The sequence below is a fragment of the Chenopodium quinoa genome, unplaced genomic scaffold, assembly GCF_001683475.1.
Source record: "Chenopodium quinoa cultivar QQ74 unplaced genomic scaffold, ASM168347v1, whole genome shotgun sequence".
NCBI classification, from domain to species: Eukaryota; Viridiplantae; Streptophyta; class Magnoliopsida; order Caryophyllales; family Amaranthaceae; genus Chenopodium; species Chenopodium quinoa.
The window spans coordinates 2493485-2565573 of NW_018743894.1; the positions used below are offsets into that span (position 1 = coordinate 2493485).

The 72089-nt window shown below is 38.0% G+C and overlaps 1 protein-coding gene across 6 annotated transcripts; it reads right to left on the bottom strand.

Annotated features, from left to right (window-relative positions):
* Positions 1-3922: 3922 nt before the first annotated feature.
* On the bottom strand, positions 3923-40630 carry LOC110686836. 6 transcript variants are annotated; one of them, XM_021863430.1, is made up of 28 exons: positions 40473-40630; positions 40126-40214; positions 36725-36848; positions 32621-33280; positions 31866-32234; positions 31693-31797; positions 22541-22723; positions 20267-20408; positions 20011-20186; positions 19788-19873; positions 19185-19233; positions 18105-18171; positions 17531-18009; positions 17056-17155; positions 16229-16362; positions 14668-14735; positions 14362-14578; positions 13898-14113; positions 13579-13734; positions 13445-13498; positions 13161-13291; positions 10579-10642; positions 8704-9026; positions 7361-7544; positions 5921-7276; positions 5008-5733; positions 4849-4920; positions 3923-4189 (listed from the first exon to the last, which is right to left on the bottom strand). In XM_021863430.1, exons 1-28 carry the CDS (start codon positions 40566-40568, stop codon positions 4169-4171), a joined length of 6447 nt encoding a protein of 2148 aa, XP_021719122.1. In that variant the 5' UTR covers positions 40569-40630; the 3' UTR covers positions 3923-4168. The 6 variants fall into 6 exon arrangements, with proteins under 6 accessions (XP_021719122.1, XP_021719120.1, XP_021719123.1 ...); XM_021863428.1 differs by having other exon boundaries at positions 13161-13333; XM_021863431.1 differs by having other exon boundaries at positions 6176-7276; positions 13161-13363.
* Positions 40631-72089: the final 31459 nt, after the last annotated feature.

Below are 72089 nucleotides of genomic sequence, written 5' to 3' on the forward strand. Positions count from 1 at the left end.
ATAAAGGAATAAAACAACATCCTGTCGCCATCGACATAGCTCGTCGTTAGGCGACGAACCTGTCATCAGGCGATGCAGTAATTTTCAACACGTTTTCAACGCGGAATCCACTTCTCGATAAAATTGAGTCGTAAAATCCATGCTAGGGGTAAAATAGTATTTTCACATAAAACACATATTTTATTCCAAATAAAACTCATATACATAATTATCGATCCTAATCCTACTAGGATAAAAAAGACTCTTCTAGACAATTCTAGAAGACTATAATCAATCTTAATAGCTTTAGGAATAATAATTAATAATAGGCCATCTTGTAGATCATTGGGCCACATATAAGAACCAAACTGGGCCCAGTTTAGTATTTTGGCCATAACTTCCTCACTATACATTGGAATTGGGCTTATAATATATCATTGGAAAGCTCTTTTCGAGCCCCATCCAACTACACCATTATTGGACCCTTGTCATGGACAAAACTGAACTTGACAGGCTATTTTCATAAAATAGAGCAGATTTTCGAAAACAGAAAGAAATATTTTTTTTATAAAAACTAACCGCAACATTAGACTTTTCCACACTTTCACTTCATTCGATTATGATTCGACGCGAAAGGTATTCATCACCGGGTTTGGTTTTGGGGAGACATAAATGGGTTGTCTACACACCCCAATAGTAAACGACATCTTATTTAAGAGTAGTTACTTTCCGGGGATGCCTTTGGGAATAGGAATGAAGAAATCTCTTTTACTTCCTATCCCAAAGAAAAGCTTCACTTTTGGATTGCGATATAAACCAACCGAAGAAGAACTAGAATCTCATGAAGCGAAAATCAAAGCACGTAGAAACAACAAAAGAAAGGGATAATCACTTTACTTCCATCTTAAAATCAAACCCTTAATGGACAATTCATTAGGGAGGGAGAAGATTACCCATTCTATGACTTTCCAAAAACACTAGTTCTAGAAGATATATATCAAGAAGCCTAGATTCAAATATTCCACTATTGCTACTTCTTGAATGAAGATTTCGAAATCGTTCAATCAAAACACCTAACTCCAGGGTGCTATGATAGGCAAGCATTCAACTAGGTATTTGGACTACAGCAAAACCATGTTGCTATAATGACTAATCAGAACGTCATCCAAGATGAAGCCTTTGACCTAACCTCGTTGATCACCCCTTCTAATGAAACCTTCGAGCATGGATGGAGGAAGTCTTTCAAATGGACTAACCACAAAGGGGATAAACTAGAGATCATCACTAGCAAAGGAAAGATTTTTGAAGTATCCGGCGATGAGTCCATTTTAGATTTTAGGAAGCTGAAAGTTTAGGCCTTGTGGCCATTATTAAGTCTTTATTTTCTAGTTCTAAGGACGAAGATCCCAAAAAGGATTCTTCTCTTGATGTACTTTCTTTTGATTTCAATAATATGAGCTCTATTTTCGAGTACATGCCTTCTCTTGAATCTTTTGAATGCTTTAATAATCAATCTAATGAAGATGAAAATATTAATAAATTTGTTGAATTGATGAATGAGCAAGAACAAAAGAATCTTATAATTGAAGAAACTGAAACAATCAATATAGGAACTAATGAAAACAAAAAGGAAGTCAAAATTGGCTTAACTTTAAATCCGGAAGAGCGATCGATACTTATATCGATGCTCACAGAATTTGAAGACGTGTTCGCTTGGTCATACGAGGACATGCTTGGGATAGATAGGGAAATTGCGGAACATACCATTCCCTTGAACCCTACTTCTAAACCAGTGAAACAAAAGCTTCGACGAATGAAATCTGACGTCGCTTTGAAAATAAAAGAAGTACAAAAGAAACTAGATGCTGGTTTCATTCGCGTATGTTATTACCCAGAATGGGTAGCAAACATCGTCCCAGTCCCTAAAAAGGATGGACGAGTTCGCATGTGTGCGACTTTAGGGACCTCACCAATGCTAGCCCTAGAGACGATTTTCCTCTACCTCATATCGACATATTGGTAGATAACACGGCTGAACATGTGATGTTATCCTTTATGGATGGATATGCAGGTTACAACCAAATATTAATGGCAAAAGAAGATGAAGAAAAGACATGCTTTATCACCCCTTGGGGTACATATTGCTATATAGTCATGCCATTTGGTCTAAAAAATGCAGGAGCTATGTACGAACGAACGACTACAATTCTCTTGCATGATATGATGCATAAACAAATAGAAGTGTATGTTGATGATATGATTGTGAAGTCCAAAGATAGAATAGGACACATAGAAGCTTTACGCAAATTCTTCACTCGCAAACTCTTCATTTTGTCTTTTTGAGCAACTTTTGGAAGGGATTGTTTTCTCTATATGGGACATATTTTTCAATGTCTTCTGCTTATCACCCTCAAACTGATGGGCAGACAGAGGTAGTAAACAGATTCTTAGAGACTTATTTGAGGTGTATGTGCGGTGAAAATCCAAAGGAGTCTATGGTTACCTTTAGATGAGTGGTGGTACAACACCCACTTTCACACTTCAACTCAACTGATACCTTATGAAGTTGTGTATAATTAGCTACCATCCTTGCATCTACCATACTTGGCTGGTGAATCAGTCAATGAAGTAGTGGACAAAAGTTTGTTGAAAAGAGAAGCTATGAACAACACCCTTAAGTTTCATCTACAAAGAGCTTAATCTAGGATGAAATCTCAATCTAATAAGCATAGGTCAGAGAGAGAATTTAAGGTTGGTGAGTGGGTTTGGCTGAAATTGTAAGACTATAGACAGCAGACTGTAGTCAAAAGAAGTTATCAGAAATTGGCAGACAAGTACTTTGGCCCTTTTTAAGTGGTTGTAAAGGTTAGGAAAGTTACATACAAACTGAGTTTGCCAGATGATGCTAGGTTCATGATGTTTTCCATGTCTCTCAATTGAAGAAATTTCATGGAACATTGCCTATTGCTGCCCATATTCCACCATGGTTTCAAGGACAGCAAGAATCAGTGCTTTCTAAACCAGTTGCTATTTTAGGCACAAGGATGGTTAAGCATCAAAATCATGTTGTTATTCAATACTTGGTTTAGTGGGATGGTTTTCCTGATCATGAAGCTACCTAGGAATTTGGTACTTAGTTCGAGAGAAGATATCCAAAGTTTGAGTTACCTAAGCCTTGAGGACAAACCTCTTTTTGATGGGGGGAAGTATGTTAAGGGAAGTCATTTCTCCTATTTCTGTTATAACTAACTCTCGTTAGAAGTTAGTTAGTTGTTAGTAGTTTGTTAGCTAAGTATAATCGATTAGCAAACTAAAAAAAGCTAAACTTTTTTTCTGTTTCATTCATTCAAGAATTGAAATAACAAATCTCTCTCTCTCTAAAATTCTCTTCTCTTATCTCTCGATTTCTCTCTGTTTATCCCAGTCAACATTGTTGACATCTCGGTAGAATTTACCTCCTGCATCAGTGGACCAATGGTGGAAGATGAATAACTTGATTAAAAGATATAAATTACCATATCTTTAGGCTAGAAAATCACTAGGGATCATTTTGAGAAGAATGCTCTTAAAGGTGGTATCGTACCTTAACTTTTCCAAATTGAGACCATATTGAGATGAAGGGCAACAGTTCGTATTATTGTTGCAAGTATTTCCAAAATCATTTTTGTGCAAACTACAAAGTGCTTCAATTTATAATCACTCCACACCCTTAGAAAAGGGTATGTGAGTTGCTTTATTAAATGGCACCTCGTAACCTTACTCTGCAAGTTTACATTCATCAATCATCATTTATACTCAAATTCTTTAGGCAATGATTCTCCGCTCCTAAAATTTCAAAATTTATTAGTGTATCGGTCACTATATATTTCTTTATGCTTGCTTTTGTTCAGAAATATTGAATCATAAAGGTTGACTAATTTTCATGGAAAGGAGATTAGTGATGTCGTCATCTTGCAGCTTTGCACTTGTTTTGGCTCAACAATATGGAATGCCAATAAAAGCATTAATTTATCAACAAATTACAATGAACAAATGTACAAACAATTTGTAGACATTGATACAAAAAGGAATGGCACATTGATAGTTATGCATATTTCGTATCTAACATATAGAGTGGAGACACAAAATATGTGCGCATATAATAAGGGCAGATGCAAGAAAACGATCATTCACTGCCTCAGGTTAAAGTTTAGAGATGCCCAAGTTGATCCTGCACGCCACAGAAAACTCATATATCAGATACGTTGGCAATCAACAGGTGAAAAAGTAAACATAGAAGTACCCCATGTTTCTAAGAAGATGGAGTCACACAACATATAAAAACAGGACAATGCAGATACAGAAATAGGCTCTAATTCAGCTTATTTATCATCTGAACTTATTATCTGCTTTCCCTGTTACACAGCTTACATGGAAATGTATAAGATAATAATTTACTGGTGAGCTTAATATTGTCTGAACTTTTTTGAAATTTTATTGCATAAACTCATTTTTGCCAGAGCTTATCTTATCTCAAGAAAATTGAAATTATGTCTTCAATAAGCCAATATAGTTAAATCAAACAGGCCCTAAACTAATTGAAACAAATAATATGAAGTAATAAATAAAGTGCTGTATTCAAGAGTTCTCCTCTGTTAACACTCTAGTTACCTTTAAATTAGCTACGCCTACACTCAATATTCAATAGTCTGTACTCTGTAATCAAAGACAATTGCTACCCAACATAGAAATCTTTAATCACTTTTAAGCATCCAAGCACTAAGTGGAAGTGTTTTGCAGAAAGAAGGGATAAGTAATACACATGTCCAAAGAAGAAATCCTAAGAAACATACTAAAACCCACTGGTCAACATAAAGGTAGTTCTCAAACCTGAAGCATCTGCATCAACTTTGGGTGTTGCTCTAGAAGTTGGCAAAGCTTATCACGATCACTCAACAAGGACTGTGATTTGATCATTGATTAGAGAATCAGAAAAAAAAAATACCAAAAAAAAAAATATGAAGCAAAAGAACAATGGCCAATACAAACCTGAATTGCCGCAGGAGAACTGAAATATTGTTGCAGTGACATTGAGGAGTCCATCTGCTGCTGGGCGGCAGCATCTGACATGTGATGTGCTGCTTGTGGTTGTTGCTGTGTATGTGGCATGTTCTCTTGCAAATGGGTTTGATAATACAAATGATATGAAGATATTTGAGATTGTTGCAGAATTTGCTGAGGCTGAACCTGCATCTGAATATGGCTCTGTGACATGGAACTACTTTGCTCTGTATGTCCTGAAGTTTGGATTGGAAGTCGTAGTTGCTGAGGTTGCTGAGGAAGCTGTGGAGGTTGTAAGGGTTGCAAGTGGGGAAGCGGTTGCATAGATTGCATTGAGGATTGTGAGGCATGGCTATTCTGAGTTATGCCAGTTATATTATCACTTTGTTGAACAGCAATATTCCCATGCATAGTAAATGGCATTGAAGGTGGCCTGCCAAAACCAGGGGGAATAGGCGGAGATGCATACTGAGAAGCATCAGTTCCTGCATTTTTTTGAATATACATCGTGGATTGGGATGTAGGAGACCTGGATGAAACATTCAGTGGAGTAGCTGAGAAAGGAGGGGGTGTAGGAGGAAGCGGTGGCATAGGTCTATTAGAGCTCCCAGGGGAAGAGTGAGTGGTTCGTGCATAGCGTGAATCCGATATGAAGCTAGAAGATCCTAATGATGTAGGGATATTGCCAAAAGAAGAGTGGTAATCATTCTGTGCCTGCAAATAAAAGAACAAATTTAGAATCCACAATAATGAGATAAAAAATAAAAAATAAAAATAAAAAATAAAATAAAATAACTCTTTCTACACAATACGAATATAAAAATAAAAAAAACCCTAGCATCTCCCCCCTCTTTACAAAATCCGAACAAGCGGAATTGATGAACACAATTTCTTCTCTTACATAAGTTGGATACAGGGGCGGCTGCACATCATTGTGAGGATTCACGAATGGAGATCTGGAGGCTGGGTTTTCAGAGGCCTGTGATCTTAAAGGTGAAATTGTTGATGGAGGTGGTGTTGGAGGTAACGGTGGCTGAGTTGGCAAATGTTTCTGCTCATGGAGACCTAGTGATCTTCCCCCTGATACATTCCCAACCCTTTGGAGATTATTATCAGGAATAAAACTGGGAGGTGGCACCCTTGAATCAGATGGTACCTGAATCCTTAATGGAGAGCCTTTGCCATATACCGAGGCAGAGAATCCAGAAGCCTTTGCTCCTGCAACTGAATCAAAGCCACCAGAAATCATAGCTGTATTTTTGTTCTTCATCTCATCTGGCTGCTCAAAATATTTCTTTTCTGAAGAAACACTGGGTTCACGTCTCAATTGAATCCCAGGATGTGATACTGACATTCTAGAGGAAAGTTCACTTTGTGTATCCTCAACTGCATTTGAGGCCGCAGTTGCTTCCTGGTCCTTGGCTTCACTCTCTGATTCTTCAACAATTGAATGTTGAGGACTTCGCTCTGCTGAAGCTGATGCAGTCTGCTGTACGTCATCATCTGCTTGAGGAAAAGGCAGTTTATCATCAGGTTCATTTTCCTCAGCATCAAACACTATATCAATTCCTTGAAGATCATCATCAAGATCAACTTTGAGCTGCTTAGATCGGCTCGACTTTTCCATATCATTATCAGACTCAAGCATAGCCTTTTTCCCTTGAGATGCAGCCTCTACACCTGCTATGGGAACAGCATTTTGACGCTCCCTCTGCCTTGCCATGAATTCATCAACATGAATAGATGGAGGTCGCCCACCAGATGACCCAAGACGTGGAACTGCAATAACATTGGGATTTGAACTCTCATTTCTTTCTCTGGCAACATAGTCATCCACGTGCATAGACGGGGGCCTGCTTGTATTTGGCTTGCGTTGTCGAAAGGTGTCTCTCCGAGTTGGAATAGAAGGTACCACAGATGGCCCAGATCCGCGTACATCGGCTGGAGCATTTTCTCCTTTTCCATGTCTGTTGGCTCCATCCACAGCTGATATTTTTCTCTTGCCAAGGAGACCAGCCTGCGACAATCTATTGCGCAAATTTTCAGAGCACTCCCATTGGAATTTATTACCAAACTCTCCAAAGTTCCATTCATTTTCAACCCTTTCAGAACTGCTATCTGTTAGCAGATGTATCTTTGAAGACAGTTTAACATCAGATGACAACAAGAGAACTTCCTCAGAGATAGCATCATCCTCATTAAGTGAATCAATAGGTTTCAGCAGCACTAAAGAAATGCATTTTGTAGATTCCACAACCTGCATATTACCAAATTATGTGAGATCATTAGAAACATTAGCACGTTTGCGAAGGGACATAAGCTGAAGATAAATGAAGAAAACCTGATGCAAGATTGCCTTCAGATGTGATGAACCCGCATACTCATCATCAGTTATCTTTGAACTTAACAGAGAAGACATATCCTGGACATAGTTCATGTTTTCCTCTGGAACACCAGTTGTTCCATCAACATCACTCGAATGCCCAAATAAGTACTTCATGACATCAATTCTATCCTTGTTGAAACTGGACAAAGAAATTCTTTCAGTATCCAAAGGGTAAAGCCATAATTATCCCAGACGTTTAGCACTTGTCACTTTTTGACAGCAAAGTACTAAATGTAATAAGCAAGTGGACATAATATTGTATGATATTTTGTTAGCATACAAAACATAAAGCATCAGCAGCGGTGCTGAAACCAACAGCAATACTCACAATACAATCAGATACACAATAACAATACTGCATATGTTAGTAAAAAGTTGCACCATTTTGACTTTCTGCAATATTTAGAACTTTACGTTGACTATCTTTTACTGATATATAAAAAATAAATGGCATTATATAAAAAGTTATTGGATATTCCACAATGCCCATTCTCAAAGTACAACAAAAATTAAGATTAATGGTCAAAATTGAGGGTTGACAAACGTGAGTCAAAATGGTACAAATGTTTCTAAATGGAGGAACTATATATTTTGTGCTTCCAGCGACAAGCTTTGTGTGTAATTCGAGTGTATGGACCTGTAAAGCAATCTTTAGTCTTAAGTCATCAGATTCAAGTTTTACTACTACAAATGAAATAAACGCTATTCGAAGGTTCACAAACTCCCATTAATTAGTCTCAGTACCTGTGCAATAAAGAATGTTCTTGTGGACTAAAACATAACCTTTTTCTTTTTTATTTTTAGTGGAACTGCAGTATCTAGTAAGTTTAAGAGCCAATAGCATGAACATTTATCCCGGAGTCACATCTCTCACAAATCCCAGTAGTAAAATATTAGCACACCCTTCAAATATTAAGCTCTCAGAGATATGTTTTATAACCGTGTTATCAGAAATGCCTATGATCCGCAGAGACTGGACAATGATAGCTGTTTGGAAATTACATGTAGTTAATTTTCTTCCAAAATAATTAAAAATAAATAAATAAATTTAGTTTATTTCTCTTCCACTAATTTACTATAACTTAAAATAGTATTATACAACTTTGAAGCTTTTTGTTTCTTGTGTATTGATCTAGTCTACGAATCATTTCATCATCATTGTCCCCAATGCTCATCATTATCCCCAATAACTTTTAATCACAATGATAACAAAGAGCCTATTTCAAGCAGACTTGGTTTTCAACAGTTTGAAGGGTTGGAGAGAAATGGCAGGAAATAAAACAAGCAAAGTTAATCACCTTTTCCCAGTCATACAAAATTTCAATACACCAATTGACAGCAGACCAATAGCTTCAACGGAATAAGTGGATAGACCCTCATTCTCAATTGATCGATATAAATTAATCCAGCACCGTAGCAGAGGAAATTTCTTCCATTCAGCATCAATTATGCGATTATAAAACTCATGACTTTCCTGTGAACTTCCTGATTGGATTTTGCTGTCATTACTGGATCTGATAAAAAGGAAGATATCGAGCAAAGCACTCTGACCTTCGACATGAGAGGCTAGTTCTTTGAAAGTGGCTAAACAAGCAAGCAATTCACTACCAGCTGGTAGATGCTGCAGTATCCCCATAAACATAAAATTAATTGATTAATTAACAAAAAAAAAGCATATAATAAGCATAACATATAAAAGCAGATGATACAAAGACAACAAAATAGTGCACATTCTACCGTATCTCATGTTTAGAACATACGCAACAAGAACACAATTGCTTTGTATGAATGCATTAGTAAATATGAATAGCTGTTTTGCATAAATGCATGATGCATTGGCTAATGCTTCTTCCGTTCTTTAATAATCATAGCATTTTGATTTTCGCGCATGTTGATGCAAACATTTGACCAATAATAACTTAAATTTTGTAATAGTATAATTTTATAAAAAGTTAATATTTAAAAAATACACATCGAGACTAATCCAGCCTTTTACAACACATAAGTAAAATTGTTTTTTCAAATGTTAGCACAAAAAATATGATCAAAGTTAACTTAAGCATAGTGCAAAAGTCAAACTACTATATTTATTAAAGAATAAAGGTAGTACGAATACTTCTGCATTAGCTGCATAGATGCATCAGAATACTCTCTTTTAGTTTGTTTCACCAACTTACATAGACTTGAGAACCAGGAAAATTTTGAAATATGTGGAGGTTTAACATAAAACAGGAAAAAGTAAAGATCTGTTCTGTTCACCTTACTTTCACTAATTTCAGGAAAAGAGATAAGATAAGTTTAGGAAAATTAATTTCTACTAAGTTAAGACAAGGGTTGAGTTTTGATGAATTCAAATAAGATAAGATAAGTTTATACTTCCTCCATTCTTTTTTTATTACAACGTTGGTGTTTTCACGAATTACACACTAGTAAAAATTAAATAAATTTGATATTATGAAAGTATAAATCAAGATGAATCAAACAAGACCTCACATGACTATGTTTTTACTAACAAATAAATCAAAAAGAGTGTGTGCGTGAATAGTGCAAAATCTCAAACGTTATGATTGAAACTAACAAAGGAAATTTTAATTGGGTGAATAGAACACACCATATGTAAATAAGGTGGGTAAATGTAGGAAAAAGGTGAAAAATGAAAGAGTGAATGGAAAGGTGAATAAAGTGTGGGGTAAGAGGGGTAAGATTGTTAAAGGTTTTTGTATAAAATGAAATAAAGTAAAAGGTAGAGGGAAAAAAGGAAAGAAAAAAATACACGCACACAATATTTAATAGAAATTGGGTAGTAAAAATAATGATCGGGGGCGGCACTTGTTTTGCATTAATGACTTAGCATATATGAAACTCTGAATGAAATATAGCTTGCTCCCAGCAACCCGAACTTTGACTAGTAGCTGGCACACCACCAACTATGGATAAGAGTGCCACAAATGCCATTAATTACCCTTTAACTACTAGAAATGTTTCAGTTTAAGTGCCAAAAACACCCATTAATGGAACACGTTGCACCTACTAGTCGAAATTCGAGGTGCTTGGTGCACCCAAAATACAGTTAATGTTGGACCATTTTTTACTATATTTTACTATAATTTAAAACAAAATATGTTGCACGGATAAATAAATAGAAATTAAATAATGTGTAAAACTGCATATACCTGACAGAGTCTTAACACATAGCTAAAGATTACAGCAGAATCTTCAATACTCGGGGTCTCATTGCTACAAAAAAACAGCAAAACTATTTAGTCATTCAATCCTTTACCTTATGCATTCAAGTAAAACAAAAAAAAAATTAAATAAAAGTAAAAATAAAAAAGGTAAAATGAACAACTGTCACATCTCTCAAATAAGATACATATAAAGTGAAGAGGGGTGTTTTGGGAAATAAATTTCACTTTCCCAAATTACGCTTTCTCACCTTTTTATAAATAAACTACCATCCTAATTTTTTTTTTTAAATAAAGAAACCCCTCCATCCTATCCTATTTTTTAGAATAATAAAGTTATACAAGTACTTATAGCAAAATACTCAATGACTTCATCAACTGTTTTTATAAATGACAATTTTTTGATAACTTTTTTTTTTAACTTATTTTTTTTATCAACATTTTTAAATTTGCACCTAATAATATTAATATAACCTAATTGGTTCGTATATTGCGCACACACTCATTGCGTGTATTTCTTAGCTTGTAATAGCTAAAATAAAAACCAAATAGAAACATTTTTACAAAAAAAAAAGTTCCTTATTGCAATAAAATCTGCCAATGATACGAAGCCCCCTGGAAAAAGAGCTTTACATGAATGCATGATCTAGTACTTCAAGTTAGAACACAGCATTTCAGCACATACTAATAAGAGTTTTTCACCTAATCAGCACAGCAAACTAGAGCTCATTGTTAAAATATAATATCCTAATATAATATCATGCTAGTTACTCCCTCAATCCTAATTTAATCTATACCCTTCCCTTTTATGTTTGTCCCAATTTAACCATTACACTCCCTTGGATGAGAAGAACCCACTAATATTATATTCTATGATGCATGGACTCAGATAGGAAGATTTGATACCGGTACGGATCGGAGTGTCTGGTACTCAATACAAATATTTCAGGACACGGGGACTTTGTACCTAGACACGGCAAAAATCTTTATTTTTAAGAATATTTTTTCCAAAGAAAATCTAAATCAAATATGAAGTCTTTATTTTATTTTCTATCAAAATAAGAAAAAATCAATAAGTTATTTTGTATTGTAATAACTAATAACTACTACCTCCATTTTCCTAAATCTTACTCACTTTCCATTTTCATCTGTTTTTCTAAGTTCTACTCACTTTTACTTTATTCTTTTTATGAGAACTTTTTACTCAATTTTTTATCATCCACAACTCTTTGCGCCTATGTGGTGCATAATTTCTTTGATAAATCTTACTCTTTACCTCTCTTCTTTAATACTAAAGTATCCACATGTATGGTCCCCATTTTTACCTTTTTCTTTATGTGTAGCTACAAAGTACCACTAAGCAAAATGGAGGTAGTTAATGTAAATAGGGTATTATTTTAAGATTATAAGTTAAATTTTATGGTTAATATTTTGTAAAAAAAATTATTGACATTTAATTGTTATAAGGTATTTTACTATTTTTATTTACTAGTTTCTAGAAAAAATAAATTAATTAAACAAAGATTAAAATAAATGAGATAAATAGTTTTAAAAAAATTCAATGAGAAAAGTCAAAGGCTGACATCTCAGATTAAATGAATATAAAAAAGAAGGATAAAAACCAAAAGTAAAGGGAATTACGTGGAGGTATTCCCTCAACCCCAATCCACAGAGAAAAAAAAAAAGGAAAAGTATTAATTCCCACCTACTTATGAAGCACGAAGCTACAGGGGAAAAAGAGGGAAAAAAACAGGAGGTTCCAATCACCGGTGAAGTGGTGGTGGGCATTGAATCGGCAACTGGTGGTGGTCGCTTCAGTCTTCACTTCAAAGAGAGAAGAGGGATTGAGAAAGTGAGAAAATGGAAATGAGACAATAATGAACTTGGGGACCCCAAATATGTTTGGATCCGTACCCAAATGTTGAGCGCGCCATACCCAAATTCCAGTTCCATACCCAAACTCGGGGACATATTTTAGCCGTACCCGTACCCAGTCCGTCCCAAATACGAGAAACAACAGTGAATTGCCGTCCCCATGCTTCCTAGCCACCCTTCCCTTCCCCAATCTTAAACTAACAAAAAGTTGAATAATTTTGCTAACCTTGGCTGCCTTTTAGCATATGCGATTAGGACATATGTGGTTTAGATGAGTTCTTTAAAAAAGTCTCCTCGAAATCTTGATTTTGAGGCTGGTAGATCATAAAACTGTAGGTTGAGACTAGAGACTAAGAGATTATGAGTTATGTTGAACCAAGACCCAATGGCCCTAGTTTTTGTTCATGTTAGTGTAGCTTAGCCTTAGCCAATGCTTAAGAATTTCAATCTTTAGATTTCTTGCCTTATTGTTCTTCTTTAGTGTTTACTGAGATTACAGTTATACATCACACTCAACAAACTGCTAATTGTTGTCATCCTAATACTTATCAGTATTTGATGTATGTACATGTTAGTATATAGTTTCTACCCAACTATTTTTATGCATCAGTGGCAAATATCACACGACCTAGTCACTAATGTTGAAATAAGCTATGATATTTACACAAGCTGAGGAAACTAGTCCATTCACTAACCTATTTGACAAACGATGTAGCTTTTGAGCAAATCGAGTTTCACATATTAAAGACAAGGACTTCAGCACAGGGAGGCAGCAATTATAGATACTGAATCCAGAATCTAGTGAGCTTCTTCCACTTGAAACAGACTTCACATGAGCATCAATTTTTCCAAGAACTTTTGTCAGAATCTGAAGAGAACCTTCTTTCAGTAGCAATGACTGTCGAAAAAGAAAATCAAAAACAGCAAAATTACAATAAAAGAGGTGACTAGGCCTTACAAAAATGGTAGGAGAAACAACCTTAGCAAGTGGATGTTCAAGCAAGAGAGAAAGGAAATCTAACAACTTGTACCCCTGCACAAACAAAATGACTCATCAAAAAGATATTCAGCACATCTAAAACAAGACACAGTGCAAATAGTTAATCAGATCACCTTGTATGCATCTATCTCATCCAGAAGTGAAGTTCCAACCACGTGATTCTGAATCCAAGAAATAATAGGCTGCAGAAGTAACATTGCAAATTCTGTCCTTTGACGTGCAATACGAAGAATGAGTATACGAAGCATATCTTGTACCACAACCAATGACTACAGAGATAGAATCAGATAAATGGACATAAGGTGAGACATATAGATGCTAGTGTTGCCAGTTGAATGAAAGAAAAACTAGAAGACAAGCTCTCTTTAATAAACCCCCTCCCAAGAAAAAATGGAGTAAAGATATAAACCATGATATCGGAGAAATACGTACGCTAACAGCATAATGAAGGACAACTTGTGCAATTTTGTCCAGGTGCGGACTTAATTGGCCAAGAAGAACCTCAACATATGGGTGCTCTAGGTACCAGTTCACTTTCGTCTCCTTTAAAGGTCCTAACAGTGTCCCAGCAGCCAACGATCGGGCAGCTGTTAGCAAGGGCATACCATTCTTCCAATGCCAGATACCCTCGTCGGGAAAAAGATCAATCTGGAAAAAAAAAAAGAAAAAAAAAAAAACAAATAACTCAAACATATGTACGGTTCTGCAGTTTTGGACATGACAGTTGAATGAAGAAAACAAAGAAATCAAACCACTATAAATGAATGCTAATATTAGAACAGCAAAGAGAAAAGCTTCTTTATACACCAAAATATACATATAAAATTCCACCACATTGTTATAGATAGTCATGTAGCAAAAGTTTACCAGCCAATGAACCAAACAAAGTTACATACCAATAAATACAGCATGCTGAAAGTTTCCTTCGGACCCAATGTTAGCAATGAAGCTGCCTGAACACTATCAAGAAGCGTGTGGAAAAGACCCGGAGCCCAAGCATGTGCAGGCCAGCAAGCAAGAGCTGACACAATTAGATGGCAAACTGTTTCTAAACCAAGTGCAGATTCAGGATAAGATGAGGATAGATCCACAGAACAAGCCGCTAATTTGGGGCTGCAAGATGTAAGAATTTATATTCCACCAAACAATGTTAGGGCCACGCTTTCCAACTGGAGAGCAAAAGAAGGGTACACCACAATTACCTTAACTCACGGTGCAGCCGGAGAAGGACATTCATTAGTTTGGTGTTTCTATGCTGCTCTTTTGCTTCCTACAAAAGTAATTTCATAATAATAATAACAAATATTATAAATAATAATAACAATAGTTATATATTGCAAATATAAATAAATGCAACACTGGGGAAAATATGCACGCCATGTCATAAAAAAAAAAAAGCATTATACATAAAAATTGAAGAAAGAGAGATATCAGTAAAAAAAAAAAAATTAATAATAATAATAAATAAATACATAAATAAAAAACTTCTTACCAACAAATGCAAGGCAACACTTAATGAAGCATATAAAATGTCTTTTAGAAAAGAATTAACTCACCAATTTATAATAAAGCTTTTATTACACTTGGCTTTTTTGTAGTATTAGTGAATTTGAGAAGCACTTTCAGCTCAAAAAAGAAAAGAAAAAAAATAAAGTAAACTAATAATTTTTGTTCAGTAAATAAGTTCAGTTCAGTAAAATTAATTTCAGTTCAGTAAGGGTTCGTTTGGCATCGCTGTGGTTTTCTGTTTTTTGGTTTTTTGTATTTTAAAAGTATATTATATATGTCACATAATGAATCAAAAAATATTTAAACTTATTAAAATCATGATAATTTTGAAAACTGACAACAGAAAAATGGAAAAATCTTTTTCTTGTTTCCTGCTTTTGGTTTTTAGTTTTCAATAAAACAAGAAACTAAAAACTAAAAATGATGTCAAACAAAACCTAAAATTCAGTTTTCTTAAAGAAGAATTATAATAGAAAATCAGTAAAAATAATTTCAGTTCAGCAAAAATAATTTCAATTCAGTAAAATTAATTTCAGTAAAAATAATTTAAGTTCAGCAAATATAATTTTGTTTCAGTAAAAATAATTTCAGGTAAAAATAAGGTAAAGAGAACTTCACCTTATTTATGCTAAACTAAAATTATTATTATTGATCTGAAATTATTTTTGGTGAACATAAATTATTTTTACTAACTGAAATTATTTTTGCTGAACGAAATTATTTTTACTTAACTCAAATTATTTATACTTAACTAAAATTAATTTTACTGAATTGAAATGATATTTACTGGATATTATTTTTTGAAGGTGAAGTGAACAAGGCCTAAAAGGACATAAAACAAGAAGAGGCCCTTATTTATTCTAATCATATTAAGTTGATTTTAAACTACCACACATATATAGATTTTCATTTACCGATTCCTTGAGATATTAGTGATATTAAATTAAGAGAAAAAAAAAATGGATAATATTTATCCTAGATTACGACACGCTAAAAAAAATTACTCCAACAGTTCAACCTCTACTAGATTCCACATACAAAGTATATTGAATGCAAGATTGGAACACAATCTAATAATTCAATAGTGATGTTAACCACCACTCTTTGTAATTTCAACAAATAATCTAGTTTTATTTGAACCTCGTATCAAGTAAAGTACCATCAGTATGAGTTTCCACTTATGCACACAGGGTGAAAATCATATATACCAAATATCTAGCTGAAGATGATTTTTAAAAATAATTGAGCTATAACCTTTAATCTTTGCAGAAGCTCTATAAGTAGTAGAAGCGAAGGAATCAAGAGATCAATCAGGTACTTCTCTCGATTACGCTCCAGCAATAGATCAAATGTAGAACTGCACTCTACGCCATCATCAACAAGATAATCTGTAACAATAACAAATTCAATCACACCAGAAGAAACTTTACCCTAAATATTTAAGTCCTGTGAACATTGAAGCTACTTAGTCCTAAAATAAAGTCATAATTCATATTGAAAATGTCAACCTTCATATATTAGACATAGCACACACTAGTATACTTCCTTGTAAGAGATGTACATCAATATACCATCAAAATCAAAAGGGAAATGTCATAACATATCAACACACTAACAAGACGTTAACAGAAAAGGATCGTTAAAATTACAGAAGAGAATCAATACCACAAAGTTATTTTTAGAGGTTTTCTTTTTTGGGTTTTCTCCATATGTAAACAGCCGAAGCATAGACTTACTACAAAGAATTTTTCAAAAAACAAACTATTTCTTCCTACCTTCTTTGCTCCCCCCATAATTTTTCAATATGATTATTAGAAACCTAGCATGAAATGTGATCTTTTCAATTATATACATAGCAATTTATTAACTATACTACTTGTAATTGTTATGACATCAAGGGGGAAAAAATCAAATATAAGGGCGGGGAGCATTATTCAAGAGTAAAAAAAATAAAGCATTAATTTTGTGATCAAGAAGAAAAAAGTTTGTTAACTTCTTAATTGCCTCACAGGGGCACTAACAGAAGCCACCGGTCAACAAGAAGATTAGGCTGACATCACCCATTTCAACAAAGTAATTACCATAATTATTGGAGGATCTTTCAAGCATCAATCTGGAGTTGACAAGGATTATATAGACAACCGTCATAGCACCTTCATCAAACAGTGAAGTAGCAACGTCCTGTGAAAATAGTAACAAGAGAGAATTTAATGGAGCATATAAGACTTATTGTAAATACTGTCAAGCTTTTAACAATTACCAAGTCCTACTTTATTGAACATTTTACAGGTCCCATTCTAATGTAATGAGCATCCTGTATTCAGCAAATTTTATTCTATGTTCTTTGTGCTATGTGCGGTGCAGAGATTGAATCAGAATCATCATGATTCAGATAATTCAAGTAAAGTGCATATAGACACCCGATACAACAACTATTTAGCACAAAATCCACCATATGGAAGGGACTAGGAAGGTCCAGAGTCTCCAAACTACAGATAATATGCACGCTAGAAAGACAATATGTTCCTACAAAATGTACACTATTAAATTACATACCGCATTCTCAGAAATGAACGCCAAAATCCTAATTGCTGTGATTAACTGAGCCACTGACGAATCACGAAGCACAACCCCATCAAACGACTTGTCAGAAACAAGCTTCCCAAGCAGACTTTCGACAACATTGACATCGGATTCATTAGAAGTATCTCCAACGACATCCTCCACATCCATTGAGTCTGAGACCAGAATGTTTGTAGAAGTTATTTTAGCATCACCTCCTGAAGCCAAAACAGCTGCATACCGTAGAAGACCTACAGCCCCATTTTTATGGTAAACAACCCCAGCATCTATCCACTCCAAGAGCCTACTAGGGGCATCTTTTCTATTAGACCCAGGAGAAGAAGAATGCAAAGCTTTATGGAGATCAGTTGCATGGTCGATCCAAACACTGACTGAAGATGAAGTTGGATCCGTAACAATGATCTCACATATCTCAGCAGAAGCATGAAAGATAGCAAGATTCAAAGGTGTGCCTGAAAGCCAAACAACAATATGATTTGTCAATGACAAGATAAGAATATTACAGTAGAAATGTGACTCTTATTACATCAATATCATATTATAATACCACAGGACAAAGAAACTGTTTCCAACTCCTTGGCAGAATGCAGCGCTTCAATCAAAATTGTAAAAGCCTGCAAATTCAAATAAAATACAATTAGAGTGATTATGTTTTTGCATTATCATGTATATTAAACGTTTATGAATACTGCAGAAACACTCATACAAGGAATTCTTTACTTTTATGAAGGATAATTAAATGTCTGAATTGGAATGGCAGTTCATTAATGTAAAAGTGTGTGTCAGATCCACAGCATGTAGACCATTACTCCATGATTCATGCAATAAATAATGAAATAATTAAACTACATATATATACTTAATCGCATAGCATTTTAAGAGTTATCAATAGCAAATCACCCTTAACTGAGCCTATAATCAAAGAGCTACCCCTACCTGCAGAAAATACAAAGAACTTACCCATATTTATCCATATCTTAACTCTATTTTTATCAGTCAAATATTAGACAATAACACGTAAACAATATATATGTATCCACATATTATTAGTGTTTTTCTTCTCCCATGTCTACATAAACATTTGAGTAGGAGCAATCACGAGGAGAGAGGAATGCTTATAATTGAGGATAAACAAGATTTACATGCTAGATCTTACATTCAACCAACGGAAACAGTTTAATATTTTAATTTAGAAGGAAATATAGACATACAAGTGTTCCATGCAATTATAGTTTATCAGGAAGGAATTTCATATTTTTTTACCAAAGGCCACTAAGGGGCAATATTCAAGAATTAATCTGCTACCCCAGCTAAAATGAGAAAGAGCTCAAGTCCAGCAGCATGACAATACATATGCCTTTGTTTCCACATGATGCACCCATTCAGTTTACTCTCCATTAAAAAGCTCAAAATTTGACCATGAATTCTCACTAACATGCAAGGGAAAACATAGTCATGTAGGAATCGAATTAAAATCGTACCAACACGTTTTTAAAAATTATCTTTTTATAATTTTATGTTAATACAAAATCAGAGTTATCGACTTGAAGAAGTGTGTTGAAAAGAGTGAAAAGACAAACAGGTAAAACAGAAGAACACGGAGGGAGTATCATATATCAATTCATACCTCTGGAAAGTGTGTGAGAGCCAATAATGCTTGACGCCCACCATCAGACCTACATAAAATTGTACATGTAAGCAAGAATTACTAGAAAGAATAATTGACAGTATATAGAAAAAGGTGAGATGTAATCCCGGTCCTTTTTTACTAGCAAAAAATTACAAGAAAAGTTTATATGAGGGCCAATAAGTTCAAACAAGAGAAAAAAAAGGGGGGCAACAAATACACTTCATCCAATCCTTTAATATTGAAACACTTATCTATTTGGGAAGTTTCATAAATATTACAACATTTAGGAAAACAAAATTCTCCAATTCACATTGCAAATTACTCGATGTACACTTAGTTTTTAGTACTTTTTGCTGAATTAATGCATGAAATTCCATGGACAAGTTTGTAATTTTGCCTTTATCGCACTTCCTTTTCCCTGCTACTTAAAACCTTGTATACTCCCATCATTGAACTCTTGCCCACATCACGAAAAAAAAAACAGTGGGAGTAAGATTATGGCATGTTGTCCTTTTCAGGATAACAAGAGAACATGCAATAAGAAGTTATGGCTGAGAGGGGAAGGAAATGAAAAGGTAAAGTTTGCACAGCCTAGGCTACCTGGATAGGCCACAAAGCTCCCACAGCACCCAAAGAAGTTCCTTTGAACGTGGCGTTGATGTAAGCAAGCGATCAACAGCATAAACCTGATCCACACAGAATAAAGCACCAAGAAGTTAGCAACCACCACCTTATTATTCGAAGATGAATGACAGTAAACAAAAGAAAGAATAAAACAATGAGGAGAAATTGAAAAAAATAAATATTCAGCAAGGCTACTAACCACCCTCAGATGCATCTCAAGGTTTATTCCAACCTCTTGCAGATGGACAAAGAACCCCTTTGATACCAAAGCAAATGCATATCGGAGAGGAATAAATTTATTCACATCATCGTCCCCTTTAAATGCACGAATGATTGTCGAGGAAAGATCGGGATGCTGCAATAGGAAGACAAGACCTGCCAAATTTAATGTATGTTATTAACAGCACAACATAAATAGAGAATAAATAAAAGCAAAAATGAAACATTTTAACAACCTGAGCGGCAAAACATAAGCGAAAGAATTGTGGCTTCAATAGAAGATGTCACATCCAAAAAAGCTTCGAGATCATGTCCTCTTTCAGCCCGCAACACTGTTGACGATATTATTGCAACTGACAAGGGAAGAAACCCCCTCACCTACAATAAAAGCACATCGTGTCAAACCCAGCACAGACAAACAGTGGGTTCAGCCCAATTAAAAGATTCAGGAATAAAAAAAAAAAAGGTACTCCCTCCGTATGTTATTACTTGCTCCTCCACTTTCCTTTTGCGGCCATAATTTATTACTTGCTTCATTTCCTCTTTGGGAAACCTTTTACAATATTTTACTAATATCTTCTCTCCTAGTGGACTCCCAACTATCATACTACTAGGTTAGACCCCGTGCCATGCACGGAAATTTTTAATAATTCATTTTAAATTAACATTGTATAAGTAAATTTACATATGTAAATATTACAATGGATTATAAAATAGCCTATTTGCCAAATAGATATTTAAAAATATGCATTTTACTATACTGTACTGTTGAAGGATACATCAAATATTTTATTATATAAATTAGAAACTTTGTTTTATACTTAAGTTTATAGTTGGCAATAAATATAAAGACGCATCAAATCTTTAATTTATGTACAAAATTTGTTTTTATATGGAATTTTTTTAAAAAAATTAAAAATATAAGGGACACACTAAAAAAATGACACGTGTCATTCTGGTGTGTCTTTTAGTAAATAGTATTGATAATTTTTTCATATTCTCTCCTCCCAACTATCATACTTTATTTTTCCACCAACCCCACTTCCTTCATGTTTTATTACTTTCTGCTATCTCCTAAATCTCCGCGCATGGAGAAATGGAGCAAGTTATAAAATACTAAGAGAGTATGGTATTTTTACAGGCAGGCCGGTGAGAAATGATGGAAGCAAGAAAGTAAAACATCCAATGTCAATAGACCAACATTTACTCTATCTTTGTCTATGCTTGGAGCCTGATGCCAAAGTTTTCAGATTTAAGCATAAAGTCAGCTTATAATATAATTGGCTTGATATATAACAAATTAAATTTCCTATATTTGATCAGGTTTCCAATCATAAGTTTTCTCATAATAATTTTTTATATAGCCATGCAGTAAACAGTGTATGCATATGACTGTTTATAAGTTAACTTATATGTGAGCAGATTCATTCTTTTGCAATAAATTCTAGGAATCGAAATTCAGGAAAATATGACAAAAATCAAACAGACTTTTTTTCTTCATGATTTGAGAAAATGATGAAAGAAAATGCATAAAAGAAGAAATTACTGAGCTCAAATTTAAAATCTTCTACCAGTTTTTTTTAAAAAAAAAACAAGTATAACAATTGATATATAGCATGTGACATCAAGCCTCCACTGCTGGAACAGCAACCAAAAGATGAACAAGACTTCAATTCATATCAAGTTTATGTCCTTTGACAACTAGATCACATCAATCAATGTTTATAGCGGTGGCAAGCAGCAAGTTGTGGTGGCGGAGGAGCAGAGTGGTGGTCGTTGGGGCAGAGCGGGCAGTGGTGGGAACTGGGAAGAGAGTGGGTTTGGGCAAGGAGATAGAAAGAGAGTTGTGAGGAACTGAGAAACTTTTCTTTTTTTTTGGCAAGAGGAACTGAGAAACTGTATAAAACAAAACGCAAGAAAATTGGGAGACTGAGGAAGGGTTATTTAAAATATTAAAACTACACGGGCACTTGTAAAATGCTTCATATATAGGGTCAAATCTGGATCTGTAAGCTTTGTGAAACCCAAACTCTTGGTTACAGCCAATTCCCAAAAAATCTGGAATCTTACAGCATAAGGAAATAATTAAAAACAGAATGAAAATGTAATAGATCAACAGAAGATAATTCTGCGGACTTGATTATCAATACCAAATCTGGATCTGTAAGCTTTGCGAAACCCAAACACTTGATTTTAGCCCATCCCAGAAAATTCTGGAATCTGAACTTACCATAACGTAATAATAAAAAATAGAAAAGTGTAATAGATCAACAGAAATTAATTCTGTGGACTTGATTATCAGTACTTTCAAACTATCCAAGATTTTAGAAAAGTATATTGCCTTGAGAGTTGAGACATCTATATAGGTATAGGAACTAAAACTTCATGATCTCATATCGCAATACCCTGATTCTGGAAATTATTGTTTTTTCTTATTAACAGATTCTGGAAACAATGTTAAATAAATTAAAAGAAGACACTGAGCAAGAAACTATACTGGAAAAAAATACCTTCAAAAGCGAGAGCAACTTTGCATCAATTTTCTGATGCAGAAAACGACAACTTGATGAGGCAATAAGTTTGCTAGATGCTTTGAAAGACAGCAAACCTTCAGGTGCTGCCACCATTAATGAACGGATGGCACAGGCTGTGGGAGAAGGATCCTCAACCCAACCAGATGAATTAATCATTTTCTGCATATACAATTGTCAACAAACAGAAACTAAGAATAAGTGCAACATTACAAGAGAACTAGATAACACATGATAGACATCCATTTCCTAGATACTACAAGACATGCAGTTGGACTACACCAAAATTCAACAGAGAATAAAAAGAAAAACCATCCCTCCATTGATTTTTTGACACATAACATAATTAAATCAACTGTATAGAACTTACAAATAAAGAAATTGCTTTTTTGACAGATAAAGAGAGTGAACACCTATAAACACAGCCAAAAGGTGCTAGTTGAGCACACAGCTCAACAACTGAAGTCAAAATATTCAAAATACCTACAGTGCCATAATGTAGTTCTATAATCTAAAAATTAACTGTTGTAGATTCAGGATCCTTTTATCGATAAAATAAAAGAGTATAAATAGAGCACCCTGATGGTATATTTTTTTTACATCAAATGGACTTCACAAAATCTAGTAATATAATTTAGAGTCAAATGGACCTAAACAAAACGATTAGATCAAACAGAGCAATTAATAAACCAAACTAGAACCGCAAGATAGGGCAAATAAGCATTGCAATCACATGTTATCACAAATGACAACCTAAGACTCCTTGTATAGGCAATATAAATCTAAAATAATCTCAAACCAATCTAAATAAATGAGAAAATATACACCTAATTAGACTAGGACTTCTAATAATAATATACATCTTTTATTTTACACATTAAATCACTATTAAGGGATTAGTAAAACTTTGACTCCTAACAAAACATCAAAAAGATACAACTTATCCTGATTTTACTAGGATTAGGCCAATCCTAGTAGCTTCCTAGTACATTGCAACGGACTACGTGGTACAGTTATAAGAATAGAGGAAAGGTTGAATGATTTGATTGATAGCTCAAAGGCTTGCGAAAAGGTTTCAATGGCTTGAGGCCATAACTCTCCAAAATGTTCATACAATTTTCTGCTTACTTTTCTATTGTAGACTTCCTCTATTAATACTACTACAATTGAGCATAATATGGACAAAAGCCTTAATTGCTAATTTACTACAATTTGTCAAATAGCTAGAGTTACCACAGTTAAAAGAGCTAATACACCAAAACATGCTTTGCTGCCAAATCAGAGGGTTGTTGCTTGTGTATGTTGTGGAGAAGCGCCCTGTTGCTTTTGTTGTTCCTGTCCCTTCCTTGGTCTCCTGCTATACACTAAAATAGGTGGTGGAGGTTGTGGGTGTATCCAAAAGTGCCACCTTGTCCTCAAGGTGGAAACTCGGAAATTGCTCATTGATTGCTACGGCATCCTCCCATGTAGCCTCGAATTCGGGCGCACCAAGCCCCTTGATAAGGACCTCAACTTTACCCTACTGACCTTCCTTACGCCTAACCTCCAACACCTCCTCGGGCTCGATGACCATCTCCAATTCCGGGATCAATTGAATTGGGATAGTAGGAGAAGTAGGGACATCTCCGACCGCTCTTTTCAATTGAGAAACGTGAAAACAGGGTGAATACGGCATTGGTCTGGAAGGAGTAGCCTATAAGCGACTTGACCCACACGCTGCACCACCTCATACGGCCCATAAAAGCAAGCCGCTAATTTCTCAAATGGCCTCCTTGCCAAGGACTTTTGACGATACGGCTGGAGCTTAAGGAAAACCATGTCCCCCACCTGAAATTCTTCATCCCGACGCTTCCCATCAGCGTTTTTCTTCATAATTTGCTGTGCACGCCTTAAATTTAGCTTCAATTCCTCCAACATCAAGTCCCTTTCTTGCAGAATCTCCTCTACCGTTCCCACTGTGGACTGTCCTTTTCCCACTCAAATTAATATGGGTGGCTCTCTCCCGTAGACTGCCATGAAGGGAGTGACTTGTGTGGCGGAGTGTGGGGTGGTGTTATATGAATACTCGGCCCATGGCAGCCACTTTGCCCAAGTCTTGGGCTGCCCCCCCGCAAACATTGAAGATACGTTTCCAGCCTCTTGTTTACCACCTCCGACTGCCCATCTGTTTGGGGGTGGTAGGACGTGCGACGCTTCAAGTCCGTGCCTTGCATACGGAACAACTCTCTCCAGAAAACACTCAAAAACACCCTGTCTCTATCCGTGACAATGCTGGTCGGAATACCATGAAGTCTGACCACCTCTTTTACGAACACCTCAGCCACCGTGTACGCCGTGAAAGGGTGTTCAAGCCCAATGAAATGGGCGTACTTGGATAATCTATCAACCACCACGAAAATAGTATCCACCCCCTTCGACCGTGGCAACCCTTCGATAAAATCCATACTTATGTCTTCCCAAATCCTCTCCGGGATGGGCAGGGGTTGCAATAGCCCCGCCGGCGACTGTTGCGAGTGTTTGTTCCTTTGGCAAACCGAGTAGCTTCGAATGTAACTCGCCACATCTTTTCGCATTCCACCCCAAAACCAATCCGCTCCCATTTTAGGTAAGTTTTGGTCTCCCCCACATGCCCCCCTTCTGGTGAATCGTGATAAGCTCGGAGTAGTGTTGGTTTGTACACCGAGTTCAGCGGAATTACAACCCGACCCTTGTAAAGGTGGTTCTCCACCGTATATCCTTGGGGTCCCTCCCCTTTTTCCACCTCCTCCCTCAATTTCAGAATTTCACTGCTCTTTGCGATCTCATCCCTTAAGGCCTCCCATTCGACGCTCTTGGTGGCTATTAATGCCATACACTCGCCGGAGACATCATCTTCGCCACGCTGTGAAAGGGCGTCAGCCACCCTGTTGGCAACCCCGAGCTTGTACTGTAATTCAAACTCAAACCCCATCCATTTCTGAAATTCCATCCCGATCTCCCGTTGTTGAGTTATGTACTTGAGGCTTTGTTGGTCGCTTCGAATCACAAATTTCCGACCCAACAAATAGTACTTCCATTTCTCCACCGCTAAACACATCGCCATGAGTTCCTTCTCGTAAATCGATTTTTCCTGACCCCTAGGGCCGAGCACCTTGGTGAAGAAAGCCACCGACCTTCCCTCTTGCATCAACACCGCTCCGAGGCCAAACCCCGAAGTATCCGACTCCACAACAAATTCCTTCAAGAAATCGGGCATAGTGAGCATAGGAGCCGAAATCATTGCTTGTTTCAAGGCTTGAAACGCCTCGTCGGCCGCCGTATTCCACCCGAAATTATCTTTCTTGAGCTGCTGTGTTAATGGTCTTGCGATGTGTGCATAGTGGTGGATAAAATTCCTATAATATCCTGTGAGCCCTAAAAACCCTCTCAACTCTCTTAAGGAATTCGGTTTGGGCCAATTGATCATGGACATAACCTTGTCTTGGTCCACAGCAACCCCTTCACAAGAGATAATATGGCCCAAATATGCAAGGGCTTGCCAAATTCACACTTTTTTAATTTTTCAAACAGTGAGTGTTTTTCAAGAGTTGCCAACACCAATTTCAAGTGAACTACATGATCATCCTCACTAGCACTATATACTAGAATATCATCAAAGAAAACAAGTACAAATTTGCGTAAGTAGGGGCGAAATACCTCATTCATTAGGGATTGGAATGTTGTCGGCGCGTTAGTAAGATCGAAGGGCATGACGAGAAATTCGTAGTGCCCCTCATGCGTCCTAAAAGCCCTCTAATGGGTGTCCTCCGTCCGGACTAGAACTTGATGATAGCCGACTTTTAGATCAAGCTTTGAAAACATCCGGGCCCCATGCAACTCATCTAGCAACTCGTCGATCACCGGTATGGGATATTTGATTGGCACCGTTTCTTTGTTTAGGGCCCAGTAATCGACACAAAAACGCCACAAACCGTCTTTCTTCTTGACTAATAGCACTGGACTTGAGAACGGACTAGTAGAAGGCCTTATGATACCCGCTTGAAGCATCTCCTCGATGAGTTTTTCAATCTCATCCTTTGAAATTGCGGGTACCTATAGGGTCTCACACTAATCGGGTTGCTACTTTCCTTGAGGATTATGGCATGTTCATGTCCCCTAATAGGGGGTAACCCTTTCGGACTATCAAAGACCACGGCATATTCATCCAACACACCCCTTAGAAATTCTGGCGGTCCATCTTCTTTCGGCCCACTCCTTGTTGGCTGCCCACTTCACCCTCAACCCGATTCATCTCCACTAAAATGCCCCCATCTTCTTTTCTCAAGGTTCTAATCATAGCCTTAGAGTAATTCCTGCCCTTGTCAAGCTTGGATCCCCTTTAATCACCACATCTTGCCCATTTAACGTGAAGCTCATTTCTTGTAGCTTCCAATTTGTGAGCAGAACTCCTAGTTTCTCTAACCATTGAATTCCCATGATTACATCCGAGTTGCCTAACTTGAGAGGTAGGAAGTCCTCTTCTATTTCAATCCCATCTCCTAACTCCAACCTTACTCCCTTACATTGCCCTTTCCCTTTGATATTCTCCCCATTACCAAGGGAAACCCCGAAACTAGTGTTGCCGGACACGATCAATCCTAGACTCTCAATGGTTTGCAACGAAATAAAGTTATGCGTTGCTCCGAGGTTAATCATCACTATCACCGATTGGCCCTTAATCCTCCCCTTGAGCCTCATAGTCTTGGGGTTAGATAAACCCACAATAGAGTTCATCGAAACTGAGGCGGGGGTCTCTTCATACTCCTCCGGGGTCTCTAAGGCCGTCAACTCACCTCCATTTTCATCTTCCTCCTCCTCTACTAGCAACACGCTGAGCCCTTTAGCCCCACATACATGTGTGGGCCCGGTCCACCGACCATCACACTTGAAGCATAGGCCCTTGGCCCTCTTTTCTTGCATCTCTTTCTCGGTCAAACGTCGAACATTACCACTGAACTGGGAGGCATTTGGGTGCGGTCGAGGTTGGTATGTGTTGGTGGATTGGTTTAGTGATGCCATGGAGCTTTGGGTTGTTTAGTTAGGCTGAAAAGTGTGGGTTGGGTTACTTTTACTAGGGTTGAAGGTTTGAGGGGGTAGATTGTTGTAGGCTAGGCCGGTGGTGTGTTGGGATTGGGCCAAACCAGACCCCAATATAGCTGAAACGGGGCTCCTATTAAAATATGAGTACGGCCCGGGCTTGGTGAAAACCCCACCCATCTTTTTGAACCCGGCAACCCGATTTCTCTCCTCAACCCGCACCGCCAAATCCATGGCCTCATCCAAGGTAATCGGGTTCAGCATCCTAATCTCAGCCTTTATTCTCTGGTATGTTAGGGAGTGACGCGGCCTTCTCGATGAACAACCTCCGGTACTCCACCACGATGGTGGTCTGCTGCACCGCCAGCCTGCTCGTGCAATGACCCGGCATTAATCGGCCGGAATTGGTTCAAGACCCTCATCTTCAAGTCTTCCCACAGAATCCGGTCGCCGGCGATGCTCCCACTGGTACCATCTAAGAGCGTCCCCGTCGAGCGCCACTACAGCCGCCTGAATTTTCTCCGGTTCAGAGAGCTGGTAGAATTGGAAGAACTGTTCCCCCCTCAAGATCCACCCATCCAGGTCCGACCCGTCGAAGGTAGGCATATCGAGCTTACGGAACATCCAATTACTACGGTGGTCCTGGTGATTTTCGTGGTGGTGGAATCCTCCTCCCAACCCTGTCTCCCAGTTAGCGAATCGGAGACCGTTGAAGCCCCTGCTCCCAACGGTTGTTCGTGAAACCCTCTAGTTCCTTGCGGCGACCCGTTGTAGCCACCGTGTGGCTACGGCTGTTCTACTTCCTCTTCTCCCACTACTAGTTGCGTCGGCGGCCTACCTAAGGCCTTAAGAGCGCCTCAAATCTCGTCCAGAACCTTGTCCTGTCGGCTCGTTGTCATGGCGTTTTGTTGGGTAATTTTGTTCCGGAATCGATGCATCCGACCCTCCATCACTTGTCTGACCTTGTCAAGGGCCTCTTCTTGGCTCCTCTTTAACGTTTAATGCAGTGAGTTTTCTCCATCACCCAATTTTTCGAAAATTTCTTCCACCCTCTCTTCGAATGCGGTCACCCGCTCCAGCGTCACTGTTAATGGCGTCGGAGGCATGCTCGCTCTGATACCAAATGCAACGGACTACGTGGTACAGTTATAAGAATAGAGGAAAGGTTGAATGATTTGATTGATAGCTCAAAGGCTTGCGAAAAGGTTTCAAGAGGCCATAACTCTCCAAAATGTCCATACAATTTTCTGCTTACTTTTCTACGGTAGACTTCCTCTATTAATACTACTACAATTGAGCATAATATGGACAAAAGCCTTAATTGCTAATTTACTACAATTTGTCAAATAGCTAGAGTTACCACAGTTAAAAGAGCTAATACACCAAAACATGCTTTGCTGCCAAATCAGAGGGTCGTTGCTTGTGTATGTTGTGGAGAAGCGCCCTGTTGCTTTTTCTGTTCCTGTCCCTTCCTTGGTCTCCTGCTATACACTAAAATAGGTGGTGGAGGTTGTGGGTGTATTGCATACATCAAGTGTCCTTCATAGCCCAACAACCCTCGTACCAAAATAGCCAAATAACCAATTCCAAAACAACAGCATATAGATAGCAAAATGATGATGTTAACTTTGAGTATTGACCAAAGCCAATCAGATCCACGTCACCTAATCACACAATATTTACAAAAATGATTTTTTACATCTGAAATTTTGTTGTTGTGGCAATAGAATCTTTTAATCTTATTTTGGTAGTTTCCTACCCATTTTGATATTCTACAAGTACCAAAATCTAGTTGCTGTCCTTAAGACACCATCATACCCACTTTGGTAGTTTAGAAAAGTTCAATACATTTTAATTCACACCCTTGAGGCCCTAACAAATAAAAAGACCTTGAACAGGCACAGGAAACAAGCATCTTACAAATTCTCCTTAGAACTTGAAAACGTTAAGGTCACGTTTAATTAGTCAGTTTGACATCTTATTTACTATAATCATCACATGATAGTTCAAAAAAACTGACATTTTGACCCTAACTTCATTATTCATGTCACTACTCACTGCATTCCATATTGCCTTTGTTTGGTTGGGAGCAGGTTCATGAGAAATTGGAGGTTTGTCTACATGAAACCATTTTTTCAAGAGTTTGGTGTAAAGAGGTTTGTATAAGCGGATACAACCCAAAATTTAAATTTTGAAGCAGAGAAAAAAATTGCACCTTAAACTGGTATTTAATATTATTTACATGATATTTGAAAGGACAGAAGTAACAATAAGTTTCCCTATAATTATTAGTGAAACATATAGAGCAATTAGCTTTACTCTTTAATTATAAATTGACTTGGCTACCCGATAAATTCTTGCATGTCCATTTCTTCAATAAAAATAAGATCTGGTTAAACAAGTTTGGAGATCAAGGTGAGCTTAAATAGAAAACTATTGGTTTCCAAGTTCATTGGATTTGAAAAATTGTTGGTAAGTGATTTAGAGAAGATAAGCAAAGACTATGTCACATGAGACTGCTTGCAGTTACAATATAATCAATCGGTTTCATGGGTTACAGAAAGATAAAATCAATTGAGTATTGAGACACCAAGAATGGTGGAGAAAGAGCCAAAGAGAAGACAAGAAACTGAATACAAGGGAAAACGTGAAAATAGAGAGGGAAAAAAATAGAAAGGTCAAAAGACGAAAATATAGGCTAAAATTAGGATGGGCTAATAATTGGGATATTTGCCCATTCCATTGTATTTGTTTTAAGGGAATTACTCCCCCCCCCCTCCCTATTTTTATAATAATTTATATTCCATTTCTGATTTTCTCATTATTCCTCTTTTCTTTCTTTTCCTTTTTATTTATATCGTATAAGAAGTATGTATTAATATATTATCCATAATTATCTGATTACTCCATCACTAAATAATGCACCATTTGCTTTTTCACGATCTCCAATGCACTACTTTGACCATGAATATCTTTAATCGTGCATACTTAAAAATGACAAACAGTTGATATTTTGAAAATACATTTTGAGACGCTTCCAACAAAATCTCACTTGACAATATTTTCTTTAATATAATAGTGAAATATTATGGTCAGTTTTTAATGTTTGAACTTAAAATGAGAAATAGTGCAATTATTTAGAAATGCAGGTAAATTATTTTTATTGAAATTAAATTAATCTATTAATGAAAAATCCTCAACAATAAATTAAGCTAATGTCCTTATTGGTCATTTACGTTACCAAACTGATAATGAAAACAGCTATATCAAACAGTCAACTGCTAACCACTCAGACACACGTAAACAGGACAATAATTGGAACGACCAAACTTTTTTTTTTATTCCATGACATTAGTAAATTAATTATCAATGTACTATTACTTCTCACTTTGGATACCAAAAAAAAAAAAAAAAAAAAAACTATATGCCACCATTGAATACCAATGCAAAAGCTACTCTGGCATACAAAAAATCTAAAAAAAAATCTTTAAGATGGAATAATGCCTACCCTAGTAACAGTAGGCCTGTTCACGGATCGGATATCCGAAGACTCGGATATCAAAAATTGATATCCAAATCCGATTTGAAAAATTCGGATATCCGATATTCGGATATCCAAAATTTTCGGATCGGATGATTCGGATATCCATTATCCAATATTAAGTAAAATTGTTATGATTACTTTCTAAATTTCACTAATTTTACCTTTTTTATCGCTAAGTTGTACAAAATATTTTAACAAAAATAGTAGTCCTTTTGCAATTAATATTATCATCAAATATATTAAGAATATTACAATAAGTTAATAATACAGGGTTAGTTTTATATGAACAAATTAAAAATTATATTATTTTAGGCTTTATATTTCAGATATCCGAAATTCTGAAAATTAATATCCAAATCCGCATCCGATATCCGCTTTTTCGGATCGGATATCCGAGCCGAAATGAAAACTCGGATCGGATATCCAAAAATTCAGATCGGTTGCGGATCGGATTTTCGGATTCTCAGATAGTTTTGTACAGGCCTAAGTAACACCCAAAAAAAAGAAAAAAATTGAACAACTAGATACTAACCAAAAGCTTCCTTAGCTGTAACTTGGCGTTCATTAACAGGCTTAAAGTCGTCGGTGTAGCAATACTGTCACCTGAGGGTCCTCCCAATATGGATAACACTGCATACTGCCAATCAGAATAATGAGAATAGCTCCTTGTATCATAATTAAGCGTTCAAAAGCCAGAAAATATACCTCATATCTTGAAGCAACTTCATAGAAACGCAACCGCTGAAGGATATAAGTCGCCAATCCAGCAATATCATGCCGTTGTTTTTGCATTACTAACTTTAACAGTTGGCTATATCCCTCACTTACACCAGATGGAACATTTTCACCTTCACGAGGCCACCAACCTAAGAAACCTTCACACCCAATAGAGTATCGAGTTGCTTGTTCAACAGCCCCAAGTAGCATCAAAGTTACAGTCGCACTATTTTGCATTTCTGAGCTAAGAAAATGTGCCAGCTGCTCCATTCCTCCACCATTTACATAATGAAAACAGCTTTCCTTTCCCGAGCATAGAATCAGAGATAAACTCAACCAAAGAAGTACATTATTACTCTGGAATGAAAGGAAAATCAATGGAAGAAGGGATAAGTCAGATGTCAATGTATCAAAGAATCAACAAGAAACTGTGTATAGAGAATTAATAAAGTGCAATACTTCCCATTCATGATATTAAACAACGCCCAAAAATATAAGAGAAGGAAAAAAGCATCTCCCACATTTTATAAATAATATAATAAGCAAAGGTGGAAACAAGGATTGCAAAAATATTGGTACTGTGAAATTTGAGAAGTACAAAGAAGCATCTGGATTCTGGAAGCATAATATAATTATATGTCCTCAAGCAAAACATGACCATGGAGGAGGGCAAAAATTCTAAATCATTAATATCCAATCCATTTGACAAGACTTTCCACACCATTAGGAAAATCATACTTTACCTGCGATAAATGAGGATGTCCAACAAATGCAATATCCCTATTAAATGGGAAATGCTGGAACAACATATCCACCAAATCTTTAGAAGTGGCTAAATCAGCTTCAGACTCTAGAAAACTGCACTCTACCAAAAAATCTCCATATACATGACCTGCTTCAACATATCTTTTGCAAAGATTGAAAAGATTCCTCTGAGCCTCAGTGAAAACATGAAAAGATTCTTTCGCATTTGCTAATGCTTCCAAATTTAACTCTTGCAGCATGATTCCAGCACTAACCAAGTCATTTGTGAAGAAAGATGCAGCTGATGAAGTAATTATAGCCATGACCTTCTGACTTATATCACCAAAATTTGGTATATCCAGTACCTTATATATAAGTTGCAAAAATTGCCTCATCTCTACAGAAATATCTATTGCTGGAAGTATTGAAGACAAGGCCTGCAGAGAGGAAATTGCATCCTCAAATTTAGGATTTCTAGAATGTAATAGAGGTGGCAGGTCCTCAAGCTTCGCCTCAGAAGAAGAAACAAGATTCACAACAGAGTTGTCCAAGTCAAAGTCAACATTAAATTGCCCAAGATCTTCAGCTGTGTTTCCATATACAACCAAGCTTAGACTTCGATAACTGCCCCTCACAACCAAATGATTAGTCACCACAGCCTGACAAACCGTAGCATATGTCAGTAACAAGAAGGTTATTCTGAAAGCATGTATGTTTCTCTTTTTTTATTTTAATTTAGGGAAGCGCGGCGGGGGTGGGCAATCAAGAATTAATAAAACTCATCAATAAAGAAGATGTGCCAAATACCAAACCCATGTCCACAAAGATAAATGAACGGTATTTTGGGAGGGAGGTACACAAGAATGAATACATTTAATCAATAAAGGAGATGTACCAAACACCAAACCCATGTCCATAAAGAAAAATGAAAGGAAAACAAGAATAGTGCTTCAGCAATCCTAATAAGGGTGAATTTAAGGTCCAGGATACAACCAAAAATGAAATGAATAATAACATTTAAACGGAATAACAAACCAGGAGAATAAACTATGTGGGAAAGAGAGTGACAGAATCAAACATAGAACAATAAGCCTAACTACCTCTAAATCTCTAATTCCTTGCCATAACTATTCCAGACATATATTTGATATCTTATATGGACATGGACGCTTGGCTGTAATCCTTCTAATAAAAATAACACTAAAAACCTTGATGTGTTTATGATAGATAGTTAGATACAGCTAGAATAAAGTGTAAGTAGCTTAGACATTATGGGGGCACTCTTTTAAGATAGAACTTATTATATCCTCAATGTGCAAAGTAATGAAGTTGCTAATTGAGAGCCTTTTTATTATTTGAACAAATCTCCCTTCAAATATTTAAATGGAATTTTACTTTGTAGCATAGATACAAGATATGTTGATGAGTAATTTAACAAGGTAAAGAAGATAAAATGTTCTTAATTTTGTAACGTTTCAATGGCTTCATGACATAAGAATAGATTATAATTGAAAAATTCCTAAAAACATAGTCGGCCAAAAGTCTAAATTTCTATTCCGAACATACATTCAGGCACAAGAGCCTTACAAGTTTCAAGTGCATGAAAACTACAAAGTTAAACACTTATCATAAAAATTATGCACCCCACCTTAAGGCATCAACCACAAAGTTGTCACAAAAATATGTTTGATCAAAGGCGTTTGTCCTTAATATCTTGTGACTCATACATTTACGTTATATAGAGGTGACTAAGCAAAAGCCATGATGGATAAAGAAGAAACCATACGAGACTAATATCAGCATTCACCATTACATTAACAGCCATGCTTTTCCAATGCTACATATTTCTATACACTCCCTTCTTTATCCAAATAGGTTGAATTTCAAATGTTAAACTAGCTGGTACAAACCACAATAGCATGCCACATGACTACCGAGCACATTTATCATAGAAAATGTTTTATTTTTAAGATTAGAAGGGAGCACAATTGAAGGGGGAGGTAAGGAAAACACTCAAATGAACTTTATGAAATTTGATTCCCAAACTACAAGGCTTTAAGGTTGGGAAAAATGCCACTACTCCCCACCCCAATGGCTCAACCTCATTTCTCATAGGATATTCATAGACACTCTCTAAGAGTTTAAATAAGCCCTTAACCCATAATAAACCTTCTTGAGAAACATAACATAACATCAGAGTTCTAGCTTCTAGCTCCGAAGAAGGTGACACGGAATAAGTATTAGAGACATTGTTGCTCATACTTCTAAATTTTCTAATTGGAAAAGTAATACTTCCTCCGTCCCAAATATTGCACCACAGTAAAGGGACACAAAATTTAAGAAGAGGGGAGAGATAGAGAGTAATAAAGATAGGGTCCATATGATGAGGAGAGAGAACAGAGAACATGTGCAAATAGGGAAAAATGATAAATTGCAATATTTGTGGAACGAAGGAAGTAGTAGACAAGGTGCCCTTAACCAAAGGAATGAATCCTAAATGGCTAAACCTTAAGTACGAAAAAAGGTACTAGATAGCCACTACAAAGCACTACAAAGCACTACAAAAGGAAGTAACACCCATTATAAGATCCTTTTCCAAGTAATCATATAAGAGAAGAAACATATTTCCTTACATATTAACCGACTGAAGATAATACTTACAAGGATTCACCAAAATATTACTTCCTCCATTTCCATTTACATCCAACACTTCCAATAAACGAAAAATGTCACAATACTTGCAAGACACCTTTTAAAATACTTTATTTTGCCTAATTCACAATTTTACCTTATTTAAGCAACTTAATTTCATTTAATTAACCCACTCTCTCTCTCTCTCTCTCTCTCTCTCTTTTCACCAGCATCCCAGTTAACCACCCACTCTAACCTCCACCCACATCACTGAAATCAAACCCCCCCACCTCCACCACTCTTGCCGAAACCACCATCAACCTTTACCTCGCCAAACCTCTACCCACCTTCACAAAACCCACTGAAACCACCACCCACCTTCACTATTTTTTCGCCAAAACCACTAGATATTCAAATCCTATAAACTTCATTCAGCAAAACTGGCCAAACTACCACCACCATTTTCCATGAATCGAGTAAATGGGGTAAATTCAACCTGTGGTAGTTGAAATTTGCTTTAGAAACTTCAAAGCCCTTCACCATTGTCCCCAAATCCATTACAAACCGCATATACTTCATTAAGCAAAACCAGCTATTTTCCATGAATTAAGTAAATGAGCTAATTCCAACCCATGATGGTTTAAATTGATAAGAGGCTTTGGAAACTTCAAAAGCCAAACGCCCAAACCTATCCACCAAGAGGTTAAATGTAACCTAGTTCATACTTCCTTTCTTTATTTTTTCTCTCCTCTAGTGGTCATGAAGGTGGTGATGGGAAAAGAATGAAAAGAAGATGGGATATTTTCACGATAATAGTAAGTCATTCAACCTTTTTTTTTTCTCCAAAAAAAAATGAACGGCTTTCTTTGACGATAGTAGTTTTCAATTTTTAGTTTGTGTGCAAAGGTGTGTGCATTTCCTATCAATGTCAAGTCGTTGATTTTATACATCCTTTTACGATGATCTATGGTGCAATGGTGCTTGCAGATGTGGGCATTAGTGGTGGCAACGATGGTGGTGGAGGTGAAGGTTTAGAAAGTGTTTGGTAATTGGTAGAAAAGAGGTTATGGAAATGAAGGTTTAACTTAAGTTTATTAAGTATAACTCAACTCCACTCTCTTAAAATGAGTGAAATAGTGTGTTTAAATCAAATGATGGATTTTGTTGCATATCAAAATCTTAAATGCGTTAATTTTACTCACTAAACCACACATTGTTGATCCAAATCAAAACAACAAAAACTATTACGCATAAACACTCTAAATAAGGAAAATGTAAACAAAATGCTAACAAAATGCTTAGCTAAATTGTATCTACTACATCAACATATCAATTTATTTTAAGAGAATTGTCATTTCACTATAAATTTTAAAACTATGCCAAATGCTTCATTCTAAAAACACGACTTTGCGTGAGAAGACTTACGTGAATGAGCACATATACAAATTTACAAAACGTGAAGCATTAACTACCTCAACTTCAAGTACATTCGATGATGAGTGTGAATATAGAAATGGTTGGCAAAGACGCCTGAATCTCGCTTCCCCTTCACATTGAACAAATACTTCCAAAGCAAATGAAGGAGGTGAAGTAGCCCTGGAAAAATCAACATTAAAGACGATAATATTCACCATTAATCATTCATGGGAAAAGACACAAATGTCTATAAGATAATTACTACTTCAAAACTAACTTACAAGAGTAAGTACTCTCTAAGTTCGACTAGCTTAATACTATAGAATCTTGTTCATAGGAATGCATAGAAAAAGCCAGTGGACAAAAGAAAAAAGTGAATAAATTAAGAGAGACGGAATAAAACAGGTGGGTACAAGAAAAAGGTGGAAAAGGTAAGAAAAATATTGTAAAAGGGTTTAAAATGCAAAATGGTGCGAATTGTGTTAGGTGGGATGGGTAAGATAGTAAAAAAGGGTTTTCCAAAAAAATAGAACAAGTAGACTTGAAACGGCTCACAATGGAAAGAGAGACGCACTTTAAGTAGTTAACTAGTGAGTAGCCTAGACGTGTAATCGATAATTTTTTATGTCTTTTTAAAATTGTAGTTGTCAAACTAAAATTAAGTTTTTTTTAGTATATTTTATTTTAATTAAAACTTGTGGTTTGCACTTATATAATTTTTTTTACATATTAATAACATATTTGATAATTGGCTAAGATGGTGAAATGGTTATTGTTGGTATACGAGGTTGAGGGTTCGATCCTCCTTATCCTTATGTTTTTAAATTCAATAATTTTGGTTGCTTGGGTGATGTGTTATGTGGCATCATAAGATATTGAAAAGATGGTGTGGCACGAACAAAAAAAGGACTACGTGGCACATCGACGTTCTCGGGAACGCCTTTTAATATATAATAAAGATAATGCAAAAAAATGATTATAATAAAACAAAAAATAAGAAGAAAAGAGACAACTAATTATTGCCTTCAAATACATTTCGCTATCAATTGCATACATGGAAACATCCACGAGATGCCACCTTTTAGACTAAGACATGGTACCCATATGTGATGGACCTTAAAAAATTACGTACTTTATTTGAATTGTACTAGCCCACTTAAAGATGTTCGCTACATTAGATAAGTAATCTACCAACATGTCCAACTGATTACGATGTTTACAATAAATATTCCTTAGTTAAATTTAAAAAATTAAAAATAAGTTATATCCGATTAATTTACATTTTTCAAAAATAAAAAAAAATTAAAAAAAAAAAAAAAGGAAAAGGCCACAAATGAGTAAAAATAGGTTTAATAAAATAATTTCAATGTAAAAAAATGTGAAAATAAATGGACCTTAGGCTCTTTTTTCTTAAGTCCCCACCTAATTTTTACTTATTTTAGATATCGTAAGTTCATATTATAATTTCATACTACCTTGATTTTTTTTTTTTATGCAACACTTCCTTAAAAAAACTGGACTTTTTAATGCAATACTTCCTTGAATGGAAATATACTACACTATTTTATTATAGCTCTCTCATTTCATAGTCCTACTCCCACATAATTCATAATTTTTTTTTTATTAATTCTCTTTTCTCGCCTCACCTTACTTTACAAAAATATTACTATCTCTATCCCAATTGACACGCTTTCCTTGTCGGACCGTCAAACAAAATTTTACCTTTTCAAGGAATAGTCCACTAATCTATTATATTTTCTCTCACTTGTTATAGTTACTACTTTTTTCCAATTTTTATGAAAATAATTAAAAAATCTCCCCACTTCCACCAACAAAAGTAATGGCCCTCACACCACTACAATAAAAAAAAATTACCCCACCACTAACTTTTATATAATACTAAATTTAGCAATATGTAAAACTCTATGGCAATCAAACCGTGTCAATAAGAACAGGGGGAGTAACCCGCTTTTTTTTTTAGTTGACACATTTTGATTTTGGGCATTATTCACATAAGTTCTATTGCCTTACTTTTGTATTAAGTTAACATAGTTATGTCAGTAGATTCATCTCAACATCTATTTTCCATTTAACAATTTTTTATAATTTTTCTAGCACATAAATAACGATAAAATTTAAACAATTAGTTGGCTTAGTTTGCAAACATGCCTAAAGGAAATATGTTGATTAAAATATAATGAAGTAGATATAAGAAAATTTCAAGGTAAAAATGGGTGTTTTATTTAACTGATTTTCAGTTGAATTTATCTAAACTTTTCTAGAACTTATTATTGCTTATTTTTGTTGTAAATTAAACTTGGATTAATCTAAATATTTATTTTCTTAAAATAAAATCATTAAAAACTAATTTAATTTGATTAGTTTATAAAAAGTAGTGGAAATAAGGTGATAAAGTTTAAGATCAAGATAAATTCAAAGTTTGGCGCTCGATTCTACCTCCACCTAATTTTTTACTAAATTTAATTCTAACTAGTTCAAACTTCACAAGTTAAAATAGTATATTTTTAACCTGTTTACGGTCTAATAAGTTTGGATAAGGTAAAAGAAAGTCTTATAAGTTCATATAAAATAAGTGAAATTCATGTGATAATTAATAAGACTTTGGTTGAACAGTATACTTTAGGCCATGCTTAGGCCAAGTGGTTAAGTCAAACTAGAAAAAACATAAGAGATTAGAGGTGATGTAAAAAAGATTAAGTGTTGATAAATAAAATAAGATGACATAAGAAAAGAGAGATGGTGAAAGTATTACCCTTGCACGGAGGGTAATTGGTAATAGTTACCTATTGTCACCATGTAATCACTATTACTCAAAATCAGGGCAATGGTTCTCCTTATACTCACTCCCACCACACCATCACTACATAATCTCCCTGACAATTACGGTTACACCAAAAATATCTCATTCCCTTCTTATAAATACTTATATTCACTTCCATTTTCTTCCGTTCGACTTTTATCACCCTGTTAACAAATTACCTTAATACCTTAATCCAAGCATGCCCTTGAAGATGTTAAGTTAATAAGCATGCCCTTAAAGATGTTAAGTTGATAAGCATGCCCTTAAAGATGTTACGTTAATGAAAATTGAAAACAGTGTTGCATGATTATTTGGTTTTCTTACATCCAAACTCCAAAACACTTGATTCGATTTGTGTTCACTTTGTTGATTGCGATGGATAAAAAACTCTCAATCCTTCAAACTACCCTTGTCACTATCTCTATGTTTCCGCTGGAAAACACATCAAAAACCCTTGACCTAACAAACTAAACCTCTACACTAATTTCGAATTGCATTTTCGAAGTTACGAAAACAAACACGAAGCTAGTAAGTACAAATTGTCTTGCAGGAGAAAAGCAATTGATTAGCATTGAACATTACAATCAGGAAAAAGCAAAAATGAAAAGAACGAAAAAAGAAAGAAGTCATATATACCCCAGTAGAGAGACGGCAGATGAAGTCGACGACGCATTTTGCTCCAAAAACTCGCAGGCAGTAATCACAATAGGTTCAGCAAACATGACCTAACAAAAATCAAACGGCATAAATCACAAAAATTGACAAATTCAAAAACTTTAACCAAGAATCAATTCGAACCTCCAGCACATATTCACCATATAAAATCAAATTTATAGTAATTCATAGCAACCCAAAATCCCCAAATCACAAATTTCTTGGTATAAAAGTGGCGGGAAATATGGAGCAGAAATCAAAAATAAAGAAAATAATAAAATTGCAAGAAGGAAGAAGGAAGAAGAAATGGAAAGAGAAAGAGAAGTTACTTCGTCAACATATTCGTCTAATTGAGGGTGAACAAAGGTTTGAGCGAAGAGCACACAGGCCCGTCCCTGAGGCAGTGCAGGAGGGGCGGCCGCCATAACTGTATATCCAACAAGAGAGTGAGAGGAAGAGGACGGATCCACGCTATTGTTTCCGGACTGCTCTTATATAATAAAAATAACTAACATAGTGCCCGTGCGATGTACGATTTATAAATCAACTTATTGATTTTTTGAATAAGGTATTATTAATCCCGTAGGGAAAAAAACTAATATAATTCAATTAGTAATAAAGGGTTCATTTTTACTAACAAATTAATTTTGTCATTTGGATTTATTTTATTTCCTTTTTTTATATAATGTTATTTGTTTATTTGAAAAATAAATGAATAATACTCACATAATTATAAGAGATATAAACTAAATCTTTCCTACCTCCCATAGATATAAACTAAAATTTTCTTAACATAAGCAGCTATACAATCGAATATTTGTTTTACTCGTTGTATTCACCAAATTTTAGACACAATAATAACTTACCTTATATTTGACCCACCACTATATACATTTTTCCTAAGCAAATCATTGTGTCAAAAACAGTTACGGAGTACATAATATCCATACAACCAATCAATAACTGATAGAATATACAACACAAATATATAGATATGGATTTGGTAAATTTTTATACGAATGAAAGATATTTATTAAGATTTTTAAGAATAAAAGACAAATTTCATCAACTACCCAATCATGTATGTAAATATATTTTTTTATGGATATGTATTTTTAGGGTCTGTTCTCATTGACTGAACTCAGCTGAACTGAACTCAACTGAACTGAATTGAGCTGAACTGAATTGAACTGTGCTGAACTGAAGTGAACTGAATATTTTATAAGAGAAGGAAATTAGGAGCTGAGCTGAACTGAACTGAACTGAGCTGAGCTGAATTGAACTGAACTGAACTGAACTGAGCTGAACTGAACTGAACTGAACTGAATTTCAATGCAAGAAACCAGGCCCTTATACTATAATTATTTAAATTTTGAATATTAGCATTAAATTAGTAAGGAAATATGAAAAATTAATGGTTATAGAAAAATAATATTTTAAAAGTGTGCGAAATCTTTAATTATTATATATGCGTAAATTTTTGGCATAATTATTGTTAGGAAAATATTGTTTAACTCTTTTTTAAGAAAAAGTTACATTAGATATATATTTTTAATCTAAGTTAATTTAATTTCAATAAATTGTATTCCCTCAAAAAAAATTTCAGTAAATTGTATATTAACAATTCATAGACTCTACATTAATCTAAAATTAAATTATTAGATATATATTTTTTTAGTCAAAGTTAAATTAATTTATTCACCATGATTCTTTAAGAGGGGTATGGTCAAATATCATAGTGAATGTCATATTGAAGAACAATATATTAATCTTTCCATAATATAGATATATAATATGGCCTTGAAATGAAAAATATAAAGACATATATGTTATGACTATGGCTATTATTTATATAGATGATAATACAAAAAAAAAATATTGTATCTTATTTTATTATTTGAATACTATGATTTGAATTGAATATTTTAAGAATATTTTATTATTAATATTATTTGAATATTTTATTTTTACCGTATCATGCTACCAATATGTTTGTAGACTTTTTATTTATTTATTTAAGAAATAATATTTCTAGACTTTACTATAATAGATGTTCTTACCATTATGCTCGTATTATGTAATATGAAATACTTGTATAATTCTTTCCTTTGTTCATTATGTCACAATAATATTACTAGACTTTAATATAATAGATCCTCTGACCATTTTCACGACCATCTATTATAGTAACTGATTACATTATGACTAATGAGCAAAGAAATATCACTCTATGCTAGTATACTATTAATAAAGAAAATTCCCAAAAATAATCCTAACACTATTTTAGAAATAATATTTCTAGACTTTATTATAATAGTTTATGTAGTTATTTAGAATATTTTTTTATATGGAAACATAAATGTATAATAAAAAATTAAAATTTTTAAAAAAGACAGCGAATCATAAAGAGACATTTGTCAGTCTCACATTGAGGCGCTTGTCTTTTAGTATAATGTATATTAATCTTTCCATAATATAGATATATAATATGGCCTTGAAATGAAAAATATAAAGACATATATGTTATGACTATGGCTATTATTTATATAGATGATAATACAAAAAAAAAAAATATTGTATCTTATTTTATTATTTGAATACTATGATTTGAATTGAATATTTTAAGAATATTTTATTATTAATGTATTTTTTGAATATTTTATTTTTACCGTATCATGCTACCATTATATTTGTAGACTTATTTATTTATTTATTTAAGAAATAATATTTCTAGACTTTACTATAATAGATGGTCTTACCATTATGCTCGTATTATGTAATATGAAATACTTGTATAATTCTTTCCTTTGTTCATTATGTCACAATAATATTGTTAGACTTTACTATAATAGATGCTCTGACCATTTTCACGACCATCTATTATAGTAACTGATTACATTATGACTAATGAGCAAAGAAATATCACTCTGTGGTAGTATGCTATTAATAAAGGAAATTCCCAAAAATAATCCTAACACTATTTTAGAAATAATATTGCTAGACTTTACTATAATAGTTTATGTAGTTATTTAGAATATTTTTTTATATGGAAACATAAATGTATAATAAAAAATTAAAATTTTTAACAAAGACAACGAATCATAAAGAGACATTTGTCAGTCTCACATTGAGGCGCTTGTCTTTTAGTATAATATATAGATTCAGTACGAGTACTTTTTTTAATTTACGGAAACTCAAATACGGAGTAATAAGCTAACTCAAATTTAAAAAAAAAAAAAAAAAATTACTCCGTATTTAACTAAGGTTAGTTATGTTCTCGTTTAAATAAGTGTTACTCCCTCCATCCGTGGAAAAAACGACCCATTTGGCCTAATTTTAGTCCAAAAAGAATGACCCATTTGTTATTCTCAACATCAAAGTCACTAAATTACCAATATATCCTCAAATATTTTTGTCATGTAGCTCATTCTCCCTATTTTACCCTTGTATTTTTTCAGATCCTTTATGCCATCTCTCTAGGTATTAACTGCAAATTATAGTTGACTTGTATTCTCCCATACATTTATACTTGCAAATTAAGTTTCTTAATACCTGTCCAAATGGGTCGTTCTTTCGGGGACGGAAGGAGTTACATTTTAATAAGTGTTTTAATAAAATAGGAGATAAGTGGGGGTATTAACGCTAGTAAGGGGGTGGAGGAGGGAGATAGAAGAAAGGGTTTTTTTACAAAAAAAGATATTTCCTCCGTTTCTTTTTAGTTGACACGTTTCTTTAATCACGTTTGCAAATGCACAAATTAAATCATTAATATTTTTTATTACCGATAAGAAAAAAAATATAAAAAGTTGATATTATGAAAATATACATTGTGACGAATTTAACAAGATCCCATTTGACTATATTTTTTTCTTACATATAAATCACAAAATATGGTCAAAGGGAGGTGTGTGAATAGTGATAAAGTCAAAACGTGTCAATTAATAAAAAAACGGAGGTAGTATTAACTAGTGTCTGTTGTCCCCAAAATGTTACTTTGAGTAATTTCTTTATATAAATATATATATACTAGTATTGTACCCCGCGCAATGCCCGGGTTGTTTTTTGAATTTTAGGATAAATTTATAATCTATATGTCAAAATTTAAATATATCATTGATACAAAATTAGTTAGGAGTTGATGTGTTTTTCTGACGATTTGCTATCTAGTAAGCATGTAATGACTAATAATAATGTTGGTGAAAATATTCGCTTTAATAAATTAAAAAATAATTTAAAAAATTAGAAAAAATAAACTAAATAAAATAAATGTTCAAAGCACGTCGGACTGACCCGAACCCAAAACTTTGGGCAAGGGATGTGTTTTGGGGTTTTCTGATGTCCTGCGGGAGAGCTACAATTCCGAGACTGGAACCGGACGCCTGTACCTGCAAAATAACGGAGACTCCTGAGAGCTCCGCCTCCAACGGTCAAGTTAGTACCTGATTAAGGAGTAATTAATACAGAAATTAAAGTAATAAGGTCTCTCTAGGTGAGAGTATTTAATGTAGGTGATCTGCTTTGCTAGCGAGATCAGCCGGTTATTAGTGTGTTCCGTAATGTTTCTCCTCCGTTCCGTTAATTATTCGGTCCCCTGATTAATGAGGATTAATCGAGTATTTATAGCCTTGGGAAGCGTGCAACTCTCTAGGTTTAAGGTAAACCTAGGGCCGATCGGGCTTCTAGACTGAAATGGGCCTTGATGGCCGGTTGTCCCATTTGGCATGGGTGGACACGTGGCGTGTCTTAAGTGGTCCGTGGAGGACGCGTGGCGGAACCTGGTTGGTCCACTTGTCAAACGGCGCTTGGTGGATAAAAATCCCCTAATCATTTGCCCCTCACAGGTGGCACGCGACTGGTCACGTGTCGCCTGTGACAGGCGTCGCACGGTGACAGGCGATGGCCCGTTACAGGTGTCACCTTGCAGACGGCCGGGAGACTCTCCCGCCCAAATTTGAATTCGGAAGCGACCCTTCGCCTTCTCATTTTGCCTATAAAAGGAAGTGCTGACTTCGGTCATTTTCACATTTGAGAATTTTTGCGAGAACATTCGGACCCCTGAACTTGCTCTGACATTTTCGGACTTTTTCTGCCTACCGCCTGTTCTGACAAGCCGACTGACCCGAACTTTCAGGACTTCATCAACTGTCATCCGTTCAGGTAACTCAGTTCTCTTACTCTTAATTTTCTTTTTATTTTTTGAAATGGCACCATGGAAGCACACGACACGCCCTAAGTTAGTGATCAGCCGGTCACCGGGGACGGCTGAATCTAGGACTAGGAGTGCCGCCTGCCCTTTTCTGGACCCATCTTTGCCCTTTATACAAAGTCCGACTGAATCTGTGTCTATGCAGAACGTGATGGCCAGAACAAAAAAGACTGCTAGAATATCAAACTCAGACGGCTCCTCCCAAAGGGTACTCCTTAGCGAAACATCTGACCAGGCGCCAGATGTGGAACGAGGCGACTGTCAAGCTGACAGTTCTGAGAGAGGGACCAAGGTGTTCCCTTCTCATCTAACCGTGGACATGTCTAATTTACCTTCTGCTCCTTCTAAGGGAGAGGAGGCGGGCCCCTCTAGGAGAGGGGAGGCGTCGTCCTCTTCGGACTCGTCAGGGGACGAGTCCGATTCCAACTCTTCTGACCATAGTTCTTCTGACCATAGTTCTTCTGACTCAGAAGAAAAACATAACCGCCTACAAGAGGCGAGAAGTTCCCATGCAGTGGAGAAGGGGGATAATTGGGCAGAGCCGTCCGCCTCTTACAGAGAGGAAAACACCCCCTACTACTGCAGGGTGCCCCGGGGCCGGATCGCAACCATGCGAGACAACGTGGCGAGCTTTATTGCTAACCACAAAATGGGCCCGGAGTATTTACTGTTTGTGCCGGATCCAGAAGATACTGTCGTCTGGCCGGCTGGTACCAGCTATGGTGACGGCTGTTTTGGCTGCTATGTGGCGGCCATCAAAGCTGGTCTGCGCTTCCCATTACATCCGGCTGTTCAGCGGATTTTAGATGGGTATGATCTGGGGTTATGGCAGTTAGCCCCCAACTCTTGGGTAAACGTACTCGGCTATGTGGCCGGGTGCGAACTGAACGGGGTGGAGCCAAGTTTTGAGGCTTTCGCCCACATGAACTATCTCAGCCGGACCCCTAAGTCGGGAGGTACCGGCTGGTATCAACTAACAAGCCACAGGGGTTACCTCATGACGAGAGGTAAGGCAAACAAATGGAAGGATTGGCGGAACACCTTCCTTATTATCGAGAGTTCAGACACGGAGCTGAACAAACGTTTTAACAAGTGGAACAGGGATCCGCCTCTTCTTGCAGGCGGCCGCAGCATGCCGCCTGTTCCCCCAAAGGCTAAAAGAGAGATCCTAGACAAAGGACTCTTCAAAGTAGAGACTAGGGTGAACTCTACTTCAGGGGTACGAGAGCAAGTACCCCTACACTGCGTCCCGAGCTTCAAGTGGCTCTATGATGAGTACTTCTTGGCCGCCTGTGGCCTCGGCAGTCGGTGCTCTAGAGGTAGCCGGCCTGACGAATACTCTGTTTTCTCACGCCTTGTTTACTTGGGATTTTTACTAACTTTGCTGTTTATTTCTTTCAGCCGACGCCATGAGTAAAATAACAGCATCTAAGACTGCGGCGGCCATGCTGCGGGTTTCGCTAATGAAGCAGTCGTACGCCGACTCCCCCAGCAAGGAGGCACCCTTGGTAAGCTTTGAAAACTCTTCCCCTTTAAGTTGTATTATGCATATACTAACTCTTTTTGTTTTCAGTCTGGCACTCCAAGGGCTTCTTCCTCGCAACAGCCGGACCCCAAGGCCCGGAGAACGACTGTTGCATGCTCTCCTGGGTCTTCCAGGAAAACAGTGGCGGCTGAGAAGCAGCCGGCCACTTCTTCAAAAACCCAGGCGGGGCCGCCTAGATGTATGGACACTTGCTTGTAAAAACTCACTCTTGCTTCCTTCTTGATTAGGTCTAACTTGTTTTTCCTTCTGCTTAATGCAGCCGGCCCCCAGGGACTTGACTTGGTTGAGGTAGCCAAGTCAATGGTTAAAGTAGTTCCTCCCTCTGACAGGGAGGCGGTCAAGGGTGCCGGCACCCTTGACCTCGATGGAATTTCGGGATCCTAGCTGAGGTATACCCTTTTGAAGTTCCAGGACGCCTGTTAACCCTTATGATTGGAAACTGACGCCTGTTTTTCTTTGTACTTAGGCCCTGCTCCGAGTCAACAGCCTTCGCAAGCCGATTGATCGGAAAAACAAAGAGGTAAAGGCCGCAAAGGCTATGGCCGCCTCCAGCTGTGATAAAGCAATGTTTCAAATTGCCCAAAATGAAGTACTGACCATTGATCTTCTTTATTATCAGGCGCAGGCGACCGCCGCTGTTCGGGCTCAGCTAGAGGCGGCCCAAAAGAAGGTTGACGAGCTGGAGGGGACCGTCACCAAATTTAAAGCCGAGCTGAAACCCCTTCGCCAGAAAATGCACTCTTACGAAGCCATGGAGAAATCTTTGGCTAACGTAAAAGAACGCCTGGTGAACCAGGAGAAGAGTCTTACCCAAGAGCTCTCGGACAAGGCCGAGCAAGAAAAACAAGAGCTCGTCCGGGAGATGGTGGAAGACTCCGCCCAAATCCAACGCATGACCTGGGAACGACTGTTCCCCAGTGCCGACTTAGCCTCATGGGAAAGAACGTACCGCCAGTGTTCGGAAATATATAATCAACAGATCCTGGCGGCTGCTGAAGAGGAGGCGATGGACGTTGCGTTGGAGGAGGAAGAGCCTGTTGTGGCGCTTGTGCCACTTGGGGGAAAGGCATCAAAAGATGATGCAGCGAAGGCCGAGTCCAGCAAGAAGAGTGCTGACCAGGCGGCTGCTGCTGATACTGAACTGCCCCCTTCTTAAGCTTTAAGTATATTTTTTTTTTTTTTTTTTTTTTCACGGCCTGCGTGCCGTTTGCTTTGTAATTACCCGGCCAGGGGGCCGGGGTTTTGAATATTCTGCTGGTCTTTTATGGCCGGCTCATTTTAATCAAATTTTTTGTTTTTGTTCAAATTTGTCTAAGTATTTGAAATTTGCTCACTAGACAGACTGTTGTGCATGGCCGAACGTTAAGACAGGTACAAATAGTAAGTATGCCGCCTATGCCCCTGGACGACTGGTTGTCTGTTTCCAGGATAGATGATCAGTCGGCCATTTAATCACTCGGTATTCGAACTCTTTATTCAATTTGACCAAGTAAATAGAATTACCAAGTAGCCAAGGAATTTAAGTAGGAAAACAAGCGGCGGGTACCGGTTGTTTCCCTTTATTGCCAATGTTGGCCTCTAATTTGTTATTTGTTAACCTAGCAAGAGTATTGGTTGAGAGCCTTTGTTTATTAAAAACAAGTGGACGACTCGTACCTTTTAGGCTCAGTACTAAGTTTGAGTGACTATTAAGTTAACATAGGAGTTACTTAGTCTTCGTCACAATCTTGATTGAGTAGTAAAGGTATCAGGCGGCGTAGGCCGGCTAGACCCCTTGATTCACCAATGTTTGTTGGCTATTTACTCAATAGGTTATCCAGTAGGAATAGGGGTTCGAGTGCCCTTGTTTGTATAAAACAGGCGGACGACTCAAACTTTTTAGGTTCCATACCAAATTTGAAGGAGTGACTATGAGTTAACTTTGGAGTTACTCAGTCGCCGTCACTTTTGTTTGAGAAGTAGAGGTACCAGGCGGCGTAGACCGGCTAGACCCCTTGATTCGCCAATGTTTGTTGGCTATTAACTCAATAGGTACCCCCTGCATTTATCCCAAGTAATACAGGCGGTCATCTGACTCAGATGTCAACTGCTACCACTGGTTTGGTTAGTGATAGAGTTATCCTTGTCTCAAAAACGGCTACGTGGTTGCCCTTTGGGACAGTCGTATAGGTGCCGTGTAATTAGTTTATAGAACAATGTTCCACCCAAAAGGGAGCTGCTCTCTGCGACGAATTTCATCCGAATGGATGCCGCCGGACGCCTGCTATAATGTTGGGACAGGTCGGATTAGTTTTTAAAAGTTAGATCAGTTGACTAGGCGCCTGGTCTGATCATTCGGCCAGTGGCCTTGGTATGTTCTTGGTGAACGTATGTGCTAAGTAAAAGAAGGGTAGCCGCCTGTTAGTTACAGGATCGGCCAGGCCCTAAACTTTTTAGCTAAGTATTGTGAGTAAAATACTCGAGGGAGAGTAGCCGACTGTAATGGAACAGACGGCATGCCCCTGTAAAGATAAAGAGTGAAACTCAATGGAGAGTAGCCGACTGTAAAGGTACAGACGGCATGCCCCTCGTAATACAAAATTGAATAGTAAGTGCCAACTTTTTTAAGTAGCTCTTTACTTTACATCATTCAAAAGAAATATTTCTTAAGGTTATCTACATTCCAAGTTCGAGGCAACGGTTGTCCGTCTGGTGTTTCCAGACGGTAGGTACCGTCCCTGACTTCCGCATAGATTCGGTAGGGTCCTTCCCAGTTGGGAGTTAGTTTGCCAGACTCGTTAGCCCTACCAACTGCTTCCATTTTTCTAAGTACAAAGTCCCCTACTTTGAGTGGACGCCTGTGCACTTTTTTGTTGTATGATCTAGTCATTCTCAGGCGGTAGATTTCATGGCGCAAAACAGCATTGCCCCTCTTTTCAGGAAGTGAGTCTAATGCCAGGCGCATAGCTTCCCAGTTTGCCTCTTCGTCATATAGCATTACTCGAAGAGTCGGCTCGTAGTGTTCTATTGGAAGAACAGCTTCTGCACCATAAGTTAGGAGGAATGGAGTTTCTCCAGTCGCCCCTTTTTCAGTCGTCCTAATGGCCCAAAGAACATGTGGTAGTTCATCTGCCCATAGGCCGCCTGCTCGTTCAATTTTTTTCTTGAGACCGTCTGAGATGATTTTATTAAAGGCTTCTACCTGGCCGTTTGCTTGTGGACGGCCGACAGATGCAAAGTAATGTCCAATTCCTTGGTCTCCCAACCAGCTTTTGAGAACAGGCGTCTCAAATTGGGGACCATTATCAAAAACCATAGACATGGGAACCCCGAACCGAGTGATGACGTTTTTCCAAATGAATGAAATTACATCTTTCGTCTTGATTCCCTTTACAGCCTCCGCCTCTACCCATTTAGTGAAGTAGTCAACGGCAACAAGTATATACCTTCTGCCGCCTGTAGCAGGCGTATATGGACCCAGAATGTCCATGCCCCACTTAGCAAACGGTAGTGGGCTGTGAATGGTAGTGAGGTCAGTAGCCGGACGGTGAATTAATTTGCCAAACCTTTGGCACTTGTCACATTTTTTCACCATCTCCATTGCATCTGCTTCCAAAGTAGGCCAAAAGTAGCCCTGCCGCCTTGCCCTTTGAGCAAGCATCCTACCACCTATATGGGAAGCACAGAAACCAGAGTGAAGATCATCTAGTATCTCTCGTCCCTTTTCAGGAGTAACACACTTTAAGAAGGGTTGAAGGTGCCCCCTCTTGTGCAGTTCCCCCTGTATCATTTCAAAACAGGAGGCTCGTTTTTTCAGTGATGCCGCCTGTTGAGGATCATCCGGCAGTGTACCGTTTGTCAGATATGCCCTGATTGAATCCATCCAGGTTGAGCTTCTGTCTAGAATTCCAATAGGATTTTCCTCGATGCTTCTCTTCTCCATTACTTCCCAAAACACAGTTCGAGGAGTGTCGGAGGAGGCGGATGATGCTAATTTCGAGAGTGCATCTGCCTGGTTGTTTTCTGATCTCGGTACTTGGATCAGATGGAAATCCTCAAGGGAGCCGACTGCTTGTCGGACCGCCTGTAAATATTTGATCATGGCCGGATGTGTTGCTTCGTATTCGCCATTGTACTGACTCACTATCAGTTGTGAATCAGAACAGGCGTCTATTTTCCTTGCCCCGGCCGCCTTACACATGCGGATCCCGGCTAGTAATGCTTCATATTCTGCCTCATTGTTTGAAGCCTGGAAACTGAAGCGTAGAGCATACTCGAACCTGTCGCCCTCTGGAGATTGACATACGACGCCTGCTCCACAACCGTTTGAAGTAGAGCTTCCGTCCACATATACCTTCCAGACTTGGTCTGGAACTTGAGAGTCAGGAGGACGAGTCATCTCTACAATAAAGTCAGCAAAGGCTTGCCCCTTCACTGCTTTTCTAGGCTCGAAAGTAACTTCGAGACTCTGCATTTCTATGGCCCATTTGATCATTCGTCCGGAGGACTCCATGGTGGTAAGGGGCCGTTTGATCGGTTGGTCGGTATACACGACGACTGCATGTGCCAGAAAGTAGGGCTTCAATTTTTTAACAGCCATGAAGAGTGCAAGACCAAATTTCTCCACTAGGGGATACCTCAACTCGGCATTTTTCAGTACGTGACTGACAAAGTAGACCGGAAGTTGACAGCCGTCCCTTTCAGCAAGGAGCACCGCGCTTAACGCATGATCAGAGACGGCCAGGTACATGTAGAGATTTTCTTTGGGCAAAGGGCTGACCAGCCTTGGCAAGGAATGCAAGTGAACCTTTAATTTCTGGAAGGCGGCCTCAGCATCCGGCCCCCATTCAAACCTTGCCTTTTTCTTAATTGCCTGGAAAAAGTATAGGCATTTGTCGCCTGATCGGCTTAGAAATCTTCCCAAGGCCGCCAGACAACCTGTTAACTTCTGAACCTCTCGGACGGTACGAGGCGACTGCATGTCAACGACCGCCTGTACCTTCTCAGGGTTCGCCTCTATTCCTCTCTGGTTGATAAGGAATCCGAGAAATTTCCCAGACTCAACTCCAAATACACATTTCTTGGGATTGAGCATGACATGGTGCCGCCTGAGTGTGGCGAAAGTTTCTCGGAGGTCCGTCAGATGATCTTTCTGAAGTTTGGTCTTAACAATCATATCATCAATGTATGCCTCGACGTTTCTCCCAATCTGATCAAAGAACACTGTGTTTATCATTCGTTGGAATGTAGCCGGGGCATTCTTAAGACCAAACGGCATGACCGTATAACAGTATAATCCCTGATCAGTGACGAAGGCCGTCTTCTCCTGATCTTTCTTCCACAAAGGAATTTGATGAAAACCAGAATAGGCGTCCATAAAACTCATCAAGGCATGGCCGGCTGTTGAGTCGACCAGATTATCAATTTTGGGCAGAGGGTAACTGTCTTTGGGGCACGCCTTGTTCAAGTCTGTGTAGTCTACACACATTCGCCAGGTGCCATTCGGCTTTTTAACAAGTACCACATTTGCAACCCAATCTGGGAAGTAACATTGCCGAATGAACCCTGCATCAAGTAATTTTTTGACTTCGGCGGCGGCCGCCTGACCTCTTTCTTCACCATGGTTCCGCTTCTTTTGCCGTACCGGCTTCTTTTTCGGATCCACAGCGAGTTTGTGTACTGCCAGATCAGGACTAATGCCTGGCATTTCATGGACTTCAAATGCAAAGATGTCCTTGTATTCTTTCAATAGGTTGTGAAAGTCATCACCAAGGTTTCTCAGAGCAGTCGTCCCAACTTTGACTGTTCGGTCAGGGCGGGAGTCGTCTAATATCAGGTCCGTATGCTCACCAGCCGGCTGAGGGCGGAACTCATCCGGCCGGTCCTCTGCCAATGATTGCTATTTTCTTGCCTTTCTGGCGGACTCTGTCTGGGACGCCTTTCTTTTTCTGTCGCCTGTTTCTTGAACAGGCGCACTTTCCTTGACATTGTCAAGGTCTGTTTTTTCTCCACTTGACCCAGTGGCCTTAGCAGTGGGTTTGACATCCGAGAGATAGCACTCTCGGGCCATCCTCTGATCTCCCCTTAGGGAGCCGACTGTTCCATTGTCCCTTTCAAACTTAAGCAGCATAAGTGACAGGATTATAACAGCCTTGGCACTATTCAGGGTTGGGCGACCCAGAATCATGTTGTAGGCAGAGAGTTCCTCTACAACTAGGAATCGGACTACCATGTGTCGTCCTTCCCCTTTTTCGCCCAGGCGGACGGGTAGATCAACTCGTCCCAGTGGGTGGACGACTCCTCCTCCAAACCCTATTAAAGGGTGGGAGGCCGGATGTATGCAGTCCGTCTGATATTTCAGTTTTGACAGACATTTGCTGCTGATGAGATCTGAAGAGCTCCCAGTATCTATGAGGATTCGACCAACCCTCTGGTTGGCCACTTTACATTCAATAACGAGAGGGTCGTCATGCGGCCCCCTTATTCCTCCTAGATCCTCTTCAGTGATGACAATCTCAGGAAATGTATATTTGGACGGTCGTTCTTGGTGAACGGAATTTACATCTAACCGCCTTATATTATCTTTGTTGCCCCTAATAGTGGGGCCGCCTCCTGAGAAGCCGCCTGCAATGGTGTAGACGACTGCATCATCTGTATCGGAACTGTCGGCCTGTTGATTCTTTTTGGCCGACTGCTTTTTTGAGGAAGTATTCCCCGTAGATTTCTTGACATAAGTGTCAAGATCACCTTGATCAGCCAAGCGGTCTAGGTACCGCATGAGACTAATGCAGTCGTTGGTGTGATGACCAATGTCATCATGATAAGCACAGATTTTGTCTTGGTTCCGGTTGCTCGCAGAACCCTTCATGGGGAGCGGTTTCTCAATTGAGAGCCGTCCCTTTATTTCTTTTAGGATAAACTGGTTATCCTTGTTAAACACATACTTTGGGGAGTATGGTTTGAATTCCTTTTTCTTCTTGGCCGGCTGTTTAGAGGAATCAGCCGCCCAGACCCCTTTTCTTTTTTCATCTTTGTTGGACGACTGTTTCTGTCGTCCTTCTCTATTGTCGAATCTCTTCCCGTCCGACTGTTTCATTGTACACAGATCAGTCGCCTGTATATAGGCTTCTGCTTCAATCAAGGCCTCTTGAAGAGTCGCCACCCTTTTTCGAACTAAATCAAATTTGAAGGTAGACCCGTCTTTGAGACCTCTAAAAAAGTCAGTATAAGCTACCTCATCCGGTAACCCTTGAATCTGTATTCTCATCAGGTTGAACCGCCTGATGTAGGAACGAAGCCCCTCCTTTTCACCCTGCTGAATTGTTCCCAAATCAAGGGTCGTTTTCTTCGCAGGGATGTTCATTGCAAAGTTGGAGGCAAATAAGTAAGCAAGCGTCCTGAAACTGTTTACACAACCAGTCGGCAGGTTGCCGAACCATTGCTGTGCAATTCCCTTGAGAGTTGCTGGGAAACACTTGCACCAAGTGGGATCATCCAACCCTTGAAGGTACATCAGGTTGGTGAATGCCATCAGATGGTCTTCCGGGTTAGTAGTGCCATCATAGGCGCCTACTAAAACATTTTTTACTTTGGCCGGCTGAGCGGCTTCAGTAATTTCCTTGGAGAAGGCCGACGGCTGTTCACCAAGTCTAAGCAGCCGTAGCTGCCAGTCCATAGGTTGGACGTTTTTTGCTGCAGGTCCACCAAATGGAGGTGGCTGCATAAAATATTGTTGTTGCGGCACAAATGGTAAATTTGGTACCGCCTGCGCACTATGAAAGCCAGACTGACGGGAGGTGCCGCCTGACTGACTCTCATGGTACGACTGAGTTGGCCTCATCGAGGCATTTCGCAAACTGTCCTGAAAATTTGAAGTAGAAGCCGACTCTGATAATCGGTCACTCTTCTTCTGCTCTAGCAGGTGCCGAGCATCTGTGAACGTTTGCTTTGACCCGTCCGCCTGAATATGACGAACCGGTTTCCTATTTCCCGTAGGATAACGGAGTTTTGTGAAATCAAGAGCAGACGGCTCCCGCTTCTTAGATTTAGGATGGGGAGTCGCCTCTCGCCCTTGAACTGGCTTCCTCTTCAGTGAAGTGGAAGGTTTTTTGGCCGCCTGCTCTTTGACTGAAGCAGGCGGTTTTTTGTTGATCAACTCTTGGATCTCTCCCTTGAATCCCCTCATGAAGGTCATGAGTTCGTTCCTTGTGATGGGAGCAGACCCATCAGTCGGCTGTTGCCGAGCAAGCGGTGCGCCTGCTGGCTCGCTTCCTGTTTGAAGATACTCCCGTTCCCTTATTTCAGTATGACGGGTACGGCGGGCCCTTAGGGTCCCGTCTGGAGCTGTATGAGTTTCAACTTCAAATTCACTTTCCGTATCATGGTCCGACTGAACTTGAGGGTCGTCTAGGGGACGCCTCTCTTCTGGGGTCGGTACAGACTTGGATGCCATCTCTGAAGTACTCTCCCCACAGACGGCGCCAAATGTTTTGGGGTTTTCTGATGTCCTGCGGGAGAGCTACAATTCCGAGACTGGAACCGGACGCCTGTACCTGCAAAATAACGGAGACTCCTGAGAGCTCCGCCTCCAACGGTCAAGTTAGTACCTGATTAAGGAGTAATTAATACAGAAATTAAAGTAATAAGGTCTCTCTAGGTGAGAGTATTTAATGTAGGTGATCTGCTTTGCTAGCGAGATCAGCCGGTTATTAGTGTGTTCCGTAATGTTTCTCCTCCGTTCCGTTAATTATTCGGTCCCCTGATTAATGAGGATTAATCGAGTATTTATAGCCTTGGGAAGCGTGCAACTCTCTAGGTTTAAGGTAAACCTAGGGCCGATCGGGCTTCTAGACTGAAATGGGCCTTGATGGCCGGTTGTCCCATTTGGCATGGGTGGACACGTGGCGTGTCTTAAGTGGTCCGTGGAGGACGCGTGGCGGAACCTGGTTGGTCCACTTGTCAAACGGCGCTTGGTGGATAAAAATCCCCTAATCAGGATGAACATTTCTTTACTCATAACCTGAAGTATCTCAATCCGAGATGTTTCATGACTCAACCTTAATTGACAGGTATTCATTCTATTAGATTGTGAAGTATATAATTTTAACCGATTAGTATATATTATAAATGGATGTTTTACGCTTTGAACTACTTTCTTCGCTCCAAAAAATAGTATGATATAAAAAATAAAATTATATGATAATTTTTTAGAATTATAATCTAATAATTTTTTTGAATAAAATCATAATTCAATTTGTACATTTGAAATATTGATATTTTATTATCGGTAATAAAATTCTAAACTAAAAATTTTATCCTTAAATTCTATTCAAATAAAATTCTAAACCAACTTTTTTATCTTATGAAATCTATTTAAATGTAGCCAACATGGCACTTGGCGAAAAGTTAGAATGCTAAGTGTTGCACTGTCGTGACCTGACTAAAAGTTTAGCTTTATATATTAGTTATTTGATAAAGTGTTTGAAGTGTTAATATTTTGGAATGTAATGTTGAATATTAAAGAGAATATCAATCTATTTATATACTATATTAAAACAGGAGCTAGGGTACACAAGCTTTAAAGGTGACACATGTCCTTATTTTAGTTTTTTTTTTTGGTAAAATGTATAATTATTAAGATCCTATTTTTAAAATTACTTCAACATACATAATAAGAAAAATAGCCAGGAATATTATGATCTTTCAGCGGTCCGCTCAAAATATAACGACCTTTGAATTCTCATGCAACATTACGATCTTTGACCCTCTTTTGGCATAAATAGGATGAAAAACTGTTAATTTGTTAAACAGATAAGACTAGACACGTGGCATTGGTTAAGATTTAAAAAAAATTAAAATTTTATGATTTGTTTTTTTTAAAAAGGAAAAAAAACGAGCCCCCTTCTCGTACTTGCAGACCCCACCCCCTCTCAACCGGCCGGCACCGATACAACCCCTACCCCCCTCATCGCGGACCGACGTCAATGTGACCCTCACCCCCCCTTCACCGCCGATTGTCGCCGATAATCCCCCCATTCATCACCATAGCTCATCCATCGCACCCTCCTACTACATCGAGCAACCACCCTCTTCCAGCGCTTCCTCCTCCTTCGTCGTCCCTTTTCATGACCCCCTCGTCGAAACCATGCCCCACCTCAAAGACCCCAAGGTCATGTCCTTAATTTTATCAATGATGGGTTCTTTCGGGTGTGGAATGAATGTTAAGAGGTTGCAGATGGTGGTTAAAAGAAAGGAGGAGGAGGCGGTTCAAGGGTAGGGGTTGGGTGGGGCCGACTCTAATCCCCCGTATTTTTAAATATTTTATTAATGAAATTATATTTTATTTATAATATTTATTTGTATTTTTCCGGGATTTAATTTCAAAAGTTTCAAATTATTTTTGGGGTTGATAAACGATTTTATTACAAAGAACTTTTTTATGAACCTTCCTTCTATAATTCATGTCCAAACAATCAAAGTCAATCTCACTTTACATACTTAATTAGCCTATTAATTTTATGAGGCCCAATCTTACAACTTGCCCTACACCACTCTCTCTCCTATAAATACCCCATACATCCCCAAATTTTTCCCCACGCAAAAAGGTTAGTAAACTCTCTTCTCTTTATTTTATTTCTCTTATTTTCCCTTTATTTTTCTTTTCTTTTATTTTTCTTTTATTTTTTTTCCTTCTTTCCCTTTCCTCCTCCTTCACGTGAGAAACTCACTGCTGCCGCCCCTTATGCCGCCAGCCACCAGCGACTCCCCCTAGTCATCGGCGAACCACCTGGCCGGCCATCATGGTCGCCTCCCTCACCTTCTTTCTCCATTTATTTTGTTTTATTCTCTTGTGTTTTATTAAATTGTTTTGGGTTTTGATTTTAGTATAAAGTTTATGTTTTTAGTATCAAAATTATATTTTGATGGTATAAAGATTATAAATTTCAAATTATAATTGTTGTTATAATTTTCAGATTTTATAATTTTAAAACCTAGGGTTCTAATTTATTTAAATTGGGATTTTAGGGTTATAATAATCAATTAAATTGGGGCTTTTGTTCCTATTGTATTTCTAATGATTAGTTAAGCATAAAAACATATTTTTAATGAAGTTTTAAGGACTTTTAATCTAAATTATATTGCTAGAAATTTGTTTAAGTGTTAATTTGTGATTATTGGTTGTTTTCTAGGAGGTGATTATTCTCTAGGAGACTTTTAAGTGATTAAAAGTGGCACAAAGGATTGTTTATACGAGGTACGTCCATGTCTACTTCGTTGTAAGTAGTATCATGTTTAGGTACCAAAGAAAAGAACTTAGTTTCATGTTTAGAGAACACTTGGATGGAAATTGTTTGGTTATACATTTGATTTATGCATGTGCTTATATTTATGAGACATGTTTTGGTGAATTGATTATGTTTGTATGGAATTATGGATGCAAGCTTGTTGAATTATATTGGATTAATTGTTTGTATGGAATGTTGATACAAACATATTGGATTGGTTTGTTAACCACATTTGGATTATTAAAGGATTGGAATTGAATGGTTTAAGTGGAATGAATTTATTAATTATTCCACAAGGTTGTTATTTATTTTATTTATTACTCAATCATGACTTGTTAGTATGTTGAGTAAAGGTGGATTATTAAGCCGAAATGGCTAGGTGGGTTGACTATGTTCAACAATTTGGATAATTTGGAAGGTTAATGGAATTAAAGGTCAATTTGTGATGTGATCACCATTGTCCTAAATAAGATTAAAAGTGAATTGATGTATGATTGTTATGTATGGTCTTCTTGAATGAGTCGGCTATTAATTAAAATTGTAATCACGTAAAGTGAAACATGGATGAGCAATAAAACTCTGGAAAGCGTGCACTTCTAGAGTATTGACAATTATGGGTTGGGGTACACGGTGGTAGCCCGTGGCTTTTCGAGGCTTGTTTGATCAACATATCCTCTTTTCTTTTGGTATTTACATTTTATTTTATAATGAAAGTTAGATGGGATCCTAGACTAACTTTGTGAGAATGGAGTCACGCCCATTCTTCCATTGCGCTAAACTTTTATTTTAAATAGTCATTTGGGACCAAAATGATTTGGTGGGTTGGACAACCTCGTCTATTGCTTAATCCAAATTAAATTAATTAAATTAAATATAAAGAGTCGAGTGTTTGGAATTTGTTAGTAAGTATGTTGAGTCATTAAATTGTTTAAGTGTGGAGTCATGATTAATGAATTTGAGTTGTATGTTTATTTACTTTAATTAGTTGAGCATGCTAGGTTTTGTGCGTTGTAGCTTGTATGTACTCAGATTTGCTGATTGCGTGCTTTTGTGTGTTTTATTTTGGTCATGGCCTTCGCCTTTCAATAATGACCCTATGATGATCCAATTATTACACTTGTATTATTGGGGAGCAGTATTGCACAGGTTAGCTTGATGATGTGAAGTTTGGGGATTTGACATACGCATTGTCAAGGGATTGGTGTGATTGAGAGTATTCGTTCTTTGTGTTGAACTTATTTATGTTTTACTATTTTAATTATGTTTTGGGATTTTGAATATTGGTTTGATTTAATAAGGGCATTTATGGTTCCAATTTGTAAGCTTTGACTTATTTGTTTTCTAAATTATATTATTTTAAGATTTAAGTTGGATTTCCGCTGCAATACTTTGATAAAGCCTTAACGTTTTAACACGTGGCGGTAACTTGCCAATGGTTCTCCTCTATTTTTATTTAAAGTAAGTGGTTTGGAAATGGGAGAATTATTGGGGTGTTACACCGACGTGGGGTTTCAAGGAGGTCAGGCTGACGGGGGTGGGGGTATAGTCTCTTATTTTCTATAGTATATTTTTGCTAATTCACGGTTTCGGCATATATTTAGTCCATATCATTTGACTTTAGATTGCTTAAACAAGTAGAGTATAGTCTCTTATTTTGTATAGTATATTTTTGCTTTCCTTGTAATATACTCCATTAATGGATATTGCATATGATCTAGACTTGTTATAAATGGACGTGTTCTATGTACGTAAATAATACAATCAACAAGATAAACTATATATAATTCAATTTTTTTACTAATACATTTTGTTACAAAACTCTTACAAAAACTTTTGCATGCCCCCGATATACAATAAATTAATTGTAAATCGATGGCTCACACTGCCAGCTAATTTTCTTTTTATTCATAAAAAAGATGTGAAAACTCATGCCTCAAATTTAGAAATCGCGCTGCAACAATGGAGGAGAGAGAAAGTGAGAAAACGTTGAGAGAAAACGCGAAAATGATTACCTTAGGGATTCAATCATCAACAGAGGATTCATCAGCAAACTTCAATACATCAAATTGCAGTAATCTGATCCACGATTTCCTACAAGAACAGAGGCAAATTCAAACTCCATTGTTAGGTGATTTCGACCTAAATCACACAATCATAGAAGATGAAATAGAGAATTTTGTAGATGATAACATAGAAACTGCTCGAATTGATGATGATAACAGAGAAGCTGCTCGAGCTGATGATGATAATAACATGTTTGGGGAAAAATAAATTCAAGTTGTAATCCCCCGTATTTTTAAATATTTTATAAATGAAATTTTATTTTATTTATAATATTTATATGTATTTTTCTATAATTTAATTGTAAAAGTGCTAAATTATTAATTTGGGTCAAAAAAAAAATTATTTTAGCGCAAATTATTTTATGAACCTATATCCTACAATCCATGATCATATAAACAAAGCCTAACCTATTTGTTTATTTAATTGGCCCATTATTTTCATGAGGCCTAATTCTACCCTACAATTCTCTTCTATAAATACCTCATGAATCCCCAAAAATTTCCCACACAAAAAGGTTAGTCTTATTTTCTTTTTCCCTTGTTTTATTAATCTGTGTAATTATAATTATTAATTTATGGGTTTTGATTTTATTGTTTGAAATTAATTTAATTAGTATCAAATTGTATTTTAATGATTAAAATTTATAATTTCAGATTTTATAAATGTCATAATTTTCAGATTTTGTAAATTTTATAACCTAGGGTTTTTAATTATTGAAAATCATGATTTTAGGGGTTTTATGAACAATTGATTTAGGGCTTTTATAGTAATGATTGTTTTGGGTGATTTTTTCCCTCGGGAGAGTTACGTCACGAAGTCTGATCCGGCTGAGTTGTACCTGCAAAACAACGGAGACTCCGGGTGGTTGGAGCTCCGCCTCCGACGATCAAGTTAGTAACTTGAAAGAGAGTAAAGAATGCGGAAATTTAGGTGGGGATCTTCTTGGATTCCAAGCTCAGGTGTTTCTCTGATGTGAGAGAATGTAGGTGTAATAAATGATTGAATGTGTCCCCAAAATGGAGAAATATCTCCCTATTTATAGGGTTGTTGGAGAATGTGCCCCCATCTAGGTCACTTGACCTAGATTTTAGTGGGCTGCGCCGTTTTACGGCGCTTCTTGGGATTTGGGCCCTTGAAGGCCGCCATTTCAGAGATGTATCTAAGGGGGCCATGTGTCAAGAGGATATTAAGCCACGTGGGTCATCCTGAACTCGACACGTGGCCTCCTCTCATTGGTCCGCGCGTCTAGGGTATTTTTACCCTAATCATTTGCCCCTCACAGGGCTCACGTGCATATCACGTGAGGCTTGTGACACGTGTCCACCTTTCAAAGGTGAACAGTAACGGGTAGTAAAATTTGAATTTCAAATCAAAATTTCCCCCTGCTTTCACCTTCTATAAATAGAAGTTTACCCCCCCCCCTTTCTCTCACCTTACGTTCATTTTGACTTTTTAGAGAGAGAAAGAGAGAGCTTTTTAGAGAGAGATTCTCTACCTCCGTCTGCATCACAACAAGTTCAAGTTTCCGTGTGCTAGCAATTCAACACCCGGTTTTACCGGCTGTAGCGGTTTTCAGATTTTTCAGAGTAAAAAGTAAGGTAACCGCCTGTACCATTTTAGCTTTTCCCTTTTTCAACTTGTATACAATTCTTTCTCCGCCTATATACATAGTCTTAGAAAATAAAAATGGGTTCTCCATCCACTCACTCGGCACTGCCTAGGACACTCAGCCGGTCCCCCGGAACGGCTGAGTCTAGGATAGGGGGTGCCTTTTCTGGACTGTCAGAACCGATGTGCTCATCTCCGAATTCCTCCCTCTCTGTGTCTGTGAAGGACACAATGGCCAGAGTCAAACAGACGGCCAGAAAATCTAGGAGCCGGCGCACTATAGAAGTGCCAGCCGATGAGGTTGTCCCAGACGGGGAACAGAAGGATTTGGAGGAGAGTGGTTCTGATGAAGAGGCTCCCTCTACTTCCGGGATCGGATCTCGGGAGTACGAGAGGTAGATGGCGAGGGAGCCGCCTCCTCTGATGAAGCCGGCGATGCTAAGGCCGACGAAGGGTCAAGGGCCGAATCTTCAGGCTCTGACCAAGATAATTTTGCGGCTGACTACCAGCAGCCGCCTGTAGACATCTAAAAATTTCTCCCCAAAACCAAACCCGATGATGAACAACCTTTCACCGCCACTATTGGTCGGGTTTAGTATTTAATCCCGAGAGTGCTTAAAAAATTGTATTTTATTCATATTTTTGAACAGTCCATGGATTAGTCTTGATGTTCGGTAACAGCATAGTTTTAATTTTAGCCCAAACTTATTAATTAATTCTAGCCCAAACCTTTTTTATTTTATTGTTTTATTATTTATTTTTGGCCCAAACCCTTTATTTATTTTTATTTAATTATTTTCTTTTTTTAGCCCGAATAATAAAAAGTCAGAAAAGGCCCGAAATTGTCAATCGGCACTTAAAATGCCGAAGGAAATTAGGGTTAAAAATATATTTAGACGGAAAAACAGGCAGGAATTTCCCGCGCCACGGCAGGTACCTACCGTGTCACGGGAATCCTTCTCGTCTGACGGTGGGATTTCCCCTGACACGGGAGGTCTGCCGTGACACGGGACATTCCGTGTCTTTTCTGCGTAAACCCTTGACGCGTTTTCTATCCCGTTTTCTGAAAATTTCCCGCGTCACGCCAAAAGTGTATCGTTTGACGGTGGAGCTTCCCGTGTCACAGTACAGTTTGACCGTGTCACGGGATACTTTTTTAGGGTTTTTTTTTTTTATCATTTTAGGGTTCCGTGTGCTCCCTCAGCACATTTTCCCTATAAATACCCCCTCATTTTTGATGAACGGGGCACCGAGTAATTCTCTAATTTTATTTTCCCTCGTCTATGCTTTAGCCTAAACACTAGCCTACCCTTTTCACTTCAAAATTCCTTCTTCAAGTACTCAAAGGAATCCATACTTTACTCGTGGTTCTATCCTTAAGCCAAGGCGTGAAAGGTAGATTTGTTTGAGGGTTTGGCCTCAAAATCAACTTTACTTTATTTAATTTAATTTAATCATTGCTTTATTATTTTCTTGAAGTTACTAACTCGTTTATTATTTTGTAGTTGCAAACAAACAGAATCAAAGTAAGGATCATGCTCCTTTTATTTTTATTATTTTTCTAACGATTTTATGTTGTTGGAATTGTGATTAATTTGGTTTTAATATTAATGTTGTTCTACTATTTTTATTATGATCACCATATTGCATGTTTAAAGGGAATATGTAATTGAAAATCACGCCTAATAAGATAATTTGGACAACCGGTTTAGGATCCTTTTAATCTTATTATTAATTGAAGTGATCACCAATATTTTAGAATTATGTGTGCATTAATATTAAACCAATTTAGTTAAATAATAGTTTGGAGCGAATTGAATTATTGTTTGTATGTCTTTGAGCTCACAGGAATGCTTTTCAATATAAGAATCGAGTAGAGGCCAATACGGGCGAATGTGACTCCATGACTCACTTCGTACCATCATCCCCGATCCTCCTTTCGTGGTTCCGAACCATATGGAGTTAGTAATCTCATGGATTATGAATGGGGTGTAACCTTCACGGGTCAATCGTTGTTGCCTTCGTTGTCCCTTATTCGTGGTTGCCTTTTATAATTCGTGAACGGTTTACAAGTTCCTAAAAAAACTTGTTGGCGGCTCCCTACTTTATTTGTCCCTAATCGTTGTCCCTAATCGTAATGTCAATTCCCACTTCCTATGAGTGCCAAGCATATTCACACATGCTTTAACGTAGGCGCACTTCGAACGACGCCTACACCGCCTAAAGTTGCTGACCACCCTAACCCAAAAAGGACTAGAATGTTGCCGGGTGACATTGCCCTATTGAGGAGTGGCTTCAGGGCCTTTAAAGAGAAGCACCCCTTTGGTAAGGGATGGGATATCATCGTTCCGCCTGCTGACGCAGTAATGGCGTGGGACGATGACATTGATAATGCAGACCATTATTTTGTCTTCTACGAGGCGGTAATAGAAGCCGGCCTCCGTTTCCCCCTCCACCCCGGGATTAGGAAAATCCTAAAGGGGTACGATGTAGGAGTTTGGCAGCTCACCCCCAATTCGTGGGTGAACATTCTAAGTTACATTGCCGCTTGCGAGTTCCAAAATATAAGTCCAAGCTTCTCCTTCTTCGCTCACATGCATTATTTGAGCAAGGCCCCAGGCGGCCTTGGGGCATGGTATACTCTGAGTACCTTGCCCCAATACTTGATGACTTTGGACAAAGTGTCCAAATGGTCCGGGTGGAAGGACAAATTCTACTTGATTTCTTCCCCCACTCTGAGACACAACCGGACTCTCTGCCGGTATAACACAGAGCCGGCTCTTCTGGGAAGGAAATGCCCTCTCCCGGAGCTATCGACTAGGGCCCGGGAGCAAATAATAGAGCCGAGCTTCTTTGAGACCACAACTGAGCCCATGGGGGATGGGACTCACGTTATAGTTCCTAAGAACTGGATCCCCCATCCGGACTATTTCAAGGATGAATGCTTCTTGTCCGCTTGCGGGCTGAGCACCATGTTTCCCAAGGGTAGATTACCTCACATCCGGAGTATTTGTTATTTTTACTTTTATTGCAAACTTGCCGCATTTTCTTCTAACCTTGGATTATGTTCATGCAGTCGACGCCTTGAAGATGGTTGACCCGGCAAAGACACCGGCTAAGTCGGCGACGCTGCTGCGCAAAGAGGCTGCCATATCCAAGAAAGCATCCGTCGATGCCAAAGAAGCTAAGAAAGGCGGGGTAAGACTGCCTGACTTTATATGTGTATATATACATTATTATTATTATTATTATTATTATTATTATTATTATTATTATTATTATTATTATTATTATTATTTTTTTTTTTTTTTTTTTTTTTTTTTTTTTTTTTTTAAGGCAATTTGCCGGTTGGGTATACTAACCCTTGTTCATTTCTCAGGACTCTGCAAAGCCAGTGCCACGATCCTTCTCCAAGCTTCTCAAAAGTCAAGGAGAGGATCTGGAGAAAGCTCCGACTGCGAAGGCCGACAGGAAGGATCCCCCTCCCCGGACAAACTCTGCTGTCAAATCCGATCGTCCAACGACCGGAGGCAAATCTCCTTCTATTATGAAAATTCTGAGCAAAAGCTCGGATTGCTAGCAACCGAAAGCACCGGATGTCTCTACGACATCAAAGGGTGGCGAGCCACCTAATGTTGCAGACGGTGCAGCAACAACCGGGGAGGAGCAGACGCCTAAGCCTCATCCGGATACACAAGGTAAGGGAAGGATTGGAATTCCTTGGCCACTTGACTTCATGAGAGTCAAGACTAAGGTTGATCCCTCTGGGGGTTCAGTCAGCAGCCTGCAACGGATGAATGCCAACTATGCTGCCTCTTTCTCACAAAGTACTACTTTTGATGCAGATCTGACATCCGATGAGCCAAATCTTGTGGGCTTCGCAAAACGGATGGTGAGGACCCTCACCCGGTCAGAGAAGAACTCCATACCTGATTTGCAGGTGGTGGACTTCGACCGGATAATGGGCCATCTGGATGAGGTAAGGAATCCCACAACCTTGATATCTTTTACCTTTAATTCTACTAAGTAACTCATAATCCGACTGCTCTTTTTCTCAGGTAATGCTGAGGGTGGACGGGCTCCGTGGCCCCTTCAGGCGGAAGCAGGAAGAGGTAAATGACGCCAAACGGATGGCCCTTGAAAACCTCAACTCTGCTGAATATGCTAATTATATGTGTGATTTAAAGATTAAAGCAGTAGAGTTGAAAAGCTGATCCAGAGCTTGACGACTGCGAACGATGAAGCCAACAGCCAGGCTGATGATCTTGATCAAAAACTGAAGGATGCCAAGTCTGAGCTCAAGGCATTAGAAGATGCTGATTAAGAAAACACTCAACTTCGAGCAGACGTTTCCCGCCTGGGGGCTGAGCTTGTAAATCTGCGAAACAAGCAGTCGGACGAGCTAGCCCAAGAGCAAAAGTAGCTGACGGAGGAGAATGAGCGTGATAATCTGGCTCGGCTGAAGATCACTTGGAGCCTCCTCTACCTAGATATAGACTTTGAGGTCTATAAGATAAGGTATGATTACGCCACTGAGGTGTATGATGCCCAACTACTGGGTGAGGCTCCTCCGCCTCGCTTAAAAGATTGGGCTGCAAAACAGGGATATGAAGTCTCTGATAACGAGGAGCCGGCGGCGGATGATCAAGATGAAGGCCAACCCAACCAGGATTAGCCGGAGCAGCATCCACCTCAGCCTTAGGCGGGCCTCCCATTTTCTGCGGCAGTATGCCATTCTGTTTCTTTACCGGCTTGTATGCCGTGTTTTGTTGTATCTTAACCAACCATGGGGTTGGGTTAACAATTTATTTTTGGTTTCTTCACCGGATGTGATTCCGGTTAACACTTATTCTGGCTTTGTGCCATTTATTAATATTTATGAAGTATTCCGACTCAGTCGGTGTTTATACATGTTTGAATTTTTCAATTTGAGTTTTGCGTATGTTTGCAATTCTTTAATATTTTGCCTAACTTAAAAAAGCATGCGGCAATTTGCAATCCGGGTGCTCTTGCCCCTAGGCGGCTGTGTGGTTAGTTTTGTTTTAAATTGATTGATTGGCTTGAAAACACTTGATACTAGGAGAATTATGGAGTGTTTTTAGGCCAATCAATCACAATGGTGATTGCCTCAAACCAAGTGCACAGCCGGCCATTAGAGCGGGTGCTTTGAGCTTCTTACCCAGGCGGTTATATTCCGCCTGGGGTTATTACATACCCATTACACAAAATCTTTTTCCCCAATTGGGAGAGAAAGTGCAACTTTGGAATAAATAACCTAAGTGAGAAATTTAGCCGGATACCGACTGATGCCTCGGGGCATCCGGTATTCGATAACTTAATCGTTCTTCATAGATTATTCTGGTCAGACGGCTATGAGTTGACCAATTTGGTCGTTCAATTTTCACCGTTTGCGTAGGTATGTAGAACCGACGAATAGTCTATTCTTTGCGATGCTTGCACCCGGAGGGGTGTCGCCGGACGCCTTTGTCCATGTTGGGACAGGCGATTTTATAACATAAGCAACCATCCGGCCATTTTGGCCTTTAGGTCTTGTTTGAGATCGGTTGTATAGCCACTAAGCGTTTTTGTGCCTAGTTTATAATCGGACCATCGGCCGAGCGTTATTACAAAAGTGAATTTACGCTAAGTGTCGAACTTAGTTAGTTAAAGAAATAGTCCATCTGAGCGTTACCCAGACGGACAAGCAATTATTGAATTACACTAAGTATCAACTTAGTTAGTTAAACAAAGAGTCCGTCTAGGTATTACCCAGGCGGGCAAGCAATTATTAAATTATACCAAGTGTCAAACTTAGTTAGATAAACAAAGGATCCGTCTGAGTATTACCCAGGCGGTCAAGCAATTATAACCGTACTAAGTATCAAACTTAGTTAGTTAAATGAAAAATCCATCTGAGTATTACCCAGGCAGATAATCAAAAACAACAAAACAATTTTGCAAACTAAGTTTGGATTCTCATTAATTGACTCACTGTTTACAAAAAATTTACATTCTCAGAAGTAGTACTTTTTTAGGATATCTACATTCCAAGTTCTAGGCAGGCGGCGGCCGTCTGGGGTTTCCAGACGGTAGGTGTAGACACCTAAAAATGTCTCCCCAAAACCTAACCCGATGAGGAACAACCTTTCACCGCCACTATTGGTCGGGTTCAGTATTTAATCCTGAGAGTGCTTAAAAAGTCGTATTTGATTAAATTCATATTTTTGAACAGTCCATAGATTAGTCTTGATGTTTGGTAAAAGCATAGTTTTAATTTCAGCCCAAACTTATTATTTAATTTTAGCCCAAACCTTTTTTTTATTTATTGTTTTATTATTTATTTTTGGCCCAAACCTTTTATTTATTTTATTATTTTAGCCCAAATAATAATAAATCAGAAAAAGGCCCGAAGTTATCAATCGGCACTTAAAATGCTGAACGAAATTAGGGTTAAAAATGTATTTAGACGGAGAAACGGGCTGGGAATTCCCGCGCCACGGCAGGTACCCACCGTGTCACGGGAATCATTCCCGTCTGACGGTGGGATTTCTCGTGACACGGGAAATCTGCCGTGACACGGGAATTTCCGTGTCTTTTCCGCGTAAACCCTTAACGCGTTTTCTTCCCCGTTTACTGAAAATTTCCCGCGTCACACTAAAAATGCATCGTGTCACGGGAAAGTTTCCCGTCTGACGGTGGGTCTTCCCGTGTCACGGTACAGTTTTCCGTGGCGCGGGATACTTTTTTAGGGTTTTTATCATTTTAGGGTTTCGTGTGCTCCCTCAGCACATTTTCTCTATAAATACCCCCTCATTTCTCATGTATGGGGCATCAATTAATTCTTTAGTTGATTTTTCTCTCTTCTATGCTCTAGCCTAAACACTAGCCTACCCTTTTTCTTTCAAAATTCCTTCTTCAAGTACTCCAAGGAGTCCATACTTTACTCGTGGTTCTATCCTTAAGCCAAGGCGTGAAAGGTAGAATTGTTTGAGGGTTTGGCCTCAAAATCAACTTTACTTTATTTAATTTAATTTAATTGTTGTTCTATTATTCTTTCCTTGAAGTTACTAACTCGTTTATTATTTTGTAGTTGCAAACAAACAGAATCAAAGTAAGAATTATGTTCCTTTTATTTCTATTATTTTTTCTAACGATTTTATATATTGTTGGAATTATGGCTAAATTGCTTCCAATATTAATGTTTATTCTATTGTTATTATGATCACCATATTGCACGTTTAAAGGGAATATGTAATTGAAAATCACGCCTAATAAGATAATTTGGACGACCGGTTTAGGTTCCTTTTAAATCTTGTTGTGTTAATTAAGTGATCACAATACTTTAGAATTATGTGTTGCATTAATATTAAACCAATTTAGCTTAATAATAGATTGGAGCAAATTGAATCTTTGTTTGTATGCCTTTGAGATCGTAGGAATGTTTTTCACTATAAGAATCGAGTAGAGGCCAATACGGGCGAATGTGACTCCATGACTCATTTCGTACCATCATCCCCGATCCTCCTTTCGTGGTTCCGAACCATATGGAGTTAGTAATCTCATGGATTATGAATGGGGTGTAACCTTCACAGGTCAATTGTTGTTGCTATCGTTGTCCCTTTAATCGTGGTTGCCTTTTATGATCCGTGAACGGTTTACAAGTTCCTTAAAAACTTGTTGGCGGCTCCCTACTTTCCTTGTCCCTAATCGTGTCCCTAATCGTATGCCAATAACCTCTTCCTATGAGTGCCAAGCATATTCACCACATGCTTTTAACGTAGGCGCACTTCGAGCGACGCCTACAATTTGGCGACTCCACTGGGGAGGATTCTTGGTTATTTATCGATTTGAGTGATCGGTATTTAATTAAGATGAGTGGATGAGACTTGAAAGATTCTTGTAAAAAATATTCCTGTGATTAATTTGGCATTTTTGCATATGCATAGACGTTTTAACGTCGCATTTAGGTCTATCCCGTAGGAAAAATTGAATAACTTGGTTGCGCACGAAGGAAAATAGGGCACCAGTCAGATCTTCTGACTGCCGTGACACGACAGTCCTAAATCAGTCCGGTGGTTTATTTTCTCTTCTCACAGTCAACTTCCTTCGATTTTTCTGAAAAAACGTATGTGTTCTACATGCGTCTTAGCCCCGGGGGATTTAAGCTCTATCAACCCAAAAACGCTCATGGCAATAAGGGTTCATCCGAGTTATTAAATCCACCCAAACCATGGAGTCGAGTTCGATTTCATCACAAACTCTCGAAGCCGCCCGTTGGCATACACCCTCAAGGGAGGCTGCCTTGCTAACGCGTCCAAACTCTTAACCATGGTACCCTTTTGACACCCAAAGCTTGACCAATAGTTGAACATGATCTTGACTTTAGGTTGCGAACTTTTTTTACATCATCGTGCCTAAATGCTATGTGGTTGTTTGGTGCTAACCTTCATGTGTTTACTCTTTTGTTTAACCCATGACCGAGGGTTTTTATTCTCACATAGTAATTAGTACGGACCTAAAATCAATTAAAATCTGGAAAAATCACAAAACTGACCTGGAACTGCGCATCGTGTTACAGCATGTTCTGCCGCGCCACGGTGAACAGTGCCGTGACACGGGGCTTTCTACCGTCTGACGGTAGACTGCACCGTGTCACGACAGTAAGCACCGTGACACGGTGCCCAGCAAAAGTGTCCCATTAGTCCTTTTTCGGTTTTTATGCGTACGTATGTAGTTTACATGTCCAGTTTGGTGTCATGTCTAGCTGTACGGTCAAAACACGCGTCCATAACCTCACTAAATCGATCACATATCGTGTTCACACACTTTTTTCCTTAGTCGTGCACCACTTTTTGACCGTGTTTTAGGGTAGTCTTGTTTTTTGTGTCATTTTTTTTCCGGAGTAAGTCGGATAGTATCCTCCCATTTTTTTTAAAAAAATAAACAAATAGAATTTCAAAATTATTCATTTTTTTTTATCCGGATAGGTTAAGGTTAAGTTTGGTCATTAAAGGTGTGTTTGTTTCGGTGTCACAGCACTTGGTCAAGAAGCAGGGGTAGATTGTTACGGTTCGAGTCAATACCTCAACAACCTCTTATACCAAAGAGGCGTACAAGGAAACCACCACAATCATCTCCACAAGATCCATCTTTAGTCTACTTTCAACCAATGGCTACTAAGGAAGATATCGAGAACATCAACAGGACAATTGAAATGTTGTCTAACATGATGCAAACACTCACCACTATTGTCAGCACGGTAGAGCAAGACAATCAAAACAATGTCACTACCGCTGCAATGGACAAGATTAAGGAACAGATGAGTAAGATTTCTGAAGAATTCACTTATGTGGAACAACATGTCACCTCTTCGTCCATAAGGGACAAGCTTCCTGAGAAGTTTTCTACTGCTGACATTCCCAAATTCAAGCCTACTGATAATCCGCTCATCCATTTGAAGGCTTTTTCTACAACCATGGCTCTTAAGGGAGTAGATGTGACACTCTTCCCTACAGTGTTCCCTCTTTCCTAGGAGCATTCCTGTCAACAATGGTTCTACTCTTTGGAATCCAAACATGTCGCGACCTGGGAGGATGTTGCTGAAAGCTTTATGAATCGTTACAAGTGTAACATTTATGCCAAGACTTCTGAATGTGAACTCTACATTCTCAAACAGAGAGAGAATGAAGGCTTCACCACTTACTTAAGCAGGTGGAGGGAAACAGCCGCGCTCTTGGTGGATCCCCCCAAGGAAAAAGAAATGGTTCGCTTGTTCATTGCCAATCTGACTCATAAGTACAAACAACACTTGAAGTTTCTATCTCTGAGTACCTTTGAAGCTGTATACGATATTGGGATCAATATCGAAGATGAACTGATGAAGACTGCTTGTAGCAACAATAATAACAACACTTAATTGGAAAAACAAGAAGAACGACACTCCTTCTTCTTCGTCTTCCAAGCCCAATAATTCTACTAACAATATCAATATCAATGATGTGCTGGCCCTTAATGCTCCTCCTCAAAGATTCCAAAGGCAAAGGAGGGTTTACACGCCTTTGGGAATGACCTATGATGCTGCTTATGACCGTTTGCATGGTCAAGGACTGATTATGCCAATTGGACCATTTCCAGAACCTCGACCAGAGAATAGGACCGCTAGCTATGACCCCAATGCTTATTGCAAGTTTCATCAAGGAAAGGGTCATAATACTGAGAAGTTTTGGAGGTTGAAGGATGTAATCTAAGACCTAATTTA

Coding starts and splice junctions, on each gene's coding strand:
- LOC110686836 (XM_021863426.1), bottom strand. CDS start 40,568: ATGGCGGCCGCCCCTCCTGCACTGCCTCAGGGACGGGCCTGTGTGCTC. Junction 22,724..31,692: donor TACAGCTAAGGAAGCTTTTG/GTTAGTATCTAG, acceptor TTGTATATGCAG/AAAATGATTAATTCATCTGG. Junction 14,114..14,361: donor TCAGCATGCTGTATTTATTG/GTATGTAACTTT, acceptor TTTTTTTTCCAG/ATTGATCTTTTTCCCGACGA.